The sequence below is a fragment of the Panicum virgatum genome, chromosome 8N (assembly GCF_016808335.1).
Source record: "Panicum virgatum strain AP13 chromosome 8N, P.virgatum_v5, whole genome shotgun sequence".
Lineage (NCBI taxonomy): Eukaryota > Viridiplantae > Streptophyta > Magnoliopsida > Poales > Poaceae > Panicum > Panicum virgatum.
This window is the reverse complement of record NC_053152.1, coordinates 12,962,563-13,031,745: the sequence shown is the minus strand read 5'-3', so window position 1 is coordinate 13,031,745 and position 69,183 is coordinate 12,962,563. Positions and strand designations below refer to the sequence as shown.

At 47.1% G+C, this 69,183-nt stretch overlaps 6 protein-coding genes across 18 annotated transcripts; 1 reads left to right on the top strand and 5 right to left on the bottom strand.

Annotated features, from left to right (window-relative positions):
* Positions 1-541: 541 nt before the first annotated feature.
* LOC120686441 (ubiquitin thioesterase OTUB2-like) lies at positions 542-4,637 on the bottom strand. Of its 7 annotated transcripts, none has more exons than XM_039968647.1 (10): positions 4,196-4,637; positions 3,598-3,678; positions 2,904-2,981; positions 2,433-2,600; positions 2,162-2,281; positions 1,536-1,594; positions 1,392-1,447; positions 1,201-1,304; positions 824-1,067; positions 542-780 (listed from the first exon to the last, which is right to left on the bottom strand). In XM_039968647.1, exons 3-10 carry the CDS (start codon positions 2,967-2,969, stop codon positions 650-652), a joined length of 948 nt encoding a protein of 315 aa, XP_039824581.1. In that variant the 5' UTR covers positions 2,970-2,981; positions 3,598-3,678; positions 4,196-4,637; the 3' UTR covers positions 542-649. The 7 variants fall into 7 exon arrangements, 4 of the variants coding, with proteins under 4 accessions (XP_039824581.1, XP_039824582.1, XP_039824583.1 ...); XM_039968648.1 differs by having other exon boundaries at positions 3,598-3,682; positions 4,196-4,615; XR_005680178.1 differs by lacking the exon at positions 4,196-4,637 and adding an exon at positions 1,765-2,037 and having other exon boundaries at positions 542-1,067; positions 3,598-4,189.
* Positions 4,638-10,606: 5,969 nt separating this feature from the next.
* On the bottom strand, positions 10,607-34,045 carry LOC120684801. The gene is made up of 28 exons (XM_039966671.1): positions 33,623-34,045; positions 33,024-33,104; positions 32,329-32,406; positions 31,854-32,024; positions 31,658-31,777; positions 31,029-31,087; positions 30,881-30,936; positions 30,691-30,794; positions 30,060-30,557; positions 29,353-29,572; positions 28,498-29,252; positions 27,812-27,889; positions 27,336-27,506; positions 27,140-27,259; positions 22,015-22,073; positions 21,867-21,922; positions 21,677-21,780; positions 21,046-21,543; positions 14,592-14,699; positions 13,742-14,491; positions 13,055-13,132; positions 12,578-12,748; positions 12,418-12,498; positions 11,967-11,993; positions 11,832-11,890; positions 11,684-11,739; positions 11,495-11,598; positions 10,607-11,362 (listed from the first exon to the last, which is right to left on the bottom strand). Exons 1-28 carry the CDS (start codon positions 34,007-34,009, stop codon positions 11,156-11,158), a joined length of 5,256 nt encoding a protein of 1,751 aa, XP_039822605.1. The 5' UTR covers positions 34,010-34,045; the 3' UTR covers positions 10,607-11,155.
* Positions 25,277-27,045, bottom strand: LOC120686442 (ubiquitin thioesterase OTUB2-like). The gene is made up of 5 exons (XM_039968650.1): positions 26,736-27,045; positions 26,507-26,565; positions 26,359-26,414; positions 26,170-26,273; positions 25,277-26,037 (listed from the first exon to the last, which is right to left on the bottom strand). The coding sequence occupies exons 1-5, from the start codon at positions 26,736-26,738 to the stop codon at positions 25,831-25,833; spliced, it is 429 nt and encodes a 142-aa protein (XP_039824584.1). The 5' UTR covers positions 26,739-27,045; the 3' UTR covers positions 25,277-25,830.
* Positions 34,046-36,355: 2,310 nt separating the features above from the next.
* Positions 36,356-48,791, bottom strand: LOC120686439. 7 transcript variants are annotated; one of them, XM_039968641.1, is made up of 18 exons: positions 48,609-48,791; positions 48,439-48,507; positions 48,171-48,282; positions 42,237-42,381; positions 41,878-42,151; positions 41,691-41,787; positions 41,458-41,547; positions 41,303-41,384; positions 41,078-41,189; positions 40,840-40,997; positions 40,437-40,747; positions 40,248-40,351; positions 40,127-40,180; positions 39,974-40,038; positions 38,906-39,010; positions 38,596-38,802; positions 38,419-38,505; positions 37,599-37,860 (listed from the first exon to the last, which is right to left on the bottom strand). In XM_039968641.1, the coding sequence occupies exons 6-16, from the start codon at positions 41,710-41,712 to the stop codon at positions 38,742-38,744; spliced, it is 1,164 nt and encodes a 387-aa protein (XP_039824575.1). In that variant the 5' UTR covers positions 41,713-41,787; positions 41,878-42,151; positions 42,237-42,381; positions 48,171-48,282; positions 48,439-48,507; positions 48,609-48,791; the 3' UTR covers positions 37,599-37,860; positions 38,419-38,505; positions 38,596-38,741. The 7 variants fall into 7 exon arrangements, with proteins under 7 accessions (XP_039824573.1, XP_039824575.1, XP_039824574.1 ...); XM_039968640.1 differs by having other exon boundaries at positions 40,248-40,348; XM_039968643.1 differs by lacking the exons at positions 37,599-37,860; positions 38,419-38,505; positions 38,596-38,802; positions 38,906-39,010 and adding an exon at positions 39,597-39,890 and having other exon boundaries at positions 48,609-48,790.
* Positions 41,779-45,267, bottom strand: LOC120684800. Its single transcript, XM_039966670.1, has 5 exons — positions 44,008-45,267; positions 43,085-43,410; positions 42,237-42,381; positions 42,056-42,151; positions 41,779-41,787 (listed from the first exon to the last, which is right to left on the bottom strand). Exons 1-5 carry the CDS (start codon positions 45,265-45,267, stop codon positions 41,779-41,781), a joined length of 1,836 nt encoding a protein of 611 aa, XP_039822604.1.
* Positions 48,792-62,534: 13,743 nt separating the features above from the next.
* LOC120686876 (zinc finger BED domain-containing protein RICESLEEPER 4-like) lies at positions 62,535-63,886 on the top strand. The gene is made up of 2 exons (XM_039969069.1): positions 62,535-63,294; positions 63,460-63,886. The coding sequence occupies exons 1-2, from the start codon at positions 62,571-62,573 to the stop codon at positions 63,657-63,659; spliced, it is 924 nt and encodes a 307-aa protein (XP_039825003.1). The 5' UTR covers positions 62,535-62,570; the 3' UTR covers positions 63,660-63,886.
* The last annotated feature ends 5,297 nt before the right edge of the window (positions 63,887-69,183 follow it).

Below are 69,183 nucleotides of genomic sequence, written 5' to 3'. Positions count from 1 at the left end.
GCTTAGTCCCCAACTTACCCCATAAAGTTCGCCAAAAATGACTAAGAAATTTCGCATCCCGATCAGAAACAATTGTATTAGGCACACCATGTAAACGAACAATCTCGCGGAAGAACAAATCAGCAATGCGTGTAGCATCATCAGTTTTATGACAAGGTATAAAGTGTGCCATCTTAGAGAATCTATCCACCACCACAAAAATGCTATCACGCCCATTCCTAGTTCTAGGCAATCCCAACACAAAATCCATTGAAATATCCTCCCAAGGAACGCTAGGAACAGGTAAGGGCATATACAAACCATGCGGATTTAAGCGTGACTTAGCCTTTTGACAGGTAGTGCAGCGAGCAACAAACCGCTCCATGTCCCTTCTCATCTTTGGCCAAAAGAAATGACCAGCAAGGATGTCTTCTGTCTTCTTTGCTCCAAAGTGCCCCATCAAGCCGCCTCCATGTGCTTCCTGCAGCAACAACAAACGAACCGAGCTAGCTGGAATGCATAGCTTGTTAGCTCTAAACACAAAACCATCATTTACCACATATTTGTTCCATACTTTTCCATCCTTATATTGCAGCAACACATCTTTGAAATCATTATCATGTGCATATTGTTGTTTAATTGCCTCCAAACCAAAGATCTTATAGTCAAGCTATGTCAACAAAGTATATCTCCTAGACAACGCATCAGCAATTATATTCTCTTTCCCCTTCTTGTGTTTGATGACATAAGGAAAAGATTCAATAAATTCGACCCACTTAGCATGTCTACGGTTCAGCTTTCCTTGACTACGAATATGCTTCAAAGATTCATGATCAGAGCTTTCCTTGACTACGAATATGCTTCAAAGATTCATGATCAGAATGTATAACACGGGGCACTTCATGATGACGATGGCGTGGCCAGCATCCACATCTTGGCGTATCCTCTTGGACACCAGCGTAGAGGTCTAGGCCTTCTGCTTGTGAGAGGTACTCCACTCGGAGTGGCACCCCGAGTGCGGTGACTAATGCAGTTATCTGAACATGATCTGTGTAGACCTTACGCTGGATAACTTCGCGGAAGCACCACTGTTCTCAAAGAAAAAGAAAGGCGCAGGTAGAATAGTGTCAGGTTTTGTGGAACAAACGCATTGGCAATTCAGAACTGATAGGTAGTACCCCATAACGCAGGGTCCCAAGCCAAAGTGGCGGAGAAACTTACATCTCTGAGGGTTAAATCTTCGCTGAGTTCAGGTATACTTGGTTCAAACTGTTCACTGTGCGAGCATATCCAGACAGCTGCTACTATTCTGAGGAAAGAAAAAACTGACCGACAAAACATGTGTTAGAACAGTGAACTAGGATCAAGTGGAGTAAGGGATTTTTGGGTTCTAGATGGGGTATTTTACTCACTGTCATTTGTCGTGTCATAACCGCTGAAGAACTCAAGAAGTGTCTGTCTGCGATAGCTGAAAAGAAGGCACATGTTCAGTAAAGTGAAATTCATGGGCAGTAACACTTTGATGCGCTAGCAGAAAAACAAAACATATCAGAAACCTGCGACTGCTTGATACATGCTTCCATCTCTTTACTTTCTTTATCAAATTCTTAAATGCCTGAAAGAATCAGAAAATCACTAAATCTTGCAACAATGCTTATCATTTATAACAACATATGGACAGATATCACCGCGATAACAGTCTTCTGAGAAGCTTGAATCTTAAACCAGTAAACACAAATTTAATAAGATAGTAGTTAAGAAAGAAAGTATCTTATAAGGGAGTACCATAAAAGAAAACGTCCCCCCCCCTTTGGATCAGATGACCACACGAAGCAGCATGAGTGGATTATATCTGTGTAAGCAGGAAGTATGTCTTCTTTTATATCTATAGTTATATCCCACTACTGGAGTTCTGTGAGAGCGAACCGATCTCTACATGCGTATTTGCTAGCATTCCACCGTCACATTTTCAGTAAATTTAAATTTGAATATGTCAACAGGGTGTATAATTGTGATGACATGCCAGAATGCCAATACTATGAAACAACGGTGCATATCCTGCAAATTATAAATAAGAAAGAAAAGTGAGATGCCAGATCGAGCTTGACGCAACTTCAAGAAAATCATTCCTTAGGAATGTTTATCTCAGAATCGCCAAAAGTTGGAGAGGGTGTGAGCTAACCTTGTGGGTCCTGGAAAATTCGGAGGTCAATGCAAGGCGCGCATGTTTCCTAGCCAGTCCTTTAACAACAGCAAGAAGACGACGTTCCTCATGTGCGTCCTGCCTATCAAGAACTTGCTCCTGTTTTACAGTGGCACAAACTAGGTGTTAACCGTGAAACATAAATCTTATTCTTTTTTTTTTTAGAAACAGACATTGTGCCCTGCTTTTCGAAAGCATATAAGAGTGGCTTACAAATCTTATTCTAAGGAAAAGGGTGAAGGATACTTACAAGGTAAGAGAATATGAAGTTCCTGTAGAAACACTCTCCATCTCCATGCACTGGCCTAAATCCATAATAGGCATGTTGAAGGTTCAGTGCATTTGTATGAAATAGTTCTCGTCCAGCAACCATTTTGAGGAGATTGTAATGCGGAATGATCCCGGGCATGGGGATTATCTGCACCAAACACGTGACCAAAGGAATCCAAATCATAATGATTTGAAACAGGAAGAAACATATTTATAATTGGATGGCAATTTGTTATGCCTTCAAGTATCCACAGTTTAATGAAATGTTTCTACAAGCCATTAATAAATGTAATGTCTACGCTGATATGTGGTTGGTTGTTATTCAGTGAAAGAAAACAAATAACACATATGTCACATCTAAATTTGGTAGAAATTCAAGGCTGATTTGGTCCCGTTACAGTCCAATACTTGACAATTAGAAGAGGCACATAAATTTTATATGGAGTCAAACCTCGTGATGCACATGAGGTTCCATTACTATAGAGTTTTCATCGGAGCAACACTTTAGCTTTCCCATCCTGCCCGAAAACTGTTACATAAGAAATGGGTCAACATCCGCAATTTTTGCACGAATTAGCTGCAATCGTAAATAATTAAGACTGAGATCAAACAGTTTGCACAAGGAAACAATGGAAATGGGTATTGGAACTTACACAATAGTACAAAAATATCCAAGAACTTATTGTCTCGGCCAATGGTATATTACAAAAGTTATAGAAGAACCAGAACATTACGTATCAGCACATTTTATGGTACAATGAGGAAAAAACACCACACCGACCATCATTTAAACACAAACAAGAACACCTTATGCTTTTAAAAATTTGAACACATCACACAATATCATTGCTTTTCTTTAAATTCCATATCAACAGAAGAGGCTGGCGCGTAAGCAAGAATCATGGAATCTGAGCAGAACAGATAACTGAATTTCCATAACATTCCCAATTCTTTCATCTCTGCACCAGGTTGAACAAAGATTTCTTATCATGATTAGACTTAATCATCTCAAGGCTTCATATAGGAACAGATAAACTAAGACATAAGCATCCTAATCCCACGTCTCAAACACGAAAATTGGCACAATAGTGATCGCACTAGCCAACAATCACAAGTAAAAAAGATTAGAAATACTCAGGCCATACCCTGTTTCTGATGCTTCCTTTAACCTTGCTCCAGGCCGATTTCTTCTTCACTTCTTCAAGTGATGTTTTCAGCGGTTTCACCTTACTCCAGAGTTAAACATCGAGATCAAACATTCAAGCAAGGGATCAGCAATCACAAAGCACAAACTCCCGTAGTCTTGTCGGTCATTCATATGATTATGCTTGGGCCGTAAGCCAGTTTCAGAAATCAACCAGCCAAGGGCTAAAACCAGCTATTTAAGTGGCCAATGATCTAGTGAAAGTACACCCATTTATGACATCTCAAATGAACACACAGATTGTCCCTAACAGTTTTCACTGCACTTGGAAGCACTACATCACACAGAACTGAAAATATTGAGTAAAACAGGGCAAGAACATGCGCCTACATAACTCGCTGCAAGATCGATCAATGCAGAAAGACAAATTGGCCCAAACATCTGCCCAAGGATTCCGCTCCTAAGACGCCAGACAATTTCTTGGCTCCCCCACAACAAATCATCCCCAAGATTTCGCAAGAACAACAGGAATCCACCTCCCGAATCGCAAGAAAGCAGGAAATCTCAAGAACCTGCTTCAAAGCTCCAAGAAATCGCACCTGCTCCGTCTGTCGCCCCTCCGGTTCGTCCGGGTCGGCCGATCCCCGGCCCAGTTTCGTCTTGCTCTCCAGCAACAGTTCGTAGAATACCTTCTTTATATCGATGCGCTCTGCGGACTCGGCGGGCACCGTCGCCGCCTCCACCGGGACGGCGGCGGATGGGCTCTGGCCTCCGCCTCCGCCCCCGCCCCCGCCCCCGCCTCCCGGTGGCCCATGGACGGGGCTTTCTTGGAGGCGCTCGGAGGGCGGAGCGGGGGCAGGCGGCGCTGCGGCTTCCTCTGCCGCATCGGCGGCTGCTGCGACTGCGGCGGCGGCGCTGGAGTCGTCGCGCTCCCCATGGACCGGTTCTTGAGTTTGGATGTCATCTTGGTCCTGCCGAAAAGGGAACCGCAGGGTTGATTCGTGATTCTGCAGAAACCTGGGGGCGGGTAGAAATTCGTGGAGGGCGTCTCTGTTCGTTCCAGAATAGTAGGGGGCTATTTATAAAGGCGGTAGTGATTGGCAGCTTGGCGCTTGGCGGTTGCGCAACGGCTGGTGTGGATTGGCAGTTTGGTCCTTAGATGATTCTGATTGTTGTGAATGAACTGCACATTTGTAATGTACTTTGGTGTTCTTATTTTTCTTTTAACAAACAAAAGAACTGTTCCATTCAGTCTTGCTCTTGCCATGTAAATGGATTTGGGGATGTTTAGTTGCGCTCCGTAAAGTTTTTGAAAATACATCTTTTTATGTTTGAAGTACTAAATATAAATTAATCACAAAATAAATTACAGAACTCGTCTGTAAATCGCGAGACGAATGTAATGAGCCTATTAATCTGTCAATAGATGTTGTTTACTGTAGCAATTTAGCGCCTGATTACGGTCTAATTAGGTTCATTAGATTCGTCTCGCGATTCACATGCAGCAGTCGCAATGCGTTTTTTATTTCATCTAGATTTAAGTCTCCATGCAGGTGCCGAATTTTTTTTTTGGAATTTTGATTTTTGGAACTAAACGGGGCCTTGGGTGTAGTGTAGATGCTATAATCTTATTTCATTAAAATAATAACATTTTTAAAAAAAAACTTGAATAAGAACTTATCTGAAGTTCTAGACATGTATTTTTATTAGAATTCAATTGATAGATTTTCAATGAATTCAAATTTCAATCTATGTCAAGAGGGTGTAAAGTTGTTCTGGCATGCCAGTTTGCCACTACTGTGAAACAGTGGTGCATGTCGTCCTGCAAATCATAAACGAAAAAGGAAAGTGAGAAGCAAATCCAGCTGCCAGCTTGATGTAACATTGCAATGATTCCTTAAGCATGTTTGTCATGGGAATGCCAAATATGGAGATGGTGTGAGCTTACTTTGTGGCTCCTGGAAAATTCGGAGGTGCACCCAAGGTGCACTTGTTGCCTAGCCAGTCTGTCGGAGTTTCAATTACCGGCTAGTAAATATATGTGAAAGCACGTGTCTGGTTCGGATGGTGGTGAGAAAAAACGCAAGACTTATGCTGGTTTGGGCAATGCGCCATACGTCCAGTGATCGGTCGACTCGTGTATTCTCACTCAAACTTGTAGTAGGGGTTACAAGCATGCGAGAGAGGGCGCTGGTCCCAAGTGTCGGAGGGGGGGAGTCGCGGTCGGATACTAAACTAGATGGAGTTGCTCTGCTGTCGTGGTTGTTGTTGATTCGGGTTTGCTTGTCGTGCCCCGTGCAGGGGGCCTCCCTCCTCCTCCTTTTATTAGTCCAAGGAGGGGGGGCGCGGGAGAAAAGAAGGGCAGGAGAAGGAGAAAATGGTACAATTACGAACACTATTCTCCAGCAGCGCCGCTTTCCCCTCCGTCGCTGTGGAGGCCTTACCGTTCACTGTTGAAGGCCGTCCAAGCATCGCACGTCGTGCACAGTGCCGTCCGCTCCATCCCCCGTTTCCCACAGACCAGGAGGAAAGAGGAGGGTGTTCAGGGTCATGGGCGCCCGCAGCCGCAGGGGTCCCCTCCCTGCCGCATTGCCGGACTGGCTGACACCAGGCGACGGGAGTGGCTTGGACCGTGGCCACAATGGCGTGCTGTTCCGTCGGCCACCCGCCCCCGACGCGGAGGATGGGAGTAGAGATTGGTCGTGCGGTTGTGCGGGACGTCATCCCCCGTTGTCCATCCGCCGCCCTCGTCGGACAACGTCAGCCGATGGGACGAGCACAGAACGGCACTACAGCGCGGTGCTGCAGCGCTTCTCCCACCGGAGGAGATGGCCCCTTCCCCGTACACGTTCCGTTTGACCGTGTGGCAGTGGTGTTGCGAGCAGGAGAATAGGGGACCCGCGCTGATCAAGCGGAAGCGGTCGGACGGGGCGGGATGTCCCGAGAGTTCCCGATCCTCCCAACCTTGGGGCGAGGCGGAGTGCTGCTAGGATCCTGATCGTCCCAACCTTCGGGCCAAAGCGGTCGCTCTCAACACTGGGCCGGGCCGTATTCGTACGGCCTTGTCTCTTTGGGGCACTTTGCACGATCCCTCTTCGGTGATTAAGTCTTTTCCGAACCCGAACTTTGGGCCGCCCTAATTATAGCCCCCAACACAGTCCTTTAACAGCAGCAAGAAGACGGTGTTCCTCATTTGTATCCTGCCTATCAAGAACTTGCTCCTGTTTTACATAGGCACAAACTAGGTGTTAATCACTGAACATAAATATTAATCTAAGGAAATAGGAGGGCACTTACAAGGTAGGAAAATATGAAGCTCCTGTAGAAACACTCTCCATCTCCATGCACGGACCTAAAGTCAGAATAGGCACAACGAATATATATCCAGTACATTTGAATTTACTATTATTCCTCGTCCGGCGATTTCAAGGAGGTTGTAATGCCCAATGATACCGGTCATGGGGATAGTCCACAGCACACACAAGAATAAAGGAACTCAAAAGAAACAACGGTTCTAAAATGAGATGGTACTCCCTCCAGTTTTCTTTGTTTGACGTTAAGACAAAAAAGCTTAGTTGTTTCTCTATAGTATTGTTTGTCCTAAACGTCAAACAAAAACGTATGGAGGTAGTAATTTTCTTATGTTTCCCGGTTTCCAAATTTTAAGAAAACAAAAATGCTTAAGTCCCGGTGGCCCATGGTCCATGGACCCGTTCTTGGAGGCGATCGGAGGGCGGAGCGGAGGAAGGCAGGTCAGCGGCAGCGACGGAGTCCTAGCGCTGCCTGGGGACCGGTTCTTGGATTCGGATGCCTCTTTGGCCCCTTCCTGAACCGGAGGCCAGGGGCGGATACAGGAGGGGGGCTAGGGGGGCTCAAGCCCCCCCAAGCTCCCCTAATTACACGTAAAACACTGTAGCAAGACTTCCAAATCACCATTAAATCTTCACACAAATCAACATCTCTATTGTTTCAGCCCCCCTTGCCTCCAATCCTGCATCCGCCACTGCCGGAGGCCATCCTGGCGGGAAAACCTGACGGGTACAGGGGACCGGAGGGGACTGGTTCGCGAATTCTGCGAGAACGAGGGGACGTAGGGGAAATGCGTGGAGGGCATTTCTGTCCGTTCAGGAAAGGATGGGGATCTATTTATGAATGGGGGTAATAGTCGGTAGCCGGAGGGTTCAGGAAAGGATTTTGGCAGTTTACTTGTAACAGCGATTTGGCAACCATGCAACTTTATGATCGAGGTTCAAATGTAGATTTAGCTGCGTGTACATGTTTAGTGTAGAGGTTAGAATTTTATCCCCACTGAAATGGAATTCTTACCACTGAAATCATAACTAAAGTTATAAAACAAATTTATCATAACTAAAGTTATAAAATAAATTTGGATTTATAGATTATTTTACAGATATGAAAAAAAAATCGTAGGATGGTTATGCTGAGTTATCGTAGCAAAGGTGTTTATCGTAAATATTTTGTGTTTCAAGCCATGCGTGTGAGAACATCTTTTCTTCTTCAAATAAGAACACATAGGCATTCTTGAACGCCTGCATATTTACCCATATGAGTATCTGCATGCATATTGTATACGATATCTCCAAATGATTGGGTGACTTGATCTAGAAATTGATTAAATAACCACAAACGTTTTGACTACCACTCAAATAAAATCTGCCAAAAATACAAGTACATGTGTTGAGTCTGCGAATTAAACCCGAGTGAACAAGTTTCCACACATGTAAGAACACTAGTACACATGTATATTAATTAAGGCATGTCATAGGGTTTATTGACTTGAAATAAACCTACACATAGCAATGCTCAAGGAACTTTTGAAAATACCACATATACGAATCGAATGTTGAAAAGTAAAACATAGTGCATGGTATTTTCAAAAGTAAGAGATTTTTGTAAATACCACGCTTAATTACTAGTAATAATACTCTAAAGTAACTTGATGCGAGCAATTTTTGATTGAGAAAGTAGTGAACCAACGTGATTACTTTTCTGGCAATATCCCCTCCCTATTTTCATTTTTAGAAAGTTTATTGAAATATCTTCTAAATAAGTTTCAGCAAATTTTAGAGATAATTTTTCCAACAGTTTTTTAGACAATGTTTCAACAAATTTTTAAGATAATGTTTCTTTCAATAAATTTTGAGGCAAACTTTAAGCTATTTTTTCCAACAATCCTTGTGTGACAACTTTTTAACAAACTTTTAAGATAATTTTTACATTAAACTTTTGGAATAACTTTTTAAACAAACTTTGGAGACAACTTTTTCAGCAACCACACTTGTTTGCAAATGTATTAGTGAAATACAGGAAAAAATTGTTATTGTCTAAAAATTTGACAAACAAGTTTTTAGTAAAAAATTGATGGGTAAGTTTAAAACAATTTGATGGATAAATTTCATGAAACACGGATAGGTTTTTTGGTAAACAGGTTTGATGAACAAGTTTTTGCTAAAAGTTTGACTAACAATTTTACGTGAGAAGTTAAGAGAAAGTTTGTCCTCTAGTGCACAAACATCCAAAATTTATTCTTTTTATAAGAATTACTCTAGAAAGAGTTTGCATCTAATTTTCTGTGACAAAGCAATATATGTGGATGAACTTTAGATGTTCTAAGTTTTCTTTTAATGGGAGCATATCTAGTGCAAACCATTAGTTTGATGTCACACGAGATTTTAAAAGAATAAAATATATTTGATAAAAGAAACTCGAAATAATTGCACAAATATAAAAAAAGTAATAAGCACCAGAATACGGACAACCCGTTCTAGCATTGACATTTAAAAGCAAATATATTTGATACAATCGGCAGCTCGTTTTTTTTAGAAGATGAGAACTCAAAAAATAAATAGAAAGAACTTTTGCATTCTCTCCTAATTGCATTTTAAAAAAAAAAGCTCGATTCGGTTGCGGGGACAGGTAAGGGAGGGTCATCCAATCAGGATCTGACTCCGATGCCGATTTTGCTTCGCGCGGAGTCCTCTCTGCATCCGGTCTCCCCGTCCTATAAAAATTGGGCAGGGTCACGGGGCACATATCAATCTCCGGCTGTGCTGGATCCTGATCCATCGTTCGCTCGGCGATGGGGTCCGTACTGTCTTCCGCGCACGCGGCGCTGTGCTCGTTGGTGGACAAGGTAATGATGCGGCGGCTGATGGCGAGCTTCCCGCACCCGCCCGGCATGACGACCGAGCAGGTGGAGGCGGCGCTGCGGAGGCTCCTGGACGAGCCCAAGCGCGAGGACCCTCCTCATCCCGACGCTCCTCCCCCGTACGCTCCCGCCGCCTTCCTTCTTCTTCCTCGCAACACTTACGTATAACAGATCCACCAGCTTCACATGATGCATCTTCTGACTGTTATCCTCTATATCTTTGAAATCAGGTGGCCAAAGGTCGGTGATGTCCGCTGCAATTACCGACATCCCTGCTACAGGCTTGACGACAAGAGCAAGAACATGAAGCTAGCAGTAATAGAGGATGTTTAGGCTGTGGATTCTCTTCTTTCCTAGATGCACGCGTTTTTGTTCATGTGATTTATGTGACCACAGTCCCTGTCTGGTTTTTTGTCTTCTTTTTCTTGTTCCTGGGCTTTGGGCCTCTGTACGCTACTACTCTATACTCCTTTTTTTTAGGGGCAATGTACGCCATATTCTTACTACGGGATACAAAATTTGTTGGCAGGCAAGTCGTTACAAGTAGCAGTTCAGAAGCGCATGGAGAACTAAAACCAGTTCCCTGCTATCTACAGTCCATCTCACATCATTTCCAAAACAGTGCCTGTTGATCCAATTACTGCTTCATGTTTTCATTTTATGATTTCTTCTCTTTTTCCCTAAAAGCAAAGGTAGTAGAAATAATAAAAAAATAGCACATTCTTTTTCCTTTTTGGGTGACCTTCCAGGTCCTCTAAAACACCATGCAATAACAGCATGAAGACACCCTCTGTCGTTGATCCAATTTGTGGCTAGATTGAACAAATAGCTGGATGTTTCATTGAGCGGACAAAAGATTTCCATTTGTATGTATATCGGACAGAACATCAAGTGGTAAACACATATCAGGAAGCTAGTCAAAAGAATGTGATCACGATTCGCAAAGAATCAATGGTACCAAGCCGAGACTTTAATCGAGCTACATCACAAGGTTCTCATGCATCCTTGTCAGGGTTTCCAGACAAGGGCAGCTACTGATCATCCCGATTGCCGATTGGCAGCACAAGAAACAATCCACAACTATACGCCTATGTATCTCATCACTGGGCGCCTACTTCTCTATCTGTGTGGCTCCAGTCAGCATTTCTCTTATGCCCATCCTACTCATGGGCAGCAGTAGAACTAATCAACTAAGAGCTCTCTGCCCGTGTAATCTCACCGCTGCTGCTACTTACTCGGCCAATCTGTTGACCTGAACTCTCGCCACTGCGGCCACCTCGATAATCTGTTGATGTGGGACTCCAAGCCAAACTCACCCTACCAGTTGAGCTCTCATCATCTGGAGGGTCGCGGTACATGATATCATAGTGAGCAATTGAGAAGAGCACGGTCACACGGGGCACTTCATGATGACGATGGCGTGGCCAGGCCAGCATCCACATCTTGGCGTATCATCTTGGCCACCAGTGTAGAGGTCTAGGCCTTCTGCTTGCGAGAGGTACTCCACTCGGAGTGGCACCCCGAGCGCGGTGACTAATGCAGTTATCTGAACATGATCTGTGTAGACTTTATGCTGGATAACTTCGCGGAAGCACCACTGTTCTCAAAGAAAAGAAAGGTGCAGGTAGAATAGTGTCAGGTTTCGTGGAACAAACGCATTGGCGATTCAGAACTGATAGGTAGTACCCCATAATGCAGGGTCCCAAGCCGAAGTGGCAGAGAAACTTACATCTCTGAGGGTTAAATCTTCGCTGAGTTCAGGTATACTTGGTTCAAACTGTTCACTGTGCGAGCATATCCAGACAGCTGCTACTATTCTGAGGAAAGAAAAAACTGACCGACAAAACATGTGTTAGAACAGTGAACTAGGATCAAGTGGAGGAAGGGATGTTTGGTTCTAGATGGGTATTTTACTCACTGTCATTTGTCGTGTCATAACCGCTGAAGAACTCAAGAAGTCTCTGTCTGCGATAGCTGAAAAGAAGGCACATGTTCAGTAACTTAAGTGAAATTCATGGGCAGTAACACTTTGATGTGCTAGCAGAAAAACAAAACATATCAGAAACCTGCGACTGCTTGATACATGCTTCCATCTCTTTACTTTCTTTATCAACTTCTTAAATGCCTGAAAGAATCAGAAAATCACTAAATCTTGCAACAATGCTTATCATTTATAACACCATATGGACAGATATCACCACGATAACAGTCTTCTGAGAAGCTTGAATCTTCAACCAGTAAACACAAATTTAATAAGATAGTAGTTAAGAAAGAAAGTATCTTATAAGGGAGTACCATAAAAGAAAACGTTTTTCCCCCCTTTCTTTTGGATCAGATGACCACACGAAGCAGCGCATGAGTGGATTATATCTGTGTAAGCAAGAAGTATGTCTTCTTTTATTTCTATAGTTATATCCCACTACTGGAGTTCTGTGAAAGCGAACCGATCTCTACATGCTTATTTGTTAGCATTCAACCGTCACATTTTCAGTAAATTTAAATTTGAATATGTGAACAGGGTTTATAATTGTGAGGGCATGCCAGAATGCCAATACTATGAAACAACGGTGCATTTTCCTGCAAATCATAAATAAGAAAGGAAAGTGAGATGCCAGATCGAGCTTGACGTAACTTCAAGAAAATCATTCCTTAGGAATGTTTCCTAGCCAGTCCTTTAACAACAGCAAGAAGACGACGTTCCTCATGTGCATCCTGCCTATCAAGAACTTGCTCCTGTTTGACAGTGGCACAAACTAGGTGTTAACCCTGAAGCATAAATCTTATTCTACGGAAAAGGGTAAAGGATACTTACAAGGTAGGAAAATATGAAACTCCTGTAGAAACACTCTCCATCTCCATGCACTGGCCTAAATCCATAATAGGCACGATGAAGGTTCAGTGCATTTGTATGAAACAGTTCTCCCCGTCCACCAACCATTTCGAGGAGATTGTAATGCTGAATGACCCCGAGCATGGGGATTATCTGCACCAAACACATGACCAAAGGAATTCAAATCATAATGATTTGAAACAGGAAGAAACATATTTAAAATTGGATGGCGATTTGTTATGCCTTCAAGTATCCACAGTTTTATGAAATGCTTCTACAAGCCATTAATAAATGTAAAGTCTACACTGATATGAGGTTGGTTGTTATTCCGTGAAAGAAAACAAATAACACATATGTCACATGTCCTAAATTTGGTAGAAATTCAAGGCTAATTTGGTCCCGTTACAGTCCAATACATGACAATTAGAAGAGGCACATAAATTTTATATGGAGTCAAACCTCGTGATGCACATGAGGTTCCATTACTATGGAGTTTCCATCAGAGCAACACTTTTGCCTTCCTATCCTGCCCGGAAACTGTTACATAAGAAATGGGTCAACATCCGCAATTTTTGCACGAATTAGCTGCAATTGTAAATAGTTAAGACTGAGACCAAACAGTTCGCTTGAGGAACAATGGAAATGGGTATTGGAACTTACAAAATAGTATAAAAATATCCAAGAACCTACTGTCTCTGCCAATGGTATATTACAAAAGTTATAGAAGAACCAGAACATTACCTATCAGGACATTTTATGGTACAATAAAGAAAAAACACCACACCGACCATCATTTAAACACAAACAAGAACACCTTATGTTTTTTAAAAAATTTCAACACATCACACAATATCGTTGCTTTTCTTTAAATTCCATATCAACCGAAGAGGCCGACGCGTAATCAAGAATCATGGAATCTGAGCAGAACAGATAACTGAATTTCCATAACATTCCCAATGCTTTCATCTCTGCACCAGGTTGAACAAGATTTCTTGTAATGATTAGACTTAATCATCTCAAGGTTTCATATAGGCACAAATAAACTGAAACAACCCAATCCCACGTCTCAAACACAAAATTTGGCATAATAGTGATCGCACTAGCCACCATTTACGAGTAAAAAGATTAGAAATACTCAGGCCATACCCGGTATCTGAGGCCACCACTTTTGCTTTCAGGATTGTAATATCTCTTGAGTTCACACATAATAAGCCACGCAGTGACCGTTCTCTCCCAAGTGGACAACCGGCGGCTGACATAAGAGATATCACGCTTATCCTTTTTTTGCTTCTTGTGAAGCTGATGCAGTCCAACTGGTTTGGTCAGCAGAGGAGGGATGAACTCGTCGAAGGCTTCAAAAAGAATCCACCTCAGAGGACCGTCATCTTTGTGATTATCCATTATTCTGACATACAATTCCTCTGTTTCCATGTCATACTTGTAAGAGACGCAGACTACAGAATGATATTCACCAAATGCAGGGGTCCTGAACTCTTTTGATCTTCCTCTGTATACTTGATCACCGACTGTATCATCATAATATTCATTTGCAGCCCATAAATTGCCAATGAGGGGACCGTATGCATAGAGCATACACATGAATTTGTACTCTCCAAAATATTGATTCATAATCTGATAAATGAACCCATCGATTGGAAGATATATTCTATTTGGATCTCTTTGGGTAAGGATACCCCCTAAATCAGTTATCACCCTAAGCACCTCCGACACCGGAGCTCCATGTTCACTGCTCCAGATACCTCTTTTGAAGCAAATAGTTTTAAGTTCCTTAGGTACTTTGGCCTTGAATTTGAAAGATTCTCTTCCGTGCAATCGTTCAAAACACAACCTATGTTGTGCCTCAATACACAGTGCTGGCACAAATAGCACAGCTTGCTGCAATGCACATGGAACGATTCATTCATTCAATATTCCATCTAAGTGAGACATCAAGGTGAGGCTAACTGCAAATGGAAGAATGGGTAGCAGCACTTACAGTCGATGTTAATGATAGGTTTACCCATAACAGATAACCAGCTGTGTTCTGGTAGAGGAGGTTGTGGCCGTCGTTTCCCAAAGCAGCGGCGTGCAAACCAGTCAAGAACTGGATTGCAGACTGACAAGGTAAGTAATATCCCGAGCCTTATACTGGCAGTAATAACAGCTCCACAGGAACCATTCCGTGTTAGCAGCTCAATTTTCACTCTCATTGAGCTGAGAGGATGACACTCAAGTTGGGGAAGTTTTCTGGGTTTTTTCTTCATTCACACTCACAATGTCATGCCATCCAACGGGAGGGGTGGCCACACATATATACAGCCAGCCAAGGGGCTGCTAACTGCCTAGTCTAAGATGCTCCTGCTGTCCTAGAAAAGTAGATGCTAACTGCTGCTGTCCTACTAACTGCAGCTGTCCTAGCAAACTGAAAAACAGTCCAAGATGCTGTCCTCTAGGGGCATCACAAACCCACTGCGTGCTGCAGCAAAAAAGGAGATGCTGCAGCCCCACAAAGACCAAGAGTACAAGACTTATTCCCTTCATTCTCCCCCTAAGTCTTGTGCGTCGTCTTGTGGGAAAGTTGGACCATCCCGGTCCTGGAGCAAAGCTCAAGGAACTTGATCCTCCCAATGGGCTTGGTGAGCAGATCCGCAAGCTAATCCTTGGTGTTCATGTAGCTCGCCTTGATGCTTTCTTCCTCCAAGCAGCCTCGGATGAAGTGATACCTCACCTGGATGTGATTGCTCCGTTCGTGGAAAACGGGGTTCTTCGCCAAGGCCAGAGCGGACTTGCTGTCCACCCTGAGCTCCACTGCTCCAGTGTCTTTGCCGAGTAGATCACCAAGCAGTCGAGCGAGCCAGAGCGCCTGAGTCGACGCGGTGGAGGCCGCTATGTACTCGGCCTCGCAGCTGGACAAGGCCACCACCTGCTGCTTGACCGACTGCCAGCTAACGAGGCACTTGCCAAGGAAGAAGAGGATCCCGCTCGTGCTCTTGCTGGTGTCGTCGCCGGCGTGGTCGTTGTCGCTGTACCCGACGAAGTGTGCCGCTCCAGGGCACCTCGGGTAGTGGAGACCGTGGTCGAGAGTCCCCGCAACATAGCGGATGATCCTCTTCACGGCCTGCTGGTGCTCCGTCGTCGGTCGCTGCATGAACCGACTAACGTAGCCGACGGAGAACGCCAAGTCCGGCCGTGTGTGGGCGAGGTAGCGGAGGCTCCCCACAATGCGCCGGTACTGAGTAGCGTCCACCTCCTCTGCCGTGCTGTCACGGCTCAGCTTCAGCTTCTCCTCCATCGGAGTGAGAGCTGGGTTGCAGTCGGTGAGCCCAGCGAGCTCGACGATGCGCTTGGCATAGGCGGTCTGTCGAAGTGTGATCCCGGAATCGTCCTGGTGCACCTCGATCCCCAGGTAGAATGAGAGGCCCCAGGTCGCTCATCTGGAAGGTGACCTTCATCTCCTCCTTGAACGCCACCACCTCCGCATCCTTGGTGCCGGTGATCACCAAGTTGTCGACGTAGACACCCACCAGCAGGGCATTTCCGCCATTGCCCCGCCGGTAGATGGCCGCCTCGTGCGGGCTTTGCTCAAAGCCCATCCCCTTGAGCATGGAGTCCAGCTTGGCGTTCCACGCCCTCGGGGCCTGCCGCAAGCCATAGAGGGCCTTGCGCAGGCGTAGCACCTTGCCCTCCTTGCCGGGGATCGCAAACCCCGGCGGCTGGTGCACATAGACCTCCTCCCTCAAGTCGCCGTTGAGAAACGCCGACTTGACGTCCATGTGATGGACGCGCTAGCCCTCCTGGGCAGCCAGCGCAAGGAGAAGTCGCACGGACTCCATCCGTGCCACGGGAGCGAAGGCATCGTCGAAGTCGACCCCCTCCTGCTGCACGAAACCTCGTGCCACCAGGCGAGCCTTGTGCTTGACGACGGTGCCGGCTTCATCCCTCTTCAGCTTGAACACCCACTTAAGGGTGATCGCGCGGTGACCACGAGGGAGGTCAGCAAGCTCCCAAGTGCGGTTCTTCTCAACCGCGTCCATCTCCGACTGCATCGCGGCACGCCATGCCGCGTGTCCCTCGGCCTCTGCGAAAGTCCGAGGCTCGCCGTCGTCGCATGCGAGGTGCAACTGCGCCTCCAGGTTGTGAGGCACTAGTCCCGGCACCGGCTGATCACCGAGAAGGTCCTCCATCGTACGGTACCGCAACGGCTCGCCGTCGTGGTACGCGTCGACGCGCTCCTCGTCGTGAGAGAGCAGAGTAGCGAACTCCACCGGACTGTGCTCAGCACGAGCAGGTGTCGAAGTAGACGTGCCCGGAGGAGTGGCTATCGGTGCTGGAGTGCGCGGCGTCGCCGGCTGTGGTGGTGCAGCCGAGGAACTCAGCGCAGCCGGAGTCGTAGCTGAAGGGCGTGGTGCCGCCGGTGTGGCGGGCGCCGGAGTTGGTGGAGGCTCGGGGACCGGGGTAGGCACGCTCGGCGAAAAAAAGCTGCCTACTCCCCCAGCTCCCTCGAAGTGGACGTACTCGACGGTGAAGTCGTCGTACGTCGGAGCCGAGCCGTCGTCCACCGCCTTGTCCCACGCCCATCCTCGCCCTTCGTCGAACACAACATCGCGCGCCGAGCGCACACGCTGTCTCCCGGTCGAGAATGCGGTAGGCCTTCGAACCCTCCACGTAGCTGATGAACACTCCCGAAGTGCTCCTGTCGTTGAGCTTGCCGATGTGGCCAAGCTCCTTGGCGAACGCGAGGCAGCCGAAGACCCGCAGGTGGGAGACCGCCGGCTTACGCCCATGCCAAGCCTCATACGGCGTCATGCCGTCGAGTGCCTTGGTGGGCGAGCGGTTGAGGATGTAGACGGCCATCACCACCGCCTCTCCCCAGAAAACAGCCGGCATCCCCCTCTGCTTAAGGAGGGCCTGGGCCATCCCCACAACCGTCTGGTTGCGCCGCTCGACGACACCGTTCTGCTGCGGGCTGTACGTCGCGGAGTAGTGGCGCTGGATGCCCTCATCCGCGCAGTACGCCGTGAACTCGGCCGCCGTGAACTCGCCGCCGTTGTCGGTGCGCAGCACGCGCAACTTGCGGCCGCTCTCCGCCTCCGCAGCAGCCTGAGCACGCCTGATGGCGTCCGCAGCCTCTCCCTTGCTGCCGAGGATCATCACCCACATGAAGCGGGAGAGGTCGTCGACGAGCAGCAGGAAGTAGCGCCGTCCTCCTGGTGTGACCGGTGTCACCGGGCCACACAAGTCCCCGTGTACGAGCTCGAGCCGCTCCTTGGCTCGGAAGCTCGCCTGCTGGGGGAAGGAGTGCCGCTTCTGCTTTGTCAGCACGCAGACGTCGCAGAGCTGCTCCACGTGGTCGAGGCATGGGAGGCCTCGCACCATCTCCTTGGCGCCGAGCCGCTTCAGGGCGTCAAAGTGGAGGTGCCCAAAGCGCTCGTGCCACTGCCATGCCTCGTCGTCCCTGCGAGCTGCAAGACAAAGAGGCTGGGCCACCCCGACATGGAGGATGTAGAGGCGGTTCTTCCCTCGAACCACCCTGGCGAGAAGCTGGCGACGGTAGTCCCAGATGCGGAGGACCCCGCTGTCGATCACCACGCGGGAGCCGCTCTCATCAAGCTGCCCAAGGCTGATGATGGAGTTCCGCAGCGCCGGGATGTAGTAGACTCCGGTGAGCATCCGGTGCTCTCCGGACTTGGCGGTGAAGATCACGGAGCCCACGCCCTTGATCTCCATGGCGGAGGAGTCCCCGAACCTGACGGAGCCACCTACGTCGACGTCCAGGTCGGAGAAGAACTCCCGCCGCCCGGTCATGTGGTGCGTGGCGCCGGAGTCGAGGTACCAGCCATCGACCCTGTCGTCGTCGGAGCCGTTGCCGAGGACTCGGGCACGCGGCTCGTCGAGGTGGAGTAGAGCAGTGGCAGGCGGTGCCGCCGGATGCGGCTCCATGTCCCCGTGGAGTAGGAACAGAGCCGGCTCGTCATCCGGCTGGGCCTACGCAACGTGGGCTTGGCCCCCACGCCTCCGCTGCGGGCAGTCCCTGGCCTAGTGGCCGGGCCTGCCACAGTTGTGGCAGGCGTCGTCTCGTGCCGCCTTGGGCCAATCGGTGGCGCCGCCCTGAGCATCTCCGCGGGCGCCACCCTCGGCGCGCCCTCGTGCCCCGGCTTGGGCACCTCCGCGCCCCTTTCGCGGCTTGCCGCGCTTGCGGCCACCAGTCGAGGAAGAGGGCTCCCCCCTCCTCCTGTCACCGCGTCGGGCCTCCCACTGCTCCTGAGTAAGGTGGAGCTTCCCACCGATGGAGATGCCTCCCGAGGGAGGCTGTGGCTCGTCGCTGTCGACGACCTTGAGACGACCTATCGCCTCCTCGATCGTCATGGTGGAGAGGTCCAGCAGAGACTCGATCGAGCGAGCGGTCTGCCTGTACCTCTCGGGGACGCATCGGAAGAGCTTCTCGACGGCTCTCTCCTCGTCGTAGGTGTCGTCGCCGAACTGCACCACCTTCTGCAGCAGAGTGTTGAGACGGAGGGCGAAGTCATCAACATCCTCACCAGGCTTGAAGGCCAGGTTCTCCCACTCCTTGCGAAGTGCCTGGAGATTGGTCTTGCGGGCGCGATCGTTGCTGATACGTGCCGCAGCGATGGAATCCCAGGCCTCCTTTGCAGTTAGCTTCTTGGAAAGCGTGAACTGCATCTCGGGCGGGGTTGCTGCGATGAGAGCATCCAGCGCCCGTCGATCCTCATCGTAGTCGACGTCGCCATCCGGACTGCCTCCCACATATGCCGCACCTGGAGCTTCACCTCCATGACTGCGGCCCACTCGACGTAGTTGGTCTTGGTGAGGGTGGGCCACCCACCGCCGGGACCGACGTCCCTGACCACCGCCTGGAGGCCGTGGTAGCCGGGGGCGCTACCGCGCGCACCCCAGCCAGGAGCGCCGCCACCGCCCTGCGCGCCGCCGCCAGGTGCGCGGCCTCCGCCGCCGGGTGCGCGGCCCCCTGGTCCGTCGCCGGGCGCGTCGCCCTCCAGGCCGCCGCCGAGCACGCCGCCGTCCAGGCCGCCGGGCGTGCCGTCGTCGGCGGTGGTGTCGCCGGCGATGGAGCCGCTGAGGCTGCCGCGCAAGGTCTCAACCTCGACCTCCGCCGCACGCGCTGCATCCTCCGCCGCCTCTGCTTCCACCTCCGCCCTGGCCGCCGCCAGCTCCGCTGCAGCCAGCCTGGCCGCCCTCGCCGCTGCTGCAGCGGCTTGTGCCGTCGCTCGCCTGCGCTCCTTTGCCGCGGCGAGCTCGGCATCTCGCTGACGTCGTGCGCTCGAGGCGACCGAGCGCTGAGACGGTGCGTCGGACATGGCGCGCCTCCAAGGGGCTGCTGCGTGGAGAAGACGCAGCCTCAGACGAGCTGCTCGGGTGAGGAAGGTGGAAGAGGGGCTGCTGCAGGTGCTGCTGCGCTAGCTACTACTGGTGCTGTGCTAGCTGCTACAGGTGCTGCTGCAGCTGCTACTGCTGCTTGGGAGGGAGAAGAACAGGAGATATCCAGTCTACAGGAAAGTAGACTACTGCTGCTACTGCTGCTCTGATACCAGATGTTAGCATCTCAATTTTCACTCTCAGTGAGCTGAGAGGATGACACTCAAGTTGGGGAAGTTTTCTGGGTTTTTCTTCATTCACACTCACAATGCCATGCCATCCAACAGGAGGGGTGGCCACACATATATACAGCCAGCCAAGGGGCTGCTAACTGCCTAGTCTAAGATACTCCTGCTGTCCTAGAAAAGTAGATGCTAACTGCTGCTGTCCTACTAACTGCAGCTGTCCTAGCAAACTGAAAAACAGTCCAAGATGCTGTCCTCTAGGGGCAGCACAAACCCACTGCGTGCAGCAGCAAAAAAGGAGATGTTGCAGCCCCACAAAGACCAAGAGTACAAGACTTATTCCCTTCATTCCGGACCTCTGCTGGCTCAAGAGCTTGTAGCGCTTCCTAGAGAGATAGTAAACAAATTACAAGTAATAAAAAAATCAAAAAACAAATTGGTGTGATTGGATTATCAAGGGGAGAAATTTAGTCCATTTTGACAACAAAACTTGCATTGTAATAATATTTTAAATTCTAATATTTTTTAAAATATAATGGTAGCTCCTGACAAACTGTCACCTGATTTTGGGTCATCCAAACAAAAGCTGATTGTGGAAGCTGTGATATAGAAATCATAAATTAATATGGTCTACTAAATTAAAGGCATCGAAATTCGTTAGGATTTTTTAAGTAGAACACAAATTACTGAAAGCAAACATGGATAGTCCACAGAAAACTATGCGGAAACTATCTCGTGTTTTTTTTTAATCGAACACGAGAGTTGCTTATTATATTGATTAAGAAGAAGGGCCTAGACAGGCCGAAAAGAGTACAACAGATTCGGAAACTATTTCGTGCTGAAAACAATATAATGCAGGAAATTAGCACTTACATATCCAGATGTCTGATTTATATTCTTAGCACTGCAGCTACTCCGACCAGTTTGTTGACTTGGATTCTCGGCAGTTAGCTCTAGCAGGGAAGTCTTTTGACAATAGCTATCTTCAATACAGGCCCCCAGACCATCTTGGTCAATCTGTTGACATGAATTCTTGCCACTGCGGCCAACTCGATAATCTGTTGACATGGGACTCCAAACCAAACTTCCCCGACTAGTTGAGCTCTCATCATGAGGGTACGGGTACATGATATCGTAGTGAGTACTTGAGAAGAGCACGGTCACACGGGGCACTTCATGATGACGATGGCGTGGCCAGCATCCACATCTAGGCGTGTCATCTTGGAAGTCTTGGCCACCAGCGTAGAGGTCTTGGCCTTCTGTTTGTGAGAGGTACTCCACTCGGAGTGGCACCCCGAGAGCGGTGACTAATGCAGTTATCTGAACATGATCTGTGTAGATCTTACGCTGAATAACTTCGCGAAAGCACCACTGTTCTCAAACAAAAGAAAGGTGCAGGTAGAATTAGTGTCAGGTTTTGTGAAACAGATGCCTTGGCAATTCAGAACTAATAGGTAGTACCCCATAACGCAGGGTCCCAAGCCAAAGTGGCGGAGAAACTTACATCTCTGAGGGTTAAATCTTCGCTGAGTTCAGGTATACTTGGTTCAAACTGTTCACTGTGCGAGCATATCCAGACAGCTGCTACTATTCTGAGGAAAGAAAAAACTGACCGACAAAACATGTGTTAGAACAGTGAACTAGGATCAAGTGGAGTAAGGGATGTTTGGTTCTAGATGGGGTATTTTACTCACTGTCATTTGTCGTCTCATAACCGCTGAAGAACTCAAGAAGTCTCTGTCTGCAATAGCTGAAAAGAAGGCACATGTTCAGTAACTTAAGTGAAATTCATGGGCAGTAACACTTTGATGTGCTAGCAGAAAAACAAAACATTTCAGAAACCTGCGACTGTTTGATACATGCTTCCATCTCTTTACTTTCTTTATCAACTTCTTAAATGCCTGAAAGAATCAGAAAATCACTAAATCTTGCAACAATGCTTATCCTTTAGAACAACATATGGACAGATATCACCACGATAACAGTCTTCTGAGAAGCTTGAATCTTCAACCAGTAAACACAAATTTAATAAGATAGTAGTTAAGAAAGAAAGTATCTTATAATGGAGTACCATGAAAGAAAACATTTGGATGGCGATTTGTTATGCCTTCAAGTATCCACAGTTTAATGAAATGTTTCTACAAGCCATTGAAAAATGTAATGTCTACGCTGATATGTGGTTGGTTGTTATTCTGTGAAAGAAAACAAAACACATATGTCACATCTCCAAAATTTGGTAGAAATTCAAGGCTAATTTGGTCCCGTTACAGTCCAATACTTGACAATTAGAAGAGGCACATAAATTTTATATGGAGTCAAACCTCGTGATGCACATGAGGTTCCATTTTTATGGAGTTTTCATCGGAGCAAAACTTTTGCTTTCCTATCCTGCCCGAAAACTGTTACATAAGAAATGGGTCAACATCCGCAATTTTTGCAAGAATTAGCTGCAATCGTAAATAATTAAGACTGAGATCAAACAGTTTGCACAAGGAAACAATGGAAATGGATATTGGAACTTACACAATAGTACAAAAATATCCAAGAACTTATTGTCTCGGCCAATGGTATATTACAAAAGTTATAGAAGAATCAGAACATTACGTATCAGCACATTTTATGGTACAACAACAACAACATAGCCTTTTTCCCAAGCATTTTATGGTACAATGAGGAAAAAACACCACACCGACCATCATTTAAACACAAACAAGAACACCTTATGTTTTTAAAAATTTCAACACATCACACAATATCATTGCTTTTCTTTAAATTCCATATCAACAGAAGAGGCTGGCGCGTAAGCAAGAATCATGGAATCTGAGCAGAACAGATAACTGAATTTCCATAACATTCCCAATTCTTTCATCTCTGGCACCAGGTTGAACAAAGATTTCTTATCATGATTAGACTTAATCATCTCAAGGCTTCATATAGGCACAGATAAACTAAGACATAGGCATCCTAATCCCACATCTCAAACACGAAAATTGGCACAATAGTGATCGCACTAGCCCACAATCACAAGTAAAAAAAGATTAGAAATACTCAGGCCATACCCTGTTTCGGATGCTTCCTTTAACCTTGTTCCAGGCCGATTTCTTCTTCACTTGTTCAGGTGATGTTTTCGGCGGTTTCACCTACTCCATAGTTAAACATCGAGATCAAACATTCAAGCAAGGGATCAGCAATCACAAAGCACAAACTCCCGTAGTCTTGTTGGTCATTCATATGATTATGCTTGGGCCGTAAGCCAGTTTCAGAAATCAACCAGCCAAGGGCTAAAACCAGCTATTTAAGTGGCCAATGATCTAGTGAAAGTACACCCATTTATGACATCTCAAATGAACACACAGACCCTAACAGTTTTCACTGCACTTGGAAGCACTACATCACACAGAACTGAAAATATTGAGTAAAACAGGGCAAGAACATGCGCCTACATAACTCGCTGCAAGATCGATCAAGGCAGAAAGACAAATTGGCCCAAACATCTGCCCAAGGATTCCGCTCCTAAGACGCCTTGGCTCCCCCACAACAAATCATCCCCAAGATTTCGCAAGAACAACAGGAATCCACCTCCCGAATCGCAAGAAAGCAGGAAATCTCAAGAACCTGCTTCAAAGATCCAAGAAATCGCACCTGCTCCGTCTGTCGCCCCTCCGATTCGTCTTGCTCTCCAGCAACAGTTCGTAGAATACCTTCTTTATATCGATGCGCTCTGCGGACTCGGCGGGCACCGTCGCCGCCTCCACCGGGACGGCGGCGGATGGGCTCTGGCCTCCGCCTCCGCCCCCGCCCCCGCCTCCCGGTGGCCCATGGACTGGGCTTTCTTGGAGGCGCTCGGAGGGCGGAGCGGGGGCAGGCGGCGCTGCGGCTTCCTCTGCCGCATCGGCGGCTGCTGCGACTGCGGCGGCGGCGGCGGCGGCGCTGGAGTCGTCGCGCTCCCCATGGACCGGTTCTTGGGTTTGGTTTGGATGTCATCTTGGTCCTGCCGAAAAGGGAAGCGCAGGGTTGATTCGTGATTCTGCAGAAACCTGGGGAGGGTTATCCAATAAGGATCCGACTCCGATGCCGATTTTGCTTCGCGCGGAGTCCTCTCTGCATCCGGTCTCCCCGTCCTATAAAAATGGGGCAGGGTCACGGGGCACATATCAATCTCCGGCTGTGCTGGATCCTGATCCATCGTTCGCTCGGCGATGGGGTCCGTACTGTCTTCCGCGCACGCGGCGCTGTGCTCGTTGGTGGACAAGGTAATGATGCGGCGGCTGATGGCGAGCTTCCCGCACCCGCCCGGCATGACGACCGAGCAGGTGGAGGCGGCGCTGCGGAGGCTCCTGGACGAGCCCAAGCGCGAGGACCCTCCTCATCCCGACGCTCCTCCCCCGTACGCTCCCGCCGCCTTCCTTCTTCTTCCTCGCAACACTTACGTATAACAGATCCACCAGCTTCACATGATGCATCTTCTGACTGTTATCCTCTATATCTTTGAAATCAGGTGGCCAAAGGTCGGTGATGTCCGCTGCAATTACCGACATCCCTGCTACAGGCTTGACGACAAGAGCAAGAACATGAAGCTAGCAGTAATAGAGGATGTTTAGGCTGTGGATTCTCTTCTTTCCTAGATGCACGCGTTTTTGTTCATGTGATTTATGTGACCACAGTCCCTGTCTGGTTTTTTGTCTTCTTTTTCTTGTTCCTGGGCTTTGGGCCTCTGTACGCTACTACTCTATACTCCTTTTTTTTAGGGGCAATGTACGCCATATTCTTACTACGGGATACAAAATTTGTTGGCAGGCAAGTCGTTACAAGTAGCAGTTCAGAAGCGCATGGAGAACTAAAACCAGTTCCCTGCTATCTACAGTCCATCTCACATCATTTCCAAAACAGTGCCTGTTGATCCAATTACTGCTTCATGTTTTCATTTTATGATTTCTTCTCTTTTTCCCTAAAAGCAAAGGTAGTAGAAATAATAAAAAAATAGCACATTCTTTTTCCTTTTTGGGTGACCTTCCAGGTCCTCTAAAACACCATGCAATAACAGCATGAAGACACCCTCTGTCGTTGATCCAATTTGTGGCTAGATTGAACAAATAGCTGGATGTTTCATTGAGCGGACAAAAGATTTCCATTTGTATGTATATCGGACAGAACATCAAGTGGTAAACACATATCAGGAAGCTAGTCAAAAGAATGTGATCACGATTCGCAAAGAATCAATGGTACCAAGCCGAGACTTTAATCGAGCTACATCACAAGGTTCTCATGCATCCTTGTCAGGGTTTCCAGACAAGGGCAGCTACTGATCATCCCGATTGCCGATTGGCAGCACAAGAAACAATCCACAACTATACGCCTATGTATCTCATCACTGGGCGCCTACTTCTCTATCTGTGTGGCTCCAGTCAGCATTTCTCTTATGCCCATCCTACTCATGGGCAGCAGTAGAACTAATCAACTAAGAGCTCTCTGCCCGTGTAATCTCACCGCTGCTGCTACTTACTCGGCCAATCTGTTGACCTGAACTCTCGCCACTGCGGCCACCTCGATAATCTGTTGATGTGGGACTCCAAGCCAAACTCACCCTACCAGTTGAGCTCTCATCATCTGGAGGGTCGCGGTACATGATATCATAGTGAGCAATTGAGAAGAGCACGGTCACACGGGGCACTTCATGATGACGATGGCGTGGCCAGGCCAGCATCCACATCTTGGCGTATCATCTTGGCCACCAGTGTAGAGGTCTAGGCCTTCTGCTTGCGAGAGGTACTCCACTCGGAGTGGCACCCCGAGCGCGGTGACTAATGCAGTTATCTGAACATGATCTGTGTAGACTTTATGCTGGATAACTTCGCGGAAGCACCACTGTTCTCAAAGAAAAGAAAGGTGCAGGTAGAATAGTGTCAGGTTTCGTGGAACAAACGCATTGGCGATTCAGAACTGATAGGTAGTACCCCATAATGCAGGGTCCCAAGCCGAAGTGGCAGAGAAACTTACATCTCTGAGGGTTAAATCTTCGCTGAGTTCAGGTATACTTGGTTCAAACTGTTCACTGTGCGAGCATATCCAGACAGCTGCTACTATTCTGAGGAAAGAAAAAACTGACCGACAAAACATGTGTTAGAACAGTGAACTAGGATCAAGTGGAGGAAGGGATGTTTGGGTCTAGATGGGTATTTTACTCACTGTCATTTGTCGTGCCATAACCGCTGAAGAACTCAAGAAGTCTCTGTCTGCGATAGCTGAAAAGAAGGCACATGTTCAGTAACTTAAGTGAAATTCATGGGCAGTAACACTTTGATGTGCTAGCAGAAAAACAAAACATATCAGAAACCTGCGACTGCTTGATACATGCTTCCATCTCTTTACTTTCTTTATCAAATTCTTAAATGCCTGAAAGAATCAGAAAATCACTAAATCTTGCAACAATGCTTATCATTTATAACAACATATGGACAGATATCACCACGATAACAGTCTTCTGAGAAGCTTGAATCTTCAACCAGTAAACACAAATTTAATAAGATAGTAGTTAAGAAAGAAAGTATCTTATAAGGGAGTACCATAAAAGAAAACGTTTTTCCCCCCTTTCTTTTGGATCAGATGACCACACGAAGCAGCATGAGTGGATTATATCTGTGTAAGCAAGAAGTATGTCTTCTTTTATTTCTATAGTTATATCCCACTACTGGAGTTCTGTGAAAGCGAACCGATCTCTACATGCTTATTTGTTAGCATTCGACCGTCACATTTTCAGTAAATTTAAATTTGAATATGTGAACATGGTTTATAATTGTGAGGGCATGCCAGAATGCCAATACTATGAAACAACGGTGCATTTTCCTGCAAATCATAAATAAGAAAGGAAAGTGAGATGCCAGATCGAGCTTGACGTAACTTCAAGAAAATCATTCCTTAGGAATGTTTATTTCAGAAACACCAAAAGTTGGAGAGGGTGTGAGCTAACCTTGTGGGTCCTGGAAAATTCGGAGGTCAATGCAAGGCGTGCATGTTTCCTAGCCAGTCCTTTAACAACAGCAAGAAGACGACGTTCCTCATGCGCATCCTGCCTATCAAGAACTTGCTCCTGTTTTACGGTGGCATAAAGTAGGTGTTAACCGTGAAACATACTTATTCTAAGGAAAAGGGTGAAGGATACTTACAAGGTAGGAAAATATGAAGCTCCTGTAGAAACACTCTCCATCTCCATGTACTGGCCTAAATCCATAGTAGGCACGATGAAGGTTCAGTGCATTTGTATGAAATAGTTCTCCTCGTCCAGCTACCATTTCGAGGAGATTGTAATGCGGAATGATCCTGAGCATGGGGATTATCTGCACCAAACACATGACCAAAGGAATTCAAATCATAATGATTTGAAACAGGAAGAAACATATTTAAAATTGGATGGCGATTTGTTATGCCTTCAAGTATCCACAGTTTTATGAAATGCTTCTACAAGCCATTAATAAATGTAATGTCTACACTGATATGAGGTTGGTTGTTATTCCGTGAAGAAAACAAATAACACATATGTCACATGTCCTAAATTTGGTAGAAATTCAAGGCTAATTTGGTCCCGTTACAGTCCAATACATGACAATTAGAAGAGGCACATAAATTTTATATGGAGTCAAACCTCGTGATGCACATGAGGTTCCATTACTATGGAGTTTCCATCAGAGCAACACTTTTGCCTTCCTATCCTGCCCGGAAACTGTTACATAAGAAATGGGTCAACATCCGCAATTTTTGCACGAATTAGCTGCAATTGTAAATAGTTAAGACTGAGACCAAACAGTTCGCTTGAGGAACAATGGAAATGGGTATTGGAACTTACAAAATAGTATAAAAATATCCAGAACTTACTGTCTCTGCCAATGGTATATTACAAAAGTTATAGAAGAACCAGAACATTACCTATCAGGACATTTTATGGTACAATAAAGAAAAAACACCACACCGACCATCATTTAAACACAAACTAGAACACCTTATGTTTTTTAAAAAATTTCAACACATCACACAATATCGTTGCTTTTCTTTAAATTCCATATCAACCGAAGAGGCCGACGCGTAATCAAGAATCATGGAATCTGAGCAGAACAGATAACTGAATTTCCATAACATTCCCAATGCTTTCATCTCTGCACCAGGTTGAACAAGATTTCTTGTAATGATTAGACTTAATCATCTCAAGGTTTCATATAGGCACAAATAAACTGAAACAACCCAATCCCACGTCTCAAACACAAAATTTGGCATAATAGTGATCGCACTAGCCACCATTTACGAGTAAAAAGATTAGAAATACTCAGGCCATACCCGGTTTCTGAGGCCACCACTTTTGCTTTCAGGATTGTAATATCTCTTGAGTTCACGCATAATAAGCCACGTAGTGACCGTTCTCTCCCAAGTGGACAACCGGTGGCTGACATAAGAAGAGATATCACGCTTATCCTTTTTTTGCTTCTTGTGAAGCTGATGCAGTCCAACTGGTTTGGTCAGCAGAGGAAGGATGAACTCGTCGAAGGCTTCAAAAAGAATCCACCTCAGAGGACCGTCATCTTTGTGATTATCCATTATTCTGACATACAATTCCTCTGTTTCCATGTCATACTTGTAAGAGACGCAGACTACAGAATGATATTCACCAAATGCAGGGGTCCTGAACTCTTTTGATCTTCCTCTGTATACTTGATCACCGACTGTATCATCATAATATTCATTTGCAGCCCATAAATTGCCAATGAGGGGACCGTATGCATAGAGCATACACATGAAATTGTACTCTCCAAAATATTGATTCATAATCTGATAAATGAACCCATCGATTGGAAGATATATTCTATTTGGATCTCTTTCAGTAAGGATACCCCCTAAATCAGTAATCACCCTAAGCACCTCCAACACCGGAGCTCCATGTTCACTGCTCCAGATACCTCTTTTGAAGCAAATAGTTTTAAGTTCCTTAGGTACTTTGGCCTTGAATTTGAAAGATTCTTTTCCGTGCAATCGTTCAAAACACAACCTATGTTGCGCCTCAATACACATAGTGCTAGCACAAATAGCACAGCTTGCTGCAATGCACATGGAACGATTCATTCATTCAATATTCCATCTAAGTGAGACATCAAGGTTAGGCTAACTGCAAATGGAAGAATGGGTAGCAGCACTTACAGTCGATGTTAATGATAGGTTTACCCATAACAGATAACCAGCTGTGTTCTGGTAGAGGGGGTTGTGGCCGTCGTTTCCCAAAGCAGCGGCATGCAAACCAGTCAAGAACTGGATTGCAGACTGACAAGGTAAGTAATATCCCGAGCCTTATACTGGCAGTAATAACAGCTCCACAGGAACCATTCCGGACCTCTGCTGGCTCAAGAGCTTGTAGCGCTTCCTAGAGAGATAGTAAACAAATTACATGTAATAAAAAAATCAGAAAACAAATTGGTGTGATTGGATTATCAAGGGGAGAAATTTAGTCCATTTTGACAACAAAACTTGCATTGTAATAATATTTTAAATTCTAATATTTTTTAAAATATAATGGTAGCTCCTGACAAACTGTCACCTGATTTTGGGTCATCCAAACAAAAGCTGATTGTGGAAGCTGTGATATAGAAATCATAAATTAATATGGTCTACTAAATTAAAGGCATCGAAATTCGTTAGGATTTTTTAAGTAGAACACAAATTACTGAAAGCAAACATGGATAGTCCACAGAAAACTATGCGGAAACTATCTCGTGTTTTTTTTTAATCGAACACGAGAGTTGCTTATTATATTGATTAAGAAGAAGGGCCTAGACAGGCCGAAAAGAGTACAACAGATTCGGAAACTATTTCGTGCTGAAAACAATATAATGCAGGAAATTAGCACTTACATATCCAGATGTCTGATTTATATTCTTAGCACTGCAGCTACTCCGACCAGTTTGTTGACTTGGATTCTCGGCAGTTAGCTCTAGCAGGGAAGTCTTTTGACAATAGCTATCTTCAATACAGGCCCCCAGACCATCTTGGTCAATCTGTTGACATGAATTCTTGCCACTGCGGCCAACTCGATAATCTGTTGACATGGGACTCCAAACCAAACTTCCCCGACTAGTTGAGCTCTCATCATGAGGGTACGGGTACATGATATCGTAGTGAGTACTTGAGAAGAGCACGGTCACACGGGGCACTTCATGATGACGATGGCGTGGCCAGCATCCACATCTAGGCGTGTCATCTTGGAAGTCTTGGCCACCAGCGTAGAGGTCTTGGCCTTCTGTTTGTGAGAGGTACTCCACTCGGAGTGGCACCCCGAGAGCGGTGACTAATGCAGTTATCTGAACATGATCTGTGTAGATCTTACGCTGAATAACTTCGCGAAAGCACCACTGTTCTCAAACAAAAGAAAGGTGCAGGTAGAATTAGTGTCAGGTTTTGTGAAACAGATGCCTTGGCAATTCAGAACTAATAGGTAGTACCCCATAACGCAGGGTCCCAAGCCAAAGTGGCGGAGAAACTTACATCTCTGAGGGTTAAATCTTCGCTGAGTTCAGGTATACTTGGTTCAAACTGTTCACTGTGCGAGCATATCCAGACAGCTGCTACTATTCTGAGGAAAGAAAAAACTGACCGACAAAACATGTGTTAGAACAGTGAACTAGGATCAAGTGGAGTAAGGGATGTTTGGTTCTAGATGGGGTATTTTACTCACTGTCATTTGTCGTCTCATAACCGCTGAAGAACTCAAGAAGTCTCTGTCTGCAATAGCTGAAAAGAAGGCACATGTTCAGTAACTTAAGTGAAATTCATGGGCAGTAACACTTTGATGTGCTAGCAGAAAAACAAAACATTTCAGAAACCTGCGACTGTTTGATACATGCTTCCATCTCTTTACTTTCTTTATCAACTTCTTAAATGCCTGAAAGAATCAGAAAATCACTAAATCTTGCAACAATGCTTATCCTTTAGAACAACATATGGACAGATATCACCACGATAACAGTCTTCTGAGAAGCTTGAATCTTCAACCAGTAAACACAAATTTAATAATATAGTAGTTAAGAAAGAAAGTATCTTATAATGGAGTACCATGAAAGAAAACATTTTTTTCCTTCCGTTTGGATCAGATGACCACACGAAGCAGCATGAGTGGATTATATCCGTGTAAGCAAGAAGTATGTCTTCTTTTATTTCTATTGTTATATCCCACTACTGGAGTTCTGTGAAAGCGAACTGATCTCTACATGCATATTTGTTAGCATTCGACCGTCACATTTTCAGTAAATTTAAATTTGAATATGTCAACAGGGTGTATAATTGTGATGGCATGCAGAATGCCAATACTATGAAACAACGGTGCATATCCTGCAAATCATAAATAAGAAAGGAAAGTGAGATGCCAGATCGAGCTTGACGCAACTTCAAGAAAAGCATTCCTTGGGAATGTTTATCTCAGAAACACCAAAAGTTGGAGAGGGTGTGAGCTAACCTTGTGGGTCATGGAAAATTCGGAGGTCAATGCAAGGCGCGCATGTTGCCTAGCCAGTGTTTTAACAACAGCAAGAAGACGACGTTCCTCATGTGCATCCTGCCTATCAAGAACTTGCTCCTGTTTTACGGTGGCATAAAGTAGGTGTTAACCGTGAAACATACTTATTCTAAGGAAAAGGGTGAAGGATACTTACAAGGTAGGAAAATATGAAGCTCCTGTAGAAACACTCTCCATCTCCATGTACTGGCCTAAATCCATAGTAGGCACGATGAAGGTTCAGTGCATTTGTAAGAAATAGTTCTCCTCGTCCAGCTACCATTTCGAGGAGATTGTAATGCGGAATGATCCTGAGCATGGGGATTATCTGCACCAAACACATGACCAAAGGAATTCAAATCATAATGATTTGAAACAGGAAGAAACATATTTAAAATTGGATGGCGATTTGTTATGCCTTCAAGTATCCACAGTTTAATGAAATGTTTCTACAAGCCATTAATAAATGTAATCTCTACGCTGATATGTGGTTGGTTGTTATTCTGTGAAAGAAAACAAAACACATATGTCACATCTCCAAAATTTGGTAGAAATTCAAGGCTAATTTGGTCCCGTTACAATCCAATACTTGACAATTAGAAGAGGCACATAAATTTTATATGGAGTCAAACCTCGTGATGCACATGAGGTTCCATTACTATGGAGTTTTCATCGGAGCAACACTTTTGCTTTCCTATCCTGCCCGAAAACTGTTACATAAGAAATGGGTCAACATCCGCAATTTTTGCACGAATTAGCTGCAATCGTAAATAATTAAGACTGAGATCAAACAGTTTGCACAAGGAAACAATGGAAATGGATATTGGAACTTACACAATAGTACAAAAATATCCAAGAACTTATTGTCTCGGCCAATGGTATATTACAAAAGTTATAGAAGAATCAGAACATTACGTATCAGCACATTTTATGGTACAATGAGGAAAAAACACCACACCGACCATCATTTAAACACAAACAAGAACACCTTATGTTTTTAAAAATTTCAACACATCACACAATATCATTGCTTTTCTTTAAATTCCATATCAACAGAAGAGGCTGGCGCGTAAGCAAGAATCATGGAATCTGAGCAGAACAGATAACTGAATTTCCATAACATTCCCAATTCTTTCATCTCTGGCACCAGGTTGAACAAAGATTTCTTATCATGATTAGACTTAATCATCTCAAGGCTTCATATAGGCACAGATAAACTAAGACATAGGCATCCTAATCCCACATCTCAAACACGAAAATTGGCACAATAGTGATCGCACTAGCCCACAATCACAAGTAAAAAAGATTAGAAATACTCAGGCCATACCCTGTTTCTGATGCTTCCTTTAACCTTGCTCCAGGCCGATTTCTTCTTCACTTGTTCAGGTGATGTTTTCGGCGGTTTCACCTACTCCAGAGTTAAACATCGAGATCAAACATTCAAGCAAGGGATCAGCAATCACAAAACACAAACTCCTGTAGTCTTGTAGGTCATTTATATGAATATGCTTGGGCCGTAAGCCAGTTTCAGAAATCAACCAGCCAAGGGCTAAAACCAGCTATTTAAGTGGCCAATGATCTAGTGAAAGTACACCCATTTATGACATCTCAAATGAACACACAGATTGTCCCTAACAGTTTTCACTACACTTGGAAGCACTACATCACACAGAACTGAAAATATTGAATACAACAGGGCAAGAACATGCCCCTACATAACTCGCTGCAAGATCGATCAAGGCAGACAGACAAATTGGCCCAAACATCTGCTCAAGGATTCCGCTCCTAAGACGCTATACGCAATTTCTTGGCTCCACTACACCAAATCATCCCCAAGATTTCGCAAGAACAACAAGATTCCACCTCTCGAATCGCAAGAAAGCAGGAAAGCTCAAGAACCCACTTCGAAGACCCAAGAAATCGCACCTGCTCCGCCTGTCGCCCCTCCGGTTCGTCCGGGTCGGCCGATCCCTGGCCCAGTTTCGTCTTGTTCTCCAGCAACAGTTCGTAGAATACCTTTTTTATATCGATGCGCGTCGACTCGGTGGGCACCGTCGCCGCCTCCACCGGGACGGCGGCAGATGGGCTCTGGCCTCCGCCCCCGGCCCCGCCTCCCGGTGGCCCATGGACGGGGCTTTCTTGGGGGCGCTCGGAGGGCGGAGCGGGGGCAGGCGGTGCTGCGGCTTCCTCTGCCGCATCGGCGGCTGCTGCGACTACGGCGGCGGCGGCGGCGTCGCTGGACTCGTCGCGCTCCCCGTGTACCGGTTCTTGGGTTTGGATGTCATCTTGGTCCTTTCCTGAACCGGAGGCCATCCTGGCGGGAAAAGCCTGCCGAAAAGGGAAGCGCAGGGGCTGATTCGTGATTCTGCAACAACTAGAGGGTGGAGGTGGAAATGCGTGGAGGGCGTGTCTGTTCGTTCCGGAATAGTAGGGGGCCTATTTATAAAGGCAGTAGTGGTTGGCGGCTTTGGCCCTTGGCGGTTACGGAACGGCTTGTGTGGATTTTGGTTTTTGGCTGCTTGGTCCTTTGATGATTGTTGGTTACTAGGTCATACGCGCGCTACGCCGCGCCGGCTAGAATGCCGCAGTGGATTTAATGAGGGCCAACAGCAACCCACGTAAAGGAAACCCATGACCCATTATCCTGAACCCTAGGCAGCCAGCAGCATTCACCCGCACCCACTCGTCACCTTCCTCCGCAGCTCCGCGCCGCAGGCATCGCTCCACCTCCGCGACCCACGCATCGCTCTGCCTCGCGCGTAGCGTTCCCAGTCTCCGCCCTCGCTCCGCCTCCCGGCCTCCGCATGCACAGATGCGAACCGCCGCCCCTCCCTCGCGCGGCCGGAGGGAGACCGCCGCCGGGGGCGGGCTCCGCCTGGAGCTCCCAGCGACGCCGATTGGAGCTCCCAGCACCGCCCCCATGGCGACGCTGCTGGAGAGAAGGGGGCGGCGAAGCTCGAGCAGGGGCGGCGGACCTCGAGGGGGAGGGAGGACCTGCACGCCGGCTGGCCGTGGCGGCGGCGCTCCGCCCGCGCACCCGCCGCGCACCGGCCGTCGCAGGCCCGCGCCGCTGCTCTTGCCCGCAGTGCGCCAGCCGCCGCATCCCCGCCATGCTGCTCCGCGTCTGTCCCATGCGCGGCGGAGGTAGAAGGGGATGGGCGGCGCCTCCGCCATGGCCCCACGCAGGCCTGGCGCTGCGCGCGGGGGTGGGAGGGGCGGCACTGAAGCGGGAGAGCTGGCGAGCGGAGCTGATGGGAGGCGTTGCTGCGCGGTCGTGCCTGGTACGATGCGGGGCCAGATGCCAAAGCGGCGTGCGAGGAGGAGACGACGTCTCCAGGGCCCGCGTCGGGCTTGTCCACACACGTGTCGCCCAGGGAGCGCTCGAGTGCTCCCGTCGCGCCCCTCACGCCATGCTGGACTGGATGCCCTGACTGTGGTCTCACTGCCGTGTATGGGCTGAAGTTTTTCTTAGTTTGGGCTAGACCGTTGCTGCTGGCTGTCGTGGTTCTTTTGGGCTGGGCTTCTGTTACACGCCGGTTTTGTTATTGGTCGTGCAGAGTCCTAAAGGTCGGTTGGATGGCACGGATGGGACAGAGGCGGTTTGATGGAGGCATGGAGGTCGGTTTGTTTCAGTGGTTTCGTTGGAGCCAAGGCAAGGCATTTGTTTTAATGGATGGTGGTGCTGTGTCGTAGGAACAGAAGAGAGGTCTGTGTCTTTTGTGTGTGGAGCCAGTGGAAGTGCCTGCGAAGAGCCGCTAAGGGTCTCCGCGTTCAGGTGATGGCGATCGTTGCCGGCGTGCACGGCCGACCTCTGGGCCGGGAATCTGAAGGTGAAACTATACTGTGCTGTGTTCCAATTCGTTCCACAAGTAATGTGATTTTGCATCTGTGTAGATGGAGGTGCTATTGCGTATGTATCTCGCCATATGATTCTGAATGCTGTGGTCAAGGCTTTAGAGGGCTCCAGCCCTTTCTATTCATTTAGCAGCTCTGATGGTCTTTATGTGGCAACGGGTTTTGTGGTTGTTCCCCTAGAAGATGAGATTGATGAGTTTACCCTCGGCAACAGGCTCTGCATCAATGACGAAGGATGGAGCCGAGGAGGCCGCAGCTGATGCACTGATTCTTGCGGCAAAGCGCGATTTTGGTGTTGTGATCGACGATTTCAATTTCAGTAACGCAGAGGGCCTACGAAAGGAGAACGAAAGTCTTCGCAGGACCAATCTGATGCTTAAGTCTGATTGGGTTCAATCAGTTGATCATCTGGAGACGGTCCGCCAGGCGCTGGAACAGATCACTGTTGCCGCCGTCAGTGGTTCTTCAGGGACGTCTATTGGGGTACTTGCTCATGGAGCTGCTGTCTGGGCTGAAGAGAGCGGGAGGACTGCTACTTCTGCAGTGGAAGACCTTTGTACTGAGTGGATGGATGAGAACTGAGACGGCTGTAGTTGTGTTTTTGGTAGAACAGAAACTGCAACAATGTTTTGTATGGCTCAAAATGGGTAGTGGAGCTTATCTGCTCTTGTGTGTTGTTCTTGTTGTAGTACTATGTGTTTGGTTTAAGTGGAATGAAAATTTGCTATCTGAAGCATCTTGTTTTCTTTTAGTTGTCGCTTTCAGTGGGATGGAAATAAATAAATATAAAATTCTGTAAGAAAATTGAAAATGTCAAATATAGCATAAATTGGTGCCTTCATAGCGGAGTTCCAATTAGAAGGATCACAGGCAACATAGAGTTTGCCAGCTGGGATACAGGTTTACCCAGAAATTTCTAGCCGCATTCAACAGTTACAGCTGTGATGCTGAGGTAATAGGCGCTAGTACAGACCAAACAGGCCATGAAGTGCAGTTGTAACAGCAATTTCGGTCAACCAAACACACACAAAGGCGAAACCAGCATGGAGACATCAGCAGGTTCTTGTTCAGCGCTATCTTCAGTGCAGGAGGCGGATCATGTACCTGGCTGCAGCATGCTGATGATGATTCCGGAGCTGGTTTCTAAGAGTTTGTGTGCACAGTTGATACAAAGTTGTCCTCGGAACCACATTTTGGATTAATGTTGTAAGTGGTGTGTCACACTGGAACACCCAAAAGAATGCTGTAATAGTTTTTCAAAAGACGACTGCCAAAAAAAGCGTTGTACCATAGTCATCCGTGCCAAACGCTAAAGCACGCAAAAGAAACCATCATCTGAAGAGGCTGCTGCTGTCTTTGTGATTGCAAGACAGAGGTAGTAGCATTAGGTGGGTATATACAGTGGGTGGAACGTCCATGTCCTCCTGCAAGGTCAATTAATTTGGCCATTGATTAGTTGAGTGTGGAAGCACAACATAACCGAGTAAACAGATGATTTTAGAGATTTTAAGTAACCTACAGTATGGAGTGGTGGCGTGCTTGATCTCATAGATGATCCCTTCACGCAGGATCTTCAGGAGAGACAAAGCAAGCTGGTTAATGCGAGTTGGATTGGTTGCACTGCCGCTAAAGATGAATCCTGTGTCGCTGAATTCAGAGATGGTCTGATCAACATCAAGCCTTTTGAGCGGTAGCAGATCACTAAAGCTGTCACAGATAGCAGCCAGCCCATGAACTAAGTTGTTGTAGCGCTCTCTCTGAATATTACGATCTCGAAGTAGATCAGTGACTTTGTCTTGCAGGATCTCATAGAAGAAATCATTGTTGAGCTCATCCTGTTTCTTCTTGATGAAAGTCTCACTTAAACCATGGAGCTTCACATCTGTACTCTGAATGTGGCTCTGAACAGCAGCCAGAGCTGCATCACGCTCCAAAACCAGACGAACTACTTTATCTTGCATGGCACCACAAAAAAATTTGCTTGCATCCAACTCCTCTTGCTTCAGTTTGAGAACATTGTGACTGAAGTCGTCGATGCTTACATCTCTAGCATTGCAGTAGTAACTGAGGACTGCTTGGCATGCACTTTCATCAGCTTCACTTTGAGAGGGTTGTGGACTACCAAAGATGACAGTGGTTGAATCTGGTCCAGGCTTGTTTCCACATGGCAGATCTACATGCATCCAGGCTGTTTCCATGTTGAGGCCCTGCAAGGTAGAGTCATATCCCGAGCTGTGCACTTTCAGTTTGAGACCATCCATAACCTGGCTGAGGATGAGGCGTCGAGAGACCCGAACACCGCTGTGCATCTGCATTAACAGCATACAAATTTTTTTTAGTTAGTTGCCGTACAAACATTAGTCGTTTTAGTGTTTCGAAACTGCACCAATGACTTTTTTTTTTGTATAATGTGATTGAGTACCTCCTACTTTGAAGATAGGCCTAGCTTGGATATTTCTCAACTAATGATTAGGTAGCTAATTGATAACAGTTTCTATTATAGCTAACCATTAGCTGGTTATGTCTGGATTCATAAGATATTAGCTAATTTGGTAAACCTATAATTTTTTATCGCCTAATTCAGGGGAGGGGGGGGTGTGGATCAGGGTTTAAAAGGATTTTACAAACCATTAGCTAGGATTAGCTAGGTTCAATCAGGCAATGAACTACTCCATTAGCTGATTTGGTTGGATCCCTAATAGCTAATTTTTCTGGGCTCAGAAGCTTGCATAGTTAATAGTTGAAAGCAACATCTGAGTTACTGCCACACTATTTTTTTAGAAAATGCCAGATTAAATTAGCAGGAGAAAAAAATGCACAGGCATATTCAAAGGTGGATAGATTTAGTAGAGAGGATAGGTTTATACCTTAGGCTCTATAAGGACCGGTGAAGTCAGGAGAGAGTCATCAGAGAGATCAAGAGGGGATTTTTCATTGCTCCAGCACAAACGATCCTGGTTAAATGATATAGATAGGGAAAACAGCATGTTTAGCGAAAAATGTGGCAGATCTAAGCCTGGGAGAATTGGGAATAGGTGGATTACCGTTTCTTTTTTGACAGCTTCAGGAAAGAAGAGAGAGCTGAGCATGGCATTGCTGACGGTGAAGCCTGAAACATTCCCGAACAGATCTGCTCCTGGGCCACGCCTTGGGTTTGGAAAAGCTACTGCCTGTTCCATCTCTGTCTTGATCAGAACAGGGGCATGCAAGAAAGCTTCAGTGTGTGCCGTGGAGCCGCCCGAGTTGTCCACCTGTTTCCAACACATTAAATACAAAAGAAGCTAATTGAATATTGATGTCAAAGATCTACAGAGAGGCGGGAAGAAACTTTTTTTTGGAGATGATCGCACGTACATCGCGTTTGCCTGGCCTGATCCCAAGAATGCCATGGCCGACCGAATCTTCGACGGCTGCCTGGAGGCGAGCATCTTTTTTTCCAATGCCACCATCGCCCTCGATCTGAAAAAGCAGAACAGCTAGTAGATTAGATTAGATGTTTCTGTACAATATTGATACATGTTGAACGTGCTCATGAAAGAAAAAGAGAATGTCGAATCTGCACTGTATCTCTGAAGAGGCTAAGGTGGTTGGCTCTATCTGTCGCACAAAGAGAATGCAAATCACCACCTGGTCCATGGCAGCTGCTCCGTGCACGGTCCACTCCCTGAGAACTCTTTTCTTTGGGTTCAGCAGCTGGTGGTGCTCCATGGTGGCTGTTGAGGAACAGGGAATCCAAGGCTGCTACAGTATATGTAGGTCTGTCTGAGGAGTTCAGCGACGTGTCGATTATTGAGAGGTAGATGGCCAAAACCGGCCAGTGGATACTGTTGGCGGTTTGGTCTAGGTATGGCTGGTATGGAGAAATAGGAATCGAAGGAAACATTGGTGGAACAGGGCCGCAAAGTAAATGGGCTGGGCCATAGGAATTTGGATGTATGACAGGATGATTCTAAGTCCCTCAGCAATTAATTAGATAGAGCACTGACCCCTCCATCGACGTTGCAGGATGAGGACGTTGCAAGACATGCATCGCACACTACCAGTACAGTTAATAACAGTTCGCAGTCGCAAATCCACATTCCAAACATTGCAGTCTGGGCATAGAAGGCTACAAATAGTTAGGCTCAAAAGAGGCAGTGCGACAGCATATCAGAGAGGCTGAGTTGCTGGCCATCTGGGCTCGTTTCACAAGCTCTAGATACACTACGTGTCATAGAGTACACACTAATAACTATTGTAGCCTTAATCTACATTAGTACGCTGGGCTGCCTACTCATCGTCCTCGCTGACAGTCATGGATAGTTTCCTTGCTGCACGTGGCTTTTTCTCGAAAGGCATGCTGGAAACCAAAAACAGAAATCAGGTATGAGTTTGTCTCGGATGGCAAGTGCTTGTATGGAAATGAGATGAGAAAGAAGTGACCTGGTCTCACAGTCACTGTCCTCAAGCCCCGCTTCTGTGTTGGTTACAGCAATGGGACGCTTTTCCTGCATCGGTTATAAATTTAGCTATTGGAGATAAGGTTACTGGCTGCCAAAATAATAGGAGTGGCAGCAATCTTGAAGGATGCTGGACCTTGGGAAGGGCGGGCGTGATGGGTGTCTGCAGTGCGGGCCTGTCCAGAGCATCCTGTCTATGAGTTTACAAATGCAAGAGGCATGTATGATATCAGTGGTGAATGGAAGTTATGTTGTACCTTAACAGGTGTAGAGGCATTCCTGGTTGCTAGATCAGATTGACTGGAGTGCACAGACACAGCATGTGGCTTGATTACTTCAGAAGCGGTCGTGGTAGCAACTGCTGCAAGAAAAATGCAAGGTTAGCTGTCATTCAGAATTTTGCAGTGAAAAAGAAAAGCAGCACCTAAATAGAACCAGATACATACGCGGTGGCACTTCAGCAGTCGCTTGCTCTTCAAGCTCAGCAATTCTTGTGAAAGAATCAATTCTGAAAGTTGTTTTTCCAAATCGAACAGCACCTCTCGGCACACTCAGGTCGAAGTCATATCTGGCACCATACATTCTTTTGATCTGTTCAGGAATATATCCTTGAACATCTGTGGAAAGACTCACAAGGTTGTCAGCTGTTAGTCCAACCATCTCATCCGCAACTGCTCCGAAACAGATCATTTCAATTGTCTTCTCTTCAATCCCTGCAGCAGCCTCGGGATCAATTGCAAGGAAAGGAATTTTGTACCTAAGTTGCAACAGGTTTTTCGTTTAGTCAGTATAATTTCAATTGCACAGGACTGCGATGTGATCTGGGGGATGAATATTGCAGTAGTGTACCTTGGAATGGCGTCTGTGCCAATGCATGTGGAGTCATAGCATCTATAGCTATCTCCATTCGGCCTTGTGGTTCTCTTGCATTTGTTGCAGGCCAAATACCACCACTGCTGGTTTGGGACTAATTCCTTAATCCTTGCTGTGACTTTGTATTTGTTGCCCTGAAGGAAACAAAGTGTGAAACAGGCGCTGTGCCGAAATCAGAATAGGGAATTAAAATGTTCTGTGGGAGAAAACATGCCTCTGCCTCATGCGGATTTTCGATGGCTGAAAGTTCAGCGACAGTTGTAATCTGAGGCTGATTGTGATGCTCCTCACCTATCCAATATGCCTGCCCAACAGCACTTCCAAAACTGGTTGTGCAAGTAATGATCAGCATATTGCACCAACAGAACACAAAGGAGGTCTACATAGTTTGTTTAATTAGAGACTTTCAATGGGCTGACCAAATAATTCTGGAATTTACCTCTGATGCAGCAGCGCTGTTTCTGGCAGCTCAAGATTCACATACCACATGTAGGTTGCGGAGCACTGAAGCGTGAGGTGACCTTATTTGATATCGAAAGTTCAGCTAATTGGCAAGATCTGGGCAATTCTTGATACAATAGTAAAGATGCATACCATCGAAAGTGTTTGAAGTGACACCAAGAAAAAGAAGCACCACAGGACTACTCTTGCTCATTTCCATGAGCGACTGTGCGTCGAATCTCTCTGCGTGCGAGCCCCACAGAGCAAGTACAATATTGTCTCAGCAAAAACAGGAATTTCCAGCATGAATTATATGAGGACCTGGTATTTATGGAGAGAGCCTACACAGCGTATAAGAACACATGTCCTGAAGCGTATGAGGATACCTGCCATCGGTAATGTGTACATTGACTAATGACTGGACTCCATGTCTTGTTGATTGCTTTGTCATGCGTGAGCACTTGGTAAAAAGGCCTATAGCATCTGCAGGTTTAAAAACATTGTTAGGTATGGTAGAGCGGAAGAAACAAACAGGAGACACTGTGTTCTGGAATTAGAAATAGCATATCATACCTGACATCTGTTCTCTGTTACCCACTCTAGCACGGAGCACAGGAAATGGTGTGATGGAGCATGCATACATCGGAGATTTTGGAGGCACTGCGCTGACCTCATTGATCCTGGTGTGTTTGGTGAAGCGAGCCATATATGGGTGATCAACAGGACGATACATTCCTCTTGCATTGCAAACCTCAAAGTATTGTATGGTGTACAACCTGCCTTCTATAAGCTTGGGCCTTTGCTCATCAATCCATTTTGCTGGGATGGTAGCCTCCATGGCCACATTCTGAGTATAGATAGGTATCATTAATGTGATGGAAGGTACATGGGGAACTGTAAAAAGCATTGCTGCTGTGTATAGCAAACTATACCTCCTCATCCAACATGATGAATTCAAATCTGGACAGCTTCGGTGGCTGGTCATTTGTGAACTTTTCATAGAACCTAACTGCTCTGACATTGACTTTCCAGCGGGAATGGTCTGGGCAGACCCTCTTCAATGGAATGCACGCCATCCTACATTCACAGTTTGCAGATAACAGTTATAGCGAGAAAGAAAAATAAATCTGCAGTGTAAGGAAAAGTGTGTGGGCAAATCGAGAACACAAGAAAATATTCAGAAACAGGAAAAAGAGCCTATGGACGCTACATGGCTACAACGGACAGAATACACATAGAAGATCATATAAGCAAAATATCCACACAGAAGAGTTACACAGAGTCTAAGATTTCCCTATAAACAATATTTCTCGTGTTTGATGTTGCAGCGCCTCTCTCATCTTCAACAACCATTGTCAAGCCTTCACGGGATGTCACCCTTGAGATAGCAACATATAGTTGCCCATGAGTGAAAACTGGTTCCCGTAGATATGCACCCACTTGTTTGAGTGTTTGGCCTTGACACTTGTTTATTGTCATGGCATAGCAAACTCTAATAGGAAACTGCCGTCGCTGTAATGTGAAAGGCCAACGTGGGCTTGTGCCATTGAGAACTATTCTGGGTATCCCTACCAGCGCACCAATGTTGGTTCCGGTCATAATTTCAGCCTCAAGAATACAATCTCCTAGTCTCCTAATCAGTAGCCTTGTTCCATTGCAAAGTCCCTGGGCTTGGTCAATGTTCCGTAGGAGGACTACAGGAATACCAACCTTGAGCAAGAGGCAATGCTGCGGGTAGTTGTTGAGTACTATAGAATTGAGCACTTCAGGCGGGTATAACATCTCGTAGTCAGATGGCATCTCTATGGAGTTTGCAATTTGATCATAGCTCCGATATTCTTTGGACTCACCAGTCACTCTGTCCACCATAATTTCATTGACCTCATCAACAACCGTGTTTACAGGACAGACTATGCACCTCTGTGCTAGGTAGGGCACAGAGGCAAAAGAGCTGCCAAAATCACTGTAAACAGCATCAATAACAGCCAAAATTTTGTCACCCTCTGGAAGCAAAACTATATCATTAGGTATGCTAATCCATGTATCTTCGGTCTCTCCTTCCTTTCTATGTACTGAAACTTTCCCCTCACCTACATCTAACACCCACTGCGCAAATTGAGACATACAGGTTTTTTCTATGGGGGTGAGTGTTGGGTTGGAAAGACGCATGTTAATTGTTAATTTTAGTACTTGGACATGTTTCCAGAGAGGTGATCTGATTAGGGAAGCATTCAATATTTGAGAACGATCCGCTCCCTGAATTACAGGAAGCACCTGTCTGAAATCACCACCTAATAGTACAGGCACACCACCAAAGGGTTTGTTTGTGTTGGAGGGGTCATCAGCAGAGAGCAAGTCTCTAAGAGTTCGGTCCAGTGCTTCAAAGCAAAATCTATGTGTCATGGGCGCTTCGTCCCAAATAATCAGTGATGTCTTCTGTATAAGGGCAGCCAATATGGTCCCTCTACCTATATTGCACATACTTCTATCATGTATATCTAGCAGTATTCTAAACCTCAAATGGGTTGTTCGCCCTCCAGGCATTAGCAAAGCAGCAACTCCTGAAGATGCAACAACCAAAACTATATGATCCTGGGACCTAAGCCTTGCAAGAATCGTCCTCCACAAAAAAGTCTTGCCTGTGCCACCATGTCCAGACACGAAGTATACAACGGACTGGCGTTGGCACACATTGTGTATCACAGTGTCATAAATAGCACGCTGCTCGCTGTTAAGCGCCAAAGACATAGCTGTTGCTTCAGCAGCCAGTGCTGTCCTGTCATAGGATAATTCTTCGAGAACTAACCTATTAGAACCCTCATCATGTGTAAGGTCAGAAGGTGGAGGCAGATCGTAGGAAGACATAGAAAGTCCATTATTCGAAAACATCGAAGATAGTTCTCTCAATAGACCTGACAATAGCACGTTGTCTGGAACAACATACACAGGATTACCAATATTTCTCTGCATCCTGTACTTAATATCATCAGCCATATATTTCCAATAGGCATCAAAAAGTGCTCTCACATTGCCCACATCACAGAATACCAAAACTGTCATAAATATGCTTCTAAGCTGGAATGCGTTTGCCCACTGAACAGCCTCATCAAATAGAGATGCCCACTCACTATCATCGCCAATCAGCCCACGTGCCTGGCAAGCCTCTCGAAATGTGTTGTACACAATACCCTCATAGGTTCTAACATCAGCATAATTAAATGCGCCTTTAACAACCATGAGCAGCATCCTAAGATAGAATGCATCACCTACACCAGGATGAATAAAACGCAGGCGGCCTATTTTGTTCCCTCGCCTGTGACCTTCCCACACCTTTTCCTTGTTGTTCCAAGTGTAATACTTTGGGAACTCATAATAGGTGTACTGGCGTGCTGCTGGGAATTTTTGATTTGCAACAAACCATTCCGACAATGTACTCTTGCTTGAACCAAGATCGTTCGCAACCTCCTCCAGGTCATCCTCTTCAGATACAGCAACTATATTCAAACCAGGCAGGTGCACATGCAACCTCTCAACCGCTGGGAATTTCTCATGAATCTCGAAACCAAGCAACCGCCATACCGCTTCACACCACGAAAGATATCTTGACTTAATGTATTCAGCAATCTCATCCACACCCTCACTGCTGTTTATGTCATTATCTATGGCTGCTGAAGTGTCCGCAGCAACACCCAACCTTGCAGCAACAGCACCTTTATTACAATACTTGAAAAGATACTTTATAAGGTAAGACTGGTTGCAAGCCTCTACATTGATGTGGGCTTGAAATTTCTTGAGGACTTCAAGGTTATGTGGCACAACCCATCTATTGTCAAGCTCCACACCGCCTTTACGGGCCTTGACACCGGTATCTCGGCGTCTATAAATAGGAAATCCGTCGTTATCAAACGTGGTCTGATCTTGGAAGCTTTTAGGAAACCTTTTAGAGAACTTTCCATCTTTCATACACGGGCATTTTGGATCAAGGTCACCGCAAGGGCCACGCATCATGAATTCCTGTACCAATACAAATCCCAAAGGATCTTCATTTGGATCAGGCAGCTCGGCAGATATGAATTGGTCGACAAAGGTAGTTGAAAGTTCACCATTGCAATCAGTTTGCCAAATAAGGATATGAGCGTGAGGAAGGCCTCAATTTTGGAACTCTATAGTATCAGCAACTATAGCCAAAGAAAGCGACAGTGATGCGGCAAGGATCTGATATATGAATAGCAAAAAAGACAGACTGAGGGAACGATAATTCTCACAAGCTGTGATAGGACCATAGGCTTCCCCACTCCTAATATCTTCTATATATTCTTGGAGTTTCATGTGGAACACACGGCTGGTTATATCAGCACGATCATGAGTCTTTTGCCCAGGCTCACACCGTAACGCCTCTTCTATCTCTGGCCAATTAGCATTGCAGGTGAAAGTGGTGAACAAAGTGGGAGAGCCATAGGCTCTAGAAATGGCCATGCAATCATGGTAGTTTTGATTCAGATTGCGCCTGCTCCCTGGATACGAAGCTGGCAGTACTGTTTTGACCCCAACATCCTTACCCGTAGACGCACCTCTAGAAAGTGCATCAGATATTCCTTGATATGTTTCACATCGGAGGAGTTTTTGATTGAAAAAGTGGAACTGAAGTCTATTGGCCTCAACACATGAGTAGGCATTAACACCATACTGCTATGAAAGTCGGCCGGAACAAAGGATTGGATTTGGCTCGCCTCTACGGTAATGTTGGTAGTAGCAATGAAATTCCATCATGCTCACTTCGGTACGCTTACTTCGATATCCCGCAGTAGCATCTCTAAATTTTATGCCTAATTGGTAGCCATTATCACCGTATGGAAACAGAATTGGATACTGCAGCGCCATAAGAGCTGGATGGATAGGAGGCACACGCTTGAACCTCCCCTACTGTGACTCAAGAACTATATCAAAAGGATGCATAGAAGAGGACATATCCCCCACAAGGAGCGCAGCCAATTCATTAACTGCTGGTAGACTATACCTGTCCTTACTTGTATCAGATGAGCCAAAAAGCCTGATACGAACATCTGGAGTAGTAGGGGAGAGAAGCCTATCGCGAGCCATGCGAAATTGTCTAACCAAAGGGTTGCACTGATCAAACATAGAAATCAACGACTCAACAATCTGAGCATCGGGCGCAGAATCGCTGCCTTGATCAGAAGAATGGACAGCAAGCCTATTATGCACCTCATTGGCAGTGTCATATATGTACAACTGGGCATAATGGGGTCTATTCCCTTCAACCGGAATTAAAGAACCAATACGATGGTGAACCACTCCGTTGATTCGAAATATGTAGGGGCCTCTACCAGTATTTACGGATCTGTCTATGTCTACTCCTAAAGAGGTAAAAGCAAACATAGAATTGTACTGTCGAATAAGCCTCATGAAATTATTAGATGCAGGACCTCCATCGAACTTTATCAAATCACACAAAGGCGGAGGAAACGGCCTATGCTTTGGAAGGGAGATAGTGCCGCCGCGGCAGCAAGAATGGTACACAATATGCATCTGTATGTAGGAGCTTAGGCTGACCACACGCTCTTGATACCAAAAAACAGCGCTGCAGTGGTCGCACACATAATCCGGGCCCCCATAATAAGAACGTCCGGAATAATTTTCTGCAGCAGAGATGTAAAAGGCTAAATGCTGCTGCAGGATGGAAGAAGACAGACCGCTAATGGTGGTAGAGGACGGTAAAAGGGCTGGGGACAGTACCTTTCAGCAAAGTGGCATATTCTCTTGGGAAGGCAACTATGGGTTCAATAAAACTTTCGGAGGGGAAATAGCCTGCATTTTTTTTATTGTATGGGATGAAAATTCAGTGCACAGGAACAGTCGAAAAGCAAAGAACGATGTGGCCGAAATGAAGGCAACCTTTCTTCATTAAGGCCCTATTCCTGTTCTTCTATAGCCTCCGGGCCCTATTCTGCCGCGCAATAGTTACAGGCACTCACGGACAGAAATGGTCTCCTAAATATAATTTGCAGCTGAATAAGCAAGGAACATAGGTGAGAAAAATGGTGAGACCTTTAGGTCAACTCACTAAGGACTCGGTAGCGTCGTGGGGCAACAGGAACATATTCCGAAGGTGAAATAGCAGCTGCGGGTGTGGACAATGGAACACGGGGCAGAGCCAGACGCGGGCGGACATTTCTACCAGAACCAGCAGCAGCACGAGCAGCTAAAGTGGCGGCAGCAGCCTCCTCGCGACGCCGACGCCTTGACTGAACCAAATCCGGCATAGGACACCTAGCGCATACATTCCTAGCAGGTGAAGAGTCCGTCTCCCTGCAACGGCGCTGAGAAGGACCAGGAACATACATCTAAAGAGTCACAGAAAAAGCATAGTTCCTGTGAGAGGCACCGACAAAGCAGGCTAACCTTTCAGCGAAGGGCCACATTATTCTTGGAAAAGCAACTACAGCTTCAGCAAAAGCATCAGAAGAGGTTAGCATCACGAATGGTGTCTGGTGGCCTATAAACCGACGATTCTAGCTCACTCAAGCCATTGTCAACAAAGCATGCATAATGCATAAAGCACAATGCAACCATGTTCCAGAAAATGCACACAGACAGCCGGCTATTGGTCCTATAAACTGATGATTCTAGCTCAGGCAACCTGTTCCCAGTAAAGCAAGCACAACACAAGAAGCATAACACAGCCAAGATCTACAATATGCAGGCCGCAAAACTAAACAACAAATGGAGCAGGATCAAGTGCATGCAGCATTACAACAACAACAACAGCAAAGGCACCAAAAAGTCATAAACTGCATACTGCAAAAGTTACCCTCGCCTAAAGTGTACATGATGGTACCGCTACTAACCTGCAGTGGAAGTAGTGGAAGCAGCACAGGCAGCAGCACGAGCTTGCCTCGCGGAAGCAGTCCAGGCAGCAGCACGAACCCACCTCGGAGACCCCAGGAAAGCAACTAACGGCTGCCGAAACAGCGGAAGCGAGAGCACAGGTACGCAATCAGCACGACGTCGCCACCGGCAAAAAGAGGAACACGCATAAGGGGACACGAATCAGCAAGGTAGGCATGAGCAGGGGATAGGAAAAGAAACGCAGAACAAAACGGATCTGGACCTTACTCGGAGAGGGAACAGCGGAGGCAAGGAAAGCGCAGGCCGGCAATCAGCATGACGTCGGCACCGGCGAACCTAGGAACGCGCACAAGAGGGCCATGAATCATCAGAGCAAGCAACGGCAGCAAATCGGAAATCGGAAAAGAAACGCACAAGCAAACGGATCTGTTCCTCACCCGTAGAGAGCAGAGGCAATGCAGGCGGAGTGCTGCGGCCCGGCAGGAGCACGCCGGGGGCACGGTGGCGTCGGCCGGCCCCGCCACCCGAAGCTCTCCCCCGCCGCCGGCGCGATTTTGCCCTCCCCTAACCCTACAACGCCGCCACAGGACCGAAAGGAAAAGGGAAAGGACCCGCGGTGAGAAAGGGCAGCGCCCCGCGAAGACGGTATGCACGGCCCTCACTGGGACCCACGCACAGGCGAGGCGGTGCGCCAGAGGCTGGACCCACCTACAGTGAGACCGGGGCGACGCAACAATGGAGACGCCAATTCAGAGCCCGCGTCGGCTGTCCTCCCCCAGTACGTGTCGAGCGGAGGGCGGCCGGTTACTGTGACGGATCCCGTTCCACGGCGCATAGATAGGAGTAAAGGTATTGTTCCTATTTTTCTTTTAACTAGAAAAAAGGCAGTGACTAGATTTGAACCGGTTGAAATCTCCAAAATTTCAACCGATGCACCGTGGCCGTTGGATCGCGATCCGACAGTCACAATGTCATTTTCCACCTCGTGCTGCCCCGCCTGCCTTCCGCTTGCCCCTGCCCTGCTTGCCTGCCTTCGTTCCCGACGGCCTCCCAACCGCCGGGTCCGCCATTGCTGCCACCCCCCGCGCTAACCAAGCTCGCGATCGCCCCGCCCAACCGAATGGGCCACCGCTGCCCGCGGCCGGCGCCGCCCGCCACCACCGTCGGCTACCCTTCTCCTTTTTTTTCTTCGAGAGTTGCAATCGGTTGAATCTTTTCAACCGGTAGAAACCAAGTAAATGCTAGACTTGTGGCACTTCTACTTTGGTAGACTTGCCAGATTTTTTTTTGAGGGGACTTGCCAGATGGTTTTGGGTGTCGGGGTTTGGTTAATGCTAGAGGTTGCTCACGCTTTGGCTTGACTGCTTGCAGCATACTTAGACATGATCAAATAGCGGGCCCGGCTGGGCTTGGGCTGGCCCAACGAAAAACCCCGGTTTCCTCGGGCTTTAAAAATCCCGCCCATGCCTGTCCCATGGACAGCTATGGCCGGACTCGGACCGTGCCCGGGTCAGGCTCAGGCTTCCCTATCTTTTTTAATGAGAAAATAGTTCATTTAACTAGTTTGGGCCGGGCTCGGACCGAGAAATTTGTTTTTGGGCTTTATTTCCCCGGCCAAAAAGTGCTTAGGTCTAATCCTACTAGGACAGCTAGCCTCGCTTGGCGGTGGCTAGTCCGGTGCGAAACAATGTCTTAAGAGGCGATGCAAGCGGATCCAATTGTGGTAGAGCTACGTGGCTTGCATCGGTCTACAACGGCTAGTCCTACTTGGCAGTATGCTAACTCCGTGTGGATCGTCATTGTCGGTGACTGACAGTATTTTCGCCATGTCTTCTATTGTCCGGGTTTTGGAGGTGCAATGTGGTGACTGTTTGGTGGTTTTGTGGTGGTGGTGGTTGTATTCTCAGAGTTATGTTTCGGCTATATGCGGTTTGTGTTGACGTCCCAATCCACCAAGCTAAGCTGTTTTTTTTAAATCTTTTTTCCTTTTATTTTGTTTTGCTCAGTTTAGCTTCATCTTATTTTTAATATAATCGGTAGCTCTCTTGTTTGGTTTGTTTTTTTTTTAAAACTTAATGTGTTACCATAAGAGACTTAAGAGGAATACGACCTTAATAATGTATCTAGAAAAGCTAAAATGATGTCCAATTTAAAACAGAGGAGGTACCATTCACAGGAATATATAACATCAAAGTACATGGATTAGAATGGATGAGTTTCTACTGCTGGCATATCAACTTTTAGATGCACGTCTTGGAGGTTTTTAAGGGCCTCCATGTCAGATTCCGATTTGTTCTCCTTAAGAATCTACTTTATGTCAATTTCTTCCTGAAATAGGTATGGAGAAAACCTCATCAGCGGACTCTAAAAAAAGAAAACCTCATCAGCTTGTATACTTTTCATCAAAATGTAAAGACCGATGCATGCAGCTTGCTCTAGATCGCAACCTCCATGTTCACGCCCCCATCATCCATCTCCATATCGTCTCCTTTTTCAATGCTCAATTCCAACAGGGGACTATTGGGGTTTAAAGACACCTGCTCCCTAATGGCAGCATATGCTGCTTCCACGACATCCGAAGCTGTAGCACGCCAAAAGTTGATGGTGGTACGGATACTCGAGAGGCGAGAGAGGTACTGAATGCCAAAATCAAAACTGCCATAACCAGGCATGATTTGCAACGGTTTGAAGCTGATCCAAAGCCTTTGCAGCTGCGGCATGGCTCCAGGTTCAAACTGCAGGCCCATCCAACAGCGGCGACACTTGTACGAGAACACCTTGAGGCACTGAAAGTAACCCTTCGTGATGATGCACCTTTCTAAAGCACCACTAGTTTCTGAAGACAGGTTGAGCAGGACTAGATTAGGCAGCTTGCCGAGTCCATGGAGGGCTTCTGCTTCTGATTGATGAACTTTGATGTGCAGGTGCGTGAGGTTTATGAGAGAGGCCATTTTCTGTGGAATTTGAGGGATGTCACCGGCGATTCTGAGCTCGAATTTTTTAAGGTGGTTTGGTCTTGTGCAGGTCCAATAATCCACTAGAAAGTCAATAAATCTATGGGGGAAATCATGGAGTGTCAGAGACTGAACCTTGGATACTGCAACCGCATCAAGGAAATGCAACATTCCCAATTGCCCGTAGGTTGTTTCAGCTTCACCAAGTAAACTTCAAACCTTACATCGAGCATCCTCAGCTGCTTTGACTTATTGACAAATCGTGCCACATCATCAAGTGAATCTAAGCCATCTGAGGTAGTAGGGGTGATACTGATCGTCGATAGTTCTTCCAAGTATTGCATTTTCCCTATTCCTCTATGCAGTTGCAAAAGATCAACGAGGACTGACGTTAGTTTTGAAGTTCTAAATGCTGGTAACCACTACCGGAATTGGCTATTTCGCTGTGTGCACCAAGCACACGGCAAAGGCTAGTAGGCACACGGTGAAGTTTTCGCTGTCGGTGGCCGACGGCGAACCCCCGACGGCAGCGCTAGGCACGGCAAAGGCCTAGTTTGCCGTGTGCCATTTATCGGGCACACGGCAAACACATTCGCCGTGTGTATCTAAGGGTACACGGCAAAAAAAAAGGCATTGACGTCGTGAGGACGGCCTAACGGCGTGACAGAAGACTTCGCCGTGTGCCAGGAAGTAGGCACACGGTGAAATATCCCACTCCGCCATGTGCCACCTGGATAGGCACACGGCGAACTTGGTCAGGCGGGGCCCAGCAGCACAGCTCTTCGCCGGGTGCCCAGGGCTTTGGCACACGGCAAAGTGTTTAGGTTCGCCGTGTGTCTCTTCCTTGACACACGACGAACAATGGCCAGTTCGCCGTGTGCCAAGACCGGGCACACGGCGAACTTGCTGTTCATGGCCGGCCAAATGGTCACTTTGCCGTGTGCCTAGTCCCTGGCACACGGCAAAGTGACCAAACAAATCCTATTTTTTTTTGGTTTTTCACGTATAAAGGACCACATATCACAACATATATATCACATGCATTACATATCACATATATATCACAACAAACATCACAGGCACTATATATCACAATATATATATCACAACTAGCCACAAATAACTTCAAACACATCCAGAAGTACAATGCAAAGTCCTACAAGTTCACAACATAGCAAGAAGTTCACAAATCCATATCCAGAAGTTCACAAGTCCATAAATATTGAAATAAATAAGTTTATGGCTGCGGTGGGCCGTCGAACGGTGGTGGGCCGCCGAACTGAGGTGGGAACAACTGCTGTGGGAGCGTCGGTGAGATGGCCAGCGACAAGTCTGGCGTATTCGATGCCGCCGATAGATTCTGCAAAAAATGTAAGACAGTAAATTGCAGGTGAGACAAAAACCAAGTTCTCAAGTTATGATCTAAACAAGTCTAAATATGTAGGTCCCCTAAATCGTAAAGTGAGTAATATAAGTCACAATCTCTAAGTCTAAAGTTCTCTAAGTATCTAATACTTATAAAGAAACTAAAGGGTTTTCAAGATACTCACCGGAGGAGTAGTAGGAGCAGGAGCCACAGGGAAGGCTGGGATGGGATTACCCATTTGGACCGAAAGACTTTGAATGTAGTTGTACATCTGGGCCATCTCGGCCGCATGCTTCTGCTCGTTCTCTTGTCGTATCCTCCTCTCTTCGGCCAACACCTCCTCGTACGCCGCCTGTTGCGCTTGCATTTGGTGCTACAATAGTTCATGACAATGTTACAATGCAAAGCAAATATATGTACAAAACGAAAGAACTATGAATAAATAAGAAATAACCTGAAGTTCAGGCACTTGGAGCTGCGACGCGGACAGTCGTGGGCGTATGGCCGGGCTATTGACCGTGCTCCTCGCTCGAATCTGGGAGAGGGTGAGAGTGCTAGCCGTGTCTATAAGGCCATCGCCAATGTAGTAGCGCCCATGTTTCTTGCCTCCTCCCACCCTCATAATGACTTCTCCATCAAGGGGCTGCGAGCTCGGATCCCAGTCTGACCCATGGACCTGTCTTCCCATCTCTGTGTACGTCTGGATACGCCTGTGGACGGACAGGTTGCTGTACGCCGAGGGTGGGTCGTCAGGGTTGTAGGTTACGTTGGATGTTGCCTTGCCCTTGCGGGCCAGAGCCCATCCCACGAACGGGTTGCACTCCTGGCCTTCATGTGAGGACGACTGCGAAAAAGGAAGAAGTTGATTACAAATTATGCTGAATTGAACGTTAGATTAGAGAAATGAGTCTGTGTAGTGTGTACCCATCTAGCCCAGTACTCGTCGTTGTTGAGGCTGCCTTGATGGTGCGCTGGACCTGGCATCAGCAATCGCCGCTGCCGGCCAGCGTCGTGCAAAGCCTGCCACTTGGGGTCGAACCACTTGTCCACTATGCGCTCCCAGCACACGGTGTCATTACGACACCACCACGCAGGAACCTACACGTGATCAAATGCTTGACATGTAAGAAGAGAGACATTTAACGATGTTTTTCATCTTACAATAAATTTGAACTTACCTATAAATATTGCTCTCGGGTCAGCCTCAAATCCCTCGCCTCAGTCTTCCCGATCTTCTGCTTTAGGAAATGTGCACAATAGTTGATGACGCACTGAACTTGCGCCTCATAATGCATGTCCTTCACGAGTTTAACGCATCGATTGTGAGCCACAATCGCTGCCCGCTCCTCGTATCCCTCGTCACACCTGTAAAAATCTTGCATATAAAGACGATGGATCATGCCATTATTAACAAAATGTTCAATGAATGTGGTGTACAGACCATTTTTTGCCGGGGAAAACTTACCCAGAGCTCGGCCTTTACCCGCTTCGCCTTGTTCTCAAAGACTCTGCCGCTCCGATCCAACTGATCGTTGTTGGCAGCGATATAGTGGTCCCACGTCCAGGCCAGCTCATACCGTCCTTGATAGTGGACCAGGCCTGGGAAGTGGTCCCTGCACAAAAGACCCAGAATGTCGTTGACCTTGCGTTTGTGAGCACCGCCACTGAGGACAGTCCAACTCCTGCAAAAGTGATTAAGAGAAAATATTAGTTTGTACCGTGATTTTCGAGTTAGGAAATGAAAAAGTAGTAATAACATGTCAAATTACTTACATATCCCCGCTCGGTCGAATCAGCGGACGCAAGGCAATAGGGCCTATCTGGGAGTCGCGAAGGACCTCGCAACCAGACAGCCGGCGTAGAGGTATCCTCGACCATGTCCTCCTCAGACGACTCCCCCTCCTCCTCCTGCGCGTCCGCCTGCCACTCCTCCTCCTCCCGCTCCTGCTCCTGGTCCTGGGCAGGCTCCTCCTCCTCCTCCTCCTGAGACGGCGGTATAGGCGAAGGCTCTCGACGCCTCCTGCCTCCACCCTTCCCTCGACCCCTCTTGGGTCCACCCTTCCCTTGACCCTTGCCTCGCCCCAACTCGGAACTCCTATCGGAGCCCTCACCAGCATCCGAGTGTGGCATCATTCTTCTGTACAGTGAGGCGACCGATCGTTGAAGTCCGCCGCCCGGCATCTTTCTTCAATCACCTGCAATTAAAAATAGTAAACCAATCAGCACATATATACAAAACGATCTTATAAAGAGAAAGAAAATAAATGTGACATAATTAGAAAGTAACATTAATAAATCAATTAGTACGGATCATACATGTATTAGAAATAATCATCTTCATCGGGATTAGCTGGATCATATGCCTCATCATTACTATCACGCAAGTCGAGAAGTTCAAGCCCGTGCTCTAACGGTGGAATTTCATCCTCATTGTCATTGCCTAATTGTAATCGCTCAAGTAATTCTAGGTCCTTCGCATTACGAACCTCCTCACCAGCGTCCTCGTCATCAACCATTTCATCATCGTGTACTTCCATTTCAAACAACTGTACGGGGCAGCCGTCATTCCATAAGGATTGAATCCATCTGTTGCCAACGCAACACGTACATTTCGAGCCTCCAGAGCTTTCATTGTGTGACGCCTATCAAAATGTTTCCATGCTTCACCATCGGATGGATGTATCATCTTCTCATGACGGTAGCGTTTGCCGTTTTTGTGCCATCTCATCTGTTGTGCTGAATCCTCGGTCATGAACAGACGTTGGATTCTCGGTATGAATGGAAGATACCGTACGATTTTCACGGTGATTTTGAGCTGTTTCTTTTGACCATCACCAGAATCTACCTCCAGCCACCGAGATAATTTACATTTTGTATAGTAATTTGCGTCTGCATGTTCTTTCCTAAACAATATGCATCCCTTTGGACAAGCATGTATCTTCTCATATGGCATCTTAAGACTACGAAGAAGTTTTTGTGCCTCGTACAAGCTCTTCGGAAGAATGTGTCCTTCCGGAAGCTGACTACCAAAAACCGTCAACATTTTGTCGAAGCCATCTCTACTAATGCCACACTCAGACTTTAGGGCCTGTACGCGTGCAATAGCATCGAACTGAGAAACATTGGTATGCTGGTGAAGTGGTTTCTGTGCTGCAGACAACATGTGGTAATACTGCTTTGCCGTAGGCTCTGGCGGTTCCTCTATAGGTCCTTCTTCGAAGTGTGCTTCATGAAAGTCTGCTAACATGTCTACGCAACCGGCATCAGCATCATAATCATCGATGCGTTGTCTGACTACCTCTTCTCTCGCACGATGGGCTTCCCCATGGCAGATCCACCGGGTATAGTTTTCCACAAACCCATTTTTGATAATATGTTTACCCATAGTGAGTTGTGATTAATGTATCCTATTTTGACACTTGGTGCATGGACACGGCATTCCACTCTGTCCTCTATCAAATGCCTTTTCCAAAAAGTCATTGACCTTTAGAGCAAACTCAATATACTCTTGTTCGCTTTGCCAGCCCTTGTACATCCACTCACGGTCATCCATCCTTTAACATACGAGCGAGAAATTTAAAAATCGATTTCATATACACGATATCTAACAAACTCTAATAGGTGAAGATAGGTTCTAATCCCACCCGATGATGTATAGATATGGTTGGTTTCCATGATCCACTCCTAGCCGAGACAGAATTTCGGCAGTACCTCCCCGCTGCTCTCCAAATACACGTCCTGTCAAGGAGATTGTGTATCCGGAGAATAACAGGGAGGTGATGCCGAAACTCTGGCACGAATCGGAGTTGACCATGAAAACTAACCATATCTACGCACCCTTGGGCTGTCCAAATGATGTGGACAATTCGAAACACATACGGTTCCATATATGTAAAGAGCTGCATATTTCGAACCGTATCTCTTTCGAACGGGAGACGCCTAGGTTACGTGAAGCACAAACAAGATAAGTAAATGAAAGTCTGTGATGACTCACCTAATTGTCCTGCAAAGTGACGAGTCAAGAACGGTGCCACATCCTCTCCTAACAAAAAAAACAACTACATAGTATCAATAATTGAACATTTCAGTTTCAAATTCTGCAAAAATAAAACAGCACAGTGGTCGACAACCAACAAACATGCCACAGATATGTTCCCATTCATTTGACCTTGAACTTGAAGCATAAGAAACCTAAAATAAATTCATGGCCGCCATTAAACCATGTGACACATCCAGCCCAATCTTAACATCATCGCATCCGAGTTGTTGCTTGGGCATGGATGTGTCACATGGTTTCATGACAACCATGATAAGCATATCCATAGAACAGAAATAACACACTTCGACTAACACTTATGCTCAAGCTCAAGGTCAATATATATATAGCATATATCATCACAGGCAATACAATTTTCTATCCAAAATACTCTCCAGCGGTGGCGAGAGCGGCAAAGTGAGATACAACTACCTAACAACCTACCAGTGGGCGGGGGTCCGGCGGCGTGCGGACCGGGCGGCGCAGGGGCGTGGGCGGGCGAGCGCGGGGTGGGCCGCGGCGTCGGGGTGGGCGCGGCGCGGGCGGGGGTCCTGCGGCGTGCGGACCGGGCGGCGCAGGGGCGTGGGCGGGCGAGCGCGGGGTGGGCCGCGGCGTCGGGGTGGGCGCGGCGCGGGCGGGGGTCCGGCGGCGGCGTGGGCGGGGGTCCGGCGGCGTGCGGACCGGGAGGCGCAGGGTCGGGGGTGGGCGAGCGCGGGGTGGGCCGCGGTGTCGGGGTGGGCGCGGCGTGGGCGGGGGTTCGGCGGCGTGCGGACCTGGCGGCGCAGGGGCGTGGGCGCGGGTCGGGAGTGGGTGAGGAGTGAGGTGTGAGGAGTGGATGCGGGAGAGGGAGTTCAAAACAGTAAGGGAGTGGGTGGTTCGCCGTGTGCCAGATCGAGGGCACACGGCGAAGTAATGAGTTAGCCGTGTGCGAGATGCCAGGCACACGGCGAACACGGCATTTCTATATTTCATGTAAATGAAACTTGTATTCTTTTAAATTTTTCAATATCATTTTCGAAATTTGTTTTGAAATTGAAAACAAGACCTTAAAGTTCACTAAAGAACATGAATATAATTTTTTTCACTCATGTTAAATCATTATTTCATGTACTAATAGTTCAAATTCAATTTATATCAATTAAAGTTGTATAAATGCAGTTAATATGTTAAAATTATCAAATGGATACAAAAAAATGCAAAAAATTATCATGAAGTCATTTTTGTTCTCTATTGCCTATATAAAAAGTGTAGAAACCAAATTCAAATTTGAACGTGTTTGCCCCTACAAATTTAACCGCGTCTTTCTCCGTTACCCAGATCTTCTTCGGGAAAGTTTGAGTTTATAAGCAGCGTACATGACAAACACGTGCGGAACTCCCTCAATTTTTTTACCATAGATTCTATGTATGATAGCATAAGAAATCGACAAATCTCATAATTTTCAGTCTTCGTTTGAATTTTTTAAAATTTCACAACTATTCGATTCTATATTCACGAGAACTTTTTGTGAACACCATTTTCGAAATGACAATGTCAACTACGACGTGAGGTCTTACTGTGCACTTAGAAACATGAATATCATTTTTCCAAAAAAATTCTTCTATTATTTTATGTACTTGCAGTTCAAAATTTGAATCATCAAAAAAATTTGTTTAACAGATACACAATTTTTATATATAGTGAACATTACGACAAAAATACCAAACTTTAATACAGAGTACCAAGCAATGTTTCTGTAGTGTAGAAAAAGTTTCAAGTTTGAAAAATCAAAATTTTCAAACTGTTTGCCGTGTGCCAAAAAAAAACACACGGCGAAGTGTCTTGTTTGCCGTGTGCCAAGCTGTAGCACACGGCGATGTGGCCTGTTTGCCGTGTGCCCCATGCGGCACACGGCAACGTTGAGCGCCGTCAACCTCCGTCGCCCGTCCGTCCACCTCCGTTCGCCACCTCCGCACGTGAGTGGCACGTGCACGAGGTTTGCCGTGTGTTTTGAGGGCGGCACACGGCAAAGATAGTAATATGCCGTGTGTTTGGTTTTTGCCGTGTGTTTCTGGGGCTGGCACACGGCAAAGAGGCAATTTTGCCGTGTGCGTGGTGTTTGCCATGTGTTTTATTTTGGGCACATGGCAAAATGGCTGTTTGCTGTGTGCCCGTCTTTTAGCACACGGTAAACTATTTGGCACACGGCATATTAGCCGTTTCCGGTAGTGAACCGTGTCACCATGGTTCTCCGTATGTCTAAGGTACCCAAATGTTGTAGTGCCATGATTTGTTTAGGCAGCTTGGTGACACCAGTTCCTCGAAGTCCCAAGTATCTCAGTAGCAACATGCTTCCAATACTTTTCAGTTGGCGGTGTCTCGAAATCTCTGTATCTTCAAGATCCAAAACCCGAACAAGTTTGAAAGCAGAAAGGTCAGGCACTTGTTTCGCAGAGTTCCCGAAAACTGCGATTGATCGCACTCTACTAAATAGCCACGCCGTGCTTATTTCATCCTGGTGTTCTCTGTTGCAGTCGAGTGATAACCGTCGAATGTATCCATAACTCAAAATTGCACCCAATGTAATGATATTCTCTTCACTCAACAAACAGGTGATGAAATCATAAATCACACCATGAACTGTGAAACCAATTGGTTGGTCATCTTAGTCGTTGAAGACCGGCTCTATCAGTTTTCTACAGGTGAGATAGTTCAAGTAGTTCTCCCCAGTTTGCCACAAGCTTTGTTCGCTTCTACTAGGAATAAGTTCTTCAGCTATCCACCTCCGTATCAGACGATCTTTGCTGATGATGTAGTTTTCTGGAAAAGCAGTCAAGTATAGGAAGCAAGACTTCACTGGTAATGGCATGTCAGCATAAACAATGTCCAATATCTTTCTCATCCCACCTTGTGATGTGGTGTCCTGGTTCATTACCGACAGAATAGATTCCTCAAGCATCTCATCAGGCTTCAAAGGTAGTGCATGTAAAAAACCAGCTGCAACATGTATTGCCAAGGGCATGCCGCCACACATTTTCAAGACGATTTGATATACCTTGGTATCAGACGACCAGTCTTCACTTGGAAAAGAGGTTATGCTTGACATTAAACTTTTAGAGTCATGATCGCTTAGAGGCTTCAAAAAATGGATAGAATCAATGGGCTGTACACAGCAGAATGTGGCTACATCCTCGATCTGAGTTACTGCCAATATCCTGCTTCCATGAGTATTGTATGGAAGAACACAGCTGCTAGCACTCCAAGCCCACTCACTGAAGAGTGCGAACTCAACAACAGTTGGGGGTGAGACTTCCAGTGGACGTGTAAGGAAAGTAGATCTGTCAGCTGTGACTTGTACGTGTGCACTACCACAGCTCTCGCACATGCCATGCTCCCATATGATTACTGCGTGCCGCATCAGGAGAGTAGACTCCCATTCGGAGAAATACTTGTCACCCATATATGCAAAGAGTGCTGTTCTAAGGACATGGGCGGCCAGGTATGAGCCTATTCTAGACCCCAGTGAGTGGCCCCCTTTCAATGGTCCGGACTATGTGCCCAATAGCTCCCTCAAAAGGACTAGGGTTGGGAGGAGAAAAAAGAAACGGATGCGGAACGAGATGGATGAGTCCAATAATGCACTCGGCTACGTTGAGGACATGTATGGATTTGGAGAATTCGATGAACCTAAATCTGTCACTACTTGTTCACATTGTGGTCAAGAAGGGCACCGAATAGAGAGGCATAGGGAAGGTCCGAAAAATAGGCCCAGGAGTAAGAGAAACAGAGGCGGTAGTTCTTCGACCGGGGTAAGCTTCAATTGTAGGTTGCTTCGGGTTGTAAATAATTTATTTCTCACAGTCGTTTCTCTTTTCACACTACGACTTGTATTAATTAATTTATGTAATGTTATGCGTTCGTATTTATTTTAAATGTTGAAAATTGATTACTAACCGTCTAATTGCATGTCATTTATGTGCAGCACTTGCGGCCTCTTCGTGCGCGTACCCACAGCCCCATGCCGTGGGACGAGCGGTACGTACCCTTCATGCGGAGGGCCCATTTCCTTCCGCTGGCTCGCTTGGTCATCGCCGGGTTGCCAAACATGGACCACGATGCTTTGACTGCAATGGTCGACCGTTGGAGACCGAAGACGCACACCTTTCACTTGCCGTGTGGTGAGGTCACCATCACGCTAGAGGATGTCGCTATGATCCTTGGGCTCCCCGTGGACGGACATGCTGTGTGTGGCGAGACGCAGGCGGCGGGTTGGCGGGACAGAGTGGAGGAGCTTATCGGCCTCCGCCCCCCTGAGCCACCTCAGGACAGTAGGGACAAGAAGACCAGTGGTGTTAGCTCACACTGGCTGGTTACACACTTCAGTCACTGTCCGCACGGTGCTGAGGAGGCAGTGGTTGAGCGCTACGCGCGGGCTTGGTTATGGCACATGGTGGCTGGTTTCCTGGGCTTGGTTATGGCACATGGTGGCTGGTTTTCTGTTCCCTGATGGAAGCGGGAACACAATTTCTTGAATGTTCCTGACAATTATTGGATTGCCATGGGAGGAGATAAGGACCTACAGTTGGGGATCTGCTACACTTGCTTGGTTGTACTATCACCTATGTGAGGGGTGTAGGTGCAGTGGCGACAATGCCAATCTGGGTGGTTGCGCTTACCTACTGCAAGTTTGGATGTGGGAGCGATTTCCTGTGGGTCGTCCAGTGTGCGATAGCCCTGGGGTAAGTGTCACCGCACTATTTGTTTCATTCATGGAAGTCAACTATTTATAATTTCACAATTATGCTACTAACAACTTCAAAAATGTTTGCAGGAATGGCCATATGGAGATGAGGGTTCACTGCCCACTGTTGCTTTTGTCTGGAGGGGGGCACGTACTGTGACGGGCAATCCCAGATATAGATGGCCATTTGGCCCGATACCCATGGGGGCCCGAAGCCCGGCCCATATTAGCCCGACCCGAGCACGGCACGGGCCCGAATATTATTGGGCTCGGGCCGGCACGGGCACGATAGCCGGGCCGTGCTTGGGCCTCAATCCTGGCCCATGGACACATCCAAGCACGGCCCGAAAAAGCCGGCCCGATCGGCCCGATGGGCGGCACGGTGGCCCAGGCACGGCCCACGGCCCGCTCGCCAGGCCAGGCCAGCAAAAGAGCCGTTGGAGGCGCTGCCGGCCCAGCCCAGCGGAGCGGGTATGTAAATGGCGCCGGCCTCCATTCGCTCGCCCCGGCCTCCATTCGCTCGCCCCGCCCGCCCCGACCCCTCTCGGCCTCTCCGCTCCCCTCGCAGCCTCGCCTAACCCTAACCCTAGATCGAGCCTCTCCGCTCCCCTCCCGTCTCCGTCTCGATCTGACCGTCTTCTCCAACTCCGGTCGCCGGCTCGCCGCCGTTGGCCATCCACTCTACCCTCTTCTCTTTGTTTTCCTGCCTACTTTTGCATCTTCACCGGTCGACTCGCTTTCTCAACTCAAATCCGTCCCCAAACCCAGTCCTCCCTCTATAAATCTCGTAGATCCGGCCGTCCTCGATCTCGCCGGCGTCCTTGGTGCTCCGGATCTGGTAAGTCCCTAAACCCTAACATGTTTTTTTTCAGTTTTTTTGATTTCTTTCTCCTGTTCTGATATTTTTGACCTCTCTGCGCAGTTGCTCGGCCGATGCAAAGCCGTTGGGGTACCTGAGGGGGCTGGATCTGGGTCTTTGGACCCTAACCGGCAGCTCGGTTCCCTCGGTTTTGCCGGCCGACGCGAAGTCGTGACGCGCCGAAGGCCTGGCGTGTGGCCTGCCCTCCAGGCCATGGACGACGACGAGGGCCACACCATCAACGATGAGTTGCGGATGATGGGCCTGGAGGGCGACGACGAGGACGGTATGGAGGAGGAACGGGAGGAGCTTTTTGGTCGGCGTGGTAATGTGGAAGTAATCATGCCCCCTCCCCCTCCCGTTGGTGTTGGTGTTGGTGGTGCCGGTGCGGGTGCTGATGCTGGTGTAGGTGCCGGTGCTGGTGTATTGCTGTGGGTGTGAGGCCTAGGAAATTTCAATTAGACATGGATGTGAGGTGGAACTCCACCTATCTCATGCTTAAGCATCTTGTTCCTCACAAGCAAACATTTGGTGTGTTCATCCAAACCCAGTACCCCAGAGCAGAAGGTACTCCTTATCTCTTAACTGATGGACATTGGTATGTTGCTGAAAAAATTCTAGAGTTCCTTGAACTATTTTATGATTCTACTGTTGTCTTATCTGGTGTTTACTATCCCACTGCTCCACTTATATTGCATAATCTCATTGAAATTGCTGGACAACTTAAAAATTATGAAAATGACAGAATGCTTAGAGAGGTGGTAATTCCTATGAAATCTAAATACCTTAAGTATTGGAATGACATACCTCTGCTTTATTCCATTGCATTCATCATGGATCCTAGAGCTAAAATAAAAGGTTTTAGCAATGCTCTCAGGCTGCTCTCTAGTTTAACTGGTACTGACTATTCTGCTTATTTTACCTCTGTGAGAGCTGCTCTGTCTGACATGTTTGGCAAGTATGAAAGCAAGTTTGGTTCTATTAGATTGGCAAGGCCTACACATAAACCTTCTACTGGTAAGAAAAAAGCTCAATGGGGTAAGATCTTTGGTGATGGTTCTACTTCTACTACTTCTCCTGGGTCTGGTCTTGGCAGTGTTGGTGCTGGTGGCTCTTTTACTGTTCCTCTTGGTAGAAGGACATCTGCAAGTGCTTTGCTGCAAGCAGCAAGCACTGGTGGTACATATGGTATTTCTTCTGAACTTACTGCCTACCTAGATAGTGACACTGTCAACCAGTTTGATGATGATTTCAACATCTTGACCTGGTGGCATGAGCACAAACAGTCTTATCCAGTACTTTCTATCTTAGCTAAGGATGTTTTAACTGTGCCTGTTTCTACCATCTCTTCAGAATCTACCTTTAGTCTAACTGGCAGGATCATAGAGGAGAGGAGGCGTCAGTTGAAGCCAGAGATGGTAGAAATGCTCACATGCATCAAAGACTGGGAGGCTGCAGATGAAAGAGCTCAGCACATGGTGGAGGATGGAGACCTGCAGGCAGCTTATGAAGATCAGTACCTTGATGAAACTCCAGCACAAGCTGCTGTGTAATAGGATAGTTTATTTGCACTGCATGACTATGAGGTTAACTTAACACTGGAACTTGAACTTAATGAGCTGGGCTGTACTCTTTTTTCCTATCTAGGGTTTTCTCACGAGGTGTGAGTTTTTACCTAGATAGGTTTTTAATGAGGCAGTCATTGCACAAAACAGCTCATCCTTGATATTTTGTTGATTTCTGTCATTTTTTGTTACTCAAGATGAATTGATCTGTTGAATGAGTCATGTTGCGATTTTAGTGCCTAGCCTCGTGCCTGGGCACTTTGGCGGCACGAGCCCGGCGGGCGGCACGGCACGGCCCGAAAGGGTTTAGTGCCGTGCCTGGGCCTCAAGTCCGGCACGCTGGGCGGCACGGCACGGCACGAAAGTCTTTTCGTGCCCAGGCGTGCCGTGCCTAATCGTGTCGTGCCGTGCCTAATCGTGCCGTGCCTAGGCGTGCCTGGGCCGGGTCGTGCCGTGCCGCCCATTTGGCCATCTATAATCCCAGACAACGGTACCTGTATTACACAAATGAGTTTGACTGCATCCATCCGAGCCATGTGAGTATCCCATATGAGTACACTTCCGTAAGACATGCACTGCCCATTGTTAAAAGTTCTCATTGAAATACGTCGATGCGTGTGTTTGCAGGTGTACTGGCAGCCCTATGCGAGGGCTGAGATCCAGGCGATGGACCTTAGCCCTTTGTGCGAGCGAGATAAGCACTACTGGAAGAGTATTTTGCCCCTCATATGCTTCTACGTGGTAGAACTCCACCTCCCGCACCGGGTGATGCGACAATTTGGGCACCGTCAAGAAGTTCCACCGGAGCCGGTAGACACCTCGATGAAGCAGCTTCATGAGTACGTACTTCTTCAGTTTCGACATTCCTAACCCTTCGTACTTGATGGTTCAATATTCTCACTTTGCATAATAATAATGTGGCCCTTGTTGTAAACAGATGTGACCGGCGCAAGTTTAGGGGTGCGAAGAATTGGCGGGATTAACACCGGGACCACCTTATTTCATGGGCCGAGCACACTCATAGAATCGTGGAAGGAGGTCCCGTGTATGACGATGTTGCCTACCGTGCCTACCTCCAGTGGTTCCATAGAATTGCCACTACTGGAAAAAGGCTCTTAGGCACCGGTTGAATAGGGCCTTAGGTACCGGTTTTTCCAACCGGTACCCCGCAACCGAGATCAAAGGCTCTTGGTTTTAGCACCGGGTAACACAACCGGTACCAATGGCATTCATTTTTGTCAAAAATATGCATGCGGTGGTGGCTGGAATTCGAACTTTTGACTTCTTGCGTCACGTGCATCTTTCTTACCATCTCACATACACATCACTTGTGATGGGAAGAGAGATATTTTCCTTTTGAAGTAACCCTTAGATGAGCCTTAGGTACCGGTTGGTAACACCAACCGGTACCTAAGGCTCTTAAGGTACCGGTTGGTGTTACCAACCGGTACCTAAGGCTCATCCATTGGTACCGGTTGATGGTACCACCCGGTACTAATGTAAAAGTTACCACCCGGTACCTATGGTGAGCCTTAGGTACCGGTTGGTGTTACCAACCGGTACCTAAGGCTCATTCATAGATTCCATCAACCCTAAAAGTACCGGTATGAAGATGAATCGGTACCTATGCTAACATAGGTACCGGTTCATCTTCATACCGGTACTTTTAGAGTGGACATTTGGCTTGTTTTCTACTAGTGTGCGCGGACCATCATCAAGCCATCTTTGGAAGATCGGAACATTGGGGACCTACCCTCCTCGGATGACGAGGACGTACTCGTCTACGACGAAATGACAAGACACGCGACGCAGACCGAGCGTGGTCCACTTCAGAACTACATGGTATGCAATTACTTTCCAGCACATTCCAACTTGTATGAGTAAAGCGCTTCAACGACACAGTAATTTATTTTGCAGGGTCAGCAGCTAGCTCACTTGTCAAATGAAGCAAGTCAAGTTTTGACGGTGCCTCGGGGGTCGTCGGATGAGCTTGGTGCCCTTCGCGCATTTGCAGAGGTAAACGCTATCCACCACTTCTCAGTTCGTACATGTTTGTTTTTGTGACTAATAAATCATTTCCCTTTTATTTCAGAATGTACGCAAGAGTTGTCGCCGTTTGGCCATGAAGATGAACTGCATCCGACCCTCTCACGCCCCAGCTGCCCGTCGGGATATCGCCACCTCAAGTGGGCAGGCATACTCAGGACAGCACACTCCCGTGTTCTATGGCAGTGGAGCACACAGCTCGTCGAGGGCCACCGCATCGTCTTCACGTACACAAGAGCCAGTGTCGGATGAGGAGGAGCACGAGGAGGATGACGACGAGGAGGGCGAGGAGGAAGACGAGGACGTGCACTCTCAGGCAGCTACCAGTGCACGAGGACATGGTTGGGACAACTGGCCAGAAGAAATTGGAGGTTCTCAGCTTTCTGGTGCCCCACCAGCTACACAGCCCTCACAGGGGTCGCAGAGGAGGAAGGGCGTGCCCAGGCGTCGACCGCGTGACCACACGGATATCGGCAGCCACATCCGCCTTGACACGCACCCCGGACGTGATAGGAAGAGGAAGGACCCTTACACACCAGCCCGTTGAGCTCAGGTGCAATATCTGTTGCCACGTGCCTTTTATTTATGTCTTCCATTTGGTACAAAGAAATAATAATAACAGTTTCCACTTTGTTCTATGACCACAGGATGAGACGTTGCAAGGATCTTCAATGGCGATGACACTATGATGTATGATGACACTATTATGTTCTATGGTGTCGTTGCAAGGATGGTAGATGTATGATGACACTATTATGTTCTATGGAGTCTGTGTGCCTTGTATGAATTATTATGGTGTGGATTTGTCCTAGTTCAATATGTATGATGACACTATGATGTTCTATGGGTTTGTCCTAGTTGTTCCAGTCAATTCTGAGGTCCACTTTGCTGACACTATGATGTTCCATGGTGTGCATAAGTCACCTTTCTTTCTTTTTGGGCGAAACAGGTTAGTCGCGCCAGCCAGCCTGGCGCGGCAACAAAATAGTGTCGCGCCAGAGGGACCGGCGCGGCTCAGTCGCGCCAGAGCAGGCGGCGCGGCAAGCCCATCTAGTCGCGCCAGGTAGCCTGGCGCGGCTAACCTGCCAAACTGAGCCATCGTAGCCACGCCAGGAATGGCGGCGCGGCAATACAAGGCGGCCGCGCCACGGCTACCGACGTGAGGGCTGGCTCACTCTTACTTTTTGTTTAGTTTCAAACTAACATACTTATTAATGTTATCTATTATCTATTATATTTATATACATTACATTACCACGGCTACTTTGTTTTATTTACATATGAATATAAATATTTTTATATTATCTATATATATTAATAATTATATACTTATTTATGGTACTATTATTTATTAAAAATATTTCAAAAAGTACTATTTTGATATACTTATTTACATACATAACTTTAAAATAAATTATCTATTTATTTATAAATATAAAATACTGCTATAAATAATATTTATTTATCTATTGATATTTATATATTTATTAATGATACTATTATGACGAGACTGGCCAGGGAGAGCCTTTTCAGAGGAAGTAAATACCAACCATATGTGACTTTTCATGCCAATACCTTTTCAGATGATATGACTACACGAAGTTCTAGCCTTTTCAGACCTACCTCTATGATGTTGACAAGTCCATGACTGCGGCACATGTGTCTTCCGATTCCCATCTCCTCCTTTATATAATGACCACCTTCTTCATCTCCAGAGTCCATGTCCACACAAGAGCAATGGCGTCCAGATCAGATCAGGGAGAGGTCGGGGTGGAAGGCGAGGTAGAGGAAGGGGAGGGCAAGGTGTTTCCGAGCCAATCACTTGGCCGGGATCATTTTGTCCTTCCTACTATCTACCTCCACCGCCAGAACTACCACTTGAGCAAAAGAGTGACTTTACCCATCCACATGGCCAGCTTAGGCACTACGATGACCGAGAGGAAGAGTGGCCCAAGTGTGTCCATGGTGACGACGCCGTAGTGCAGATGTACAATGGCGGATGCGATAGTGGATGACGGTTCTTCAGGTGCCCGCGGGCACAGGTAAAAACCTCAGAAATGTATATTAGTCAATTAACATTATCACTCTGAAGAACACGTCTTTTTGCAGTACTACGAGGATCCAAACAACTGCCACTTCACAAAATGGGTAGATCCTCCACTTCTACATCCCACAATCGATTACATTGCATATCTTCAATCGAAGATGAAGGACCTCCAAATGGAGCTTGATAATGCTAATGCAGCTCTCGGGACTTACACACCCGAGGAAGAAATCTACTGCCAAGACTATGGTTGCACGTGCCCTTACCACCAAAACAAGGGTCCTCCTCCGGGGCCATCAAGTAGCGGTCGCGGATACTATATGTAGTCAGCTTGAATTGATTGAGCTGCAGGATGTAGGTGGTGGATGTTTCGTATAAGTCTGGTAGTGTTCTCTTTTCAATCCCACAAAATGACGGATCCCATTATGTGTCGTAGAAGTAGAAGGGAACCGTCCCCTTTTTCTATGTACTTGCTTGTACTAAATATGAAGTTCGAGTTCACCACCACAATCAATGTCATCCATCAATTATCCAAATTACAAATGGCTCGTTAATAAATGCCATGCGTTAATGGTCCAAATTACATGAGCACTGAGTTCGAATTAAACATCACACCATTCCTAAGGAATTGGCCATAATACAAGTTTTGACGGGCATGGGTAGCATAGTGCGCTTCACCCCTCCTCCCTACGGAAGGGCGACGAGGGTCGTAATAAAAGTTGAGATTCCCCTGAATGCCTTCACGCAGGCCAGGGCTCGGGGGCTCCTCGCACGCCGCGGCTCGGGCCGCACCCTCGAATGGATCGACAACCGTCAGTTGTGAAGTTCTACAGGTTTAGCCAAACCCCACCACTCTTAACGCGCGCGCCTGCCAGATGATTCAACAGGACCACAAGTCGCTGCGCCAGCACGAAAAATCTATCTATACTATACAGATCGAAAACAATTGAAATTTTTTCTCACCCAATAATTTTCACAATTTTGGTTTACGCAATGGGCAGTGGTTTAAAAGCTTAAAAGTTCTACAATTTCTCAAAAAAAAAAGTAAATAAATCAAGAGAAGAGTGAAAGCCTAGGAACCGCAGATGGATTTACATAATGCCATTCGATCTGATTGCCGCCTTCCTTCCTTGCGGGCCGCATCCGCGTGGGCTCTCCACCTGACCTGCCCCTTTCCGGCCAATGAATTCCTTCTACCTGCCACCATCGGATCGCGATCGACAAACCAAGCAAACCAGCAGCAAAAGGAAAAGACGACGCCACCAGGTTTTGCAGACAACTCCAAAACCAGCTGGCGTCCGCGCCGGGCCTCCTCGACGCGCTCACCGTCGCGCTCCGCACCACGCCGCCCCCACCGTGCACAGCCTCCTCTGCGCCAAGGCCCACCGCGCCGCCATCGGCGTGAGGCGGACGCTCCTCGCC

Coding starts and splice junctions, on each gene's coding strand:
- LOC120686441 (XM_039968647.1), bottom strand. CDS start 2,969: ATGGGAAAGCTAAAGTGTTGCTCCGATGAAAACTCTATAGTAATGGAA. Junction 1,595..2,161: donor AATTTTCCAGGACCCACAAG/GTTAGCTCACAC, acceptor TGATTCTTTCAG/GCATTTAAGAATTTGATAAA. Junction 1,068..1,200: donor AAGATTTAACCCTCAGAGAT/GTAAGTTTCTCC, acceptor CTTTGAGAACAG/TGGTGCTTCCGCGAAGTTAT.
- LOC120684801 (XM_039966671.1), bottom strand. CDS start 34,009: ATGGCCTCCGGTTCAGGAAAGGACCAAGATGACATCCAAACCCAAGAA. Junction 32,407..33,023: donor AAGGAAGCATCAGAAACAGG/GTATGGCCTGAG, acceptor CTTATGTAACAG/TTTTCGGGCAGGATAGGAAA. Junction 30,937..31,028: donor CATGTATCAAACAGTCGCAG/GTTTCTGAAATG, acceptor CCTTCTTTTCAG/CTATTGCAGACAGAGACTTC.
- LOC120684800 (XM_039966670.1), bottom strand. CDS start 45,267: ATGAAAGATGGAAAGTTCTCTAAAAGGTTTCCTAAAAGCTTCCAAGAT. Junction 42,382..43,084: donor ATGCCATCTGACTACGAGAT/GTTATACCCGCC, acceptor CTGTGAATGTAG/GATGGCGTGCATTCCATTGA. Junction 42,152..42,236: donor TCATCATGTTGGATGAGGAG/GTATAGTTTGCT, acceptor ATCTATACTCAG/AATGTGGCCATGGAGGCTAC.
- LOC120686439 (XM_039968639.1), bottom strand. CDS start 39,434: ATGTTTCCTTCGATTCCTATTTCTCCATACCAGCCATACCTAGACCAA. Junction 39,011..39,113: donor TTAGCCTCTTCAGAGATACA/GTGCAGATTCGA, acceptor CTGCTTTTTCAG/ATCGAGGGCGATGGTGGCAT. Junction 38,506..38,595: donor AAGCTGTCAAAAAAGAAACG/GTAATCCACCTA, acceptor TCATTTAACCAG/GATCGTTTGTGCTGGAGCAA.
- LOC120686876 (XM_039969069.1), top strand. CDS start 62,571: ATGGATGTGAGGTGGAACTCCACCTATCTCATGCTTAAGCATCTTGTT. Junction 63,295..63,459: donor AAGCACTGGTGGTACATATG/GTATTTCTTCTG, acceptor CCATCTCTTCAG/AATCTACCTTTAGTCTAACT.
- LOC120686442 (XM_039968650.1), bottom strand. Junction 26,415..26,506: donor CATGTATCAAGCAGTCGCAG/GTTTCTGATATG, acceptor CCTTCTTTTCAG/CTATCGCAGACAGAGACTTC. Junction 26,038..26,169: donor AAGATTTAACCCTCAGAGAT/GTAAGTTTCTCT, acceptor CTTTGAGAACAG/TGGTGCTTCCGCGAAGTTAT.